General features: G+C 46.9%; 1 protein-coding gene, 1 long non-coding RNA gene and 1 pseudogene across 2 annotated transcripts; 2 read left to right on the top strand and 1 right to left on the bottom strand.

The window, feature by feature from the left end:
- The first annotated feature begins 51,157 nt into the window (after positions 1 to 51,157).
- On the top strand, positions 51,158 to 52,096 carry LOC120847645. Its single transcript, XR_005717411.1, has 3 exons — positions 51,158 to 51,296; positions 51,788 to 51,827; positions 52,025 to 52,096. It is a non-coding gene; the product is annotated as an uncharacterized LOC120847645 (long non-coding RNA).
- A 1,352-nt stretch (positions 52,097 to 53,448) lies between these two features.
- LOC115332553 (putative nuclease HARBI1) lies at positions 53,449 to 55,859 on the bottom strand. Its single transcript, XM_029994962.4, has 3 exons — positions 55,753 to 55,859; positions 55,571 to 55,684; positions 53,449 to 54,369 (listed from the first exon to the last, which is right to left on the bottom strand). The coding sequence occupies exons 1-3, from the start codon at positions 55,857 to 55,859 to the stop codon at positions 53,451 to 53,453; spliced, it is 1,140 nt and encodes a 379-aa protein (XP_029850822.4). The 3' UTR covers positions 53,449 to 53,450.
- Positions 55,860 to 57,106: 1,247 nt separating this feature from the next.
- LOC120847651 lies at positions 57,107 to 58,240 on the top strand (annotated as a pseudogene).
- The last annotated feature ends 13,702 nt before the right edge of the window (positions 58,241 to 71,942 follow it).

The following is a 71,942-nucleotide window of genomic DNA, read 5'->3' as shown; positions in this document are numbered from 1 at the left end:
CTTTTATTTTGCACCCCGTGAAGTTTAAAGGTGTCATAAAACGATATCGGGTTGGAATGTTCATGACTTTGCAGAAGCGTACTGGTCCTAGTCTGACCCAAGTATACTCGCAAAGGCCGCCACTGATTCAGAAGCTTTTTTGTCGCGGTGAAATTGCGAGGCCAAAAATGAGACTATTTCTTTTAGTCTTGCCTTCGCAAGGATTGATGACGTAATTGTGGGATCAAACCCACCCGCCTCACGACAGTCGAGCGCGGCTCATGGATTGGACAGGAGAACTGCGTGAGCACTGTACATCGGCTCGTAACAAGCAATGCCTCGGTGGACACTTGTGTAGTGGCTCGTGTCCAACCACTGAGGTAATGAGCATAGCCGAACTCTAACAATGCCTGGAGCTCCAGTATGCGTTTCCTTCCTTTCCAACCCCAGCGCGGGGGTATGATTAACGTTGGCGGAATAAGACAGGCACCAGGCCACGTGGCCGCTTTTTTGGCGACTGCCATTGCCTAGCTAAAAAAAAAAAAAAAAGCAAAGCCAAGTTCAATCAGTTATTAACGTTAGGGAGTGATCCTGAGTAGAATTTAGTGATGTATAGGAATCTTTTTATAGCTTCTTTAAGAGAAATACAGGGGGGTCGAAACTTAGGCAATAACTTGAGAACGACGCTCGTGTGAGACTTACAGCGACTGCCATGGTTCGGCTGTCCTTCTGAGGTCACTAAAATTTTTTTTTTTTAGAAGTATTCCTTCCGTATACACATGTAGTTCTATCGAACGTCATATTAATAAGTCGCATTTAGTCATTTCAATACTTCTATTCTCGGCGACATCTTTCGGATGTAGTTCAGCAGCAACGAAAAAATGTTTGGGTGCCTCAATGATGTAAAATTGGTCTTGCAACATTTTTTTTGTACTTTCAATAAATACTGCTAAGAAGAAAGCCCTGACGTTTATAGCTTGCAAAATTATGCATTAGTTTTACTCTCCGCGCAATAGGAGATGCAGAAAAATTAAAAGAAAAAGACAGCTGTCGATCCCCTCCTCAACTCGCAATTTGAACAAGCGGCCACGTGATCTGACGCTAATTATATACCGTCAGTGTTCATCACAGTCATGCCCTAGGTGGCTAGTGTCTGGAAAGCAAAAGCTTGGGCTGGAGCTTCAGATATTGCTAGAGTTGGGCTCTTATCATATTTAATTGACATGAGCCGTTACCCGAATGTTTGACGATGCTGACTGTCAAGAACCCGTGCACTTGACTAGGTGTTATGAAAACCGCTTACGTCACGGTGTCACGTGACTCGGTGCAAAATCGTGATGTCATGTTACGTCACGCTGTCAACAATGCATGTAGTGACTTCCTCAAATTAAATCGAGTTGACGCAGTGAGTCACGTGACGCCACGAGGTCACGTGACATTACTTGACAACATGTATTGACACCATGACGTCACGTGACAACGTGACACATGGTTAATCATGGTGTCAATACAAAAGCGCCACGAAAACCCACATTTTACCATACGTTGCAATTCTGTATAGGACAATTTGATCAATAGAAATACAAACGCCAATTTTTTATTCCCATATGTTCATTTTGTGATACTAGCAAAAAATAAAATAATAAATTACCTTGAACCGTTTTGAACCGGTTACCGTTATATTTTTTTCGGTTCCGGTTCAGTTCCAAGATGGCGGCGAAGATTTCGGTTCGGTTCAGTTCCGGTTCGGCTAAAAATAACGGTTCTGTTCCGGTTTTCGGTTCGGTTCGGTTCCGGTTCGACACCCTGGTCTTTGTACGTGAAAGCTTGACGAGGTAAACGTAACTGCGAAAACTATGATGCCCGGTAGCTACTTCCTGGCTTCGATCACCGAAATCACAGGCACCGCGCTTTACGTTTTATGTAGTGGCACCCATTTAAATAAGCCTTTGTGGAGACATGTAAGCAACACAGAATAACGTTTAAAACCGTCGAGACAGCGCGTAGGCCAGGGTGCATAGTTTACAGTTTGCTGATCCAACAGAGCACTTAGTCAACGTCGCCTAGTTTGCAATAAGGAAATGGTTCAGAACACTTATCTGCTTTGAGCAGCGCTTTAATTTGTAGTCCTTTCATTCAACATCGGCAGTTCCAAACTCTTCTTTTTTTTCCTTGTTATTCGAGTCAGCTTGTGGACGCAACGCCAGACTCGGGCCCTGCGAGGAATATCTTTTCATGTTTGTTGAATCTAGATAAACATTCTTTTTTCTTCTGTTCGGTAAATTGTTGTTCAATTTTCTCCTGAGTTTTTATAATGAAGGAGACGTCGAAGGGCTCCCATGACGCCTAATGTAGCCAAAAGCCAGGGACGCCGACGAGTGAAACAAAAAGAAACAACCGCCATGAGCCATCGCTTAACTGAGGCAACGTTGCCAGATGAAAAAGCGCATTCGTCTAGAACACACGTACAACGTTAGTTTCTAATCCTGCGCATCCGCATCTTTCACGATCTGCGGTTCGTAAAGACATGCTATGAAGAAAATTTATAGAAGTTACTTCTTTTTGAAGTGTGATACAGTTTTTGAGAGAAGAAAGTGCAGCCTACTCTCGCTCCCAGGTGAGGAGCACCGCGAGCGCTCACGACTTGAACGGGACTAGATGAAGAGAATTCGCGGGAGCGCCTATGAAACGTAAAAGTCAGCTTGGGCGTTTTCAAGTCTAACTTGGTTTTGAGGCCGACTTGAGCAAGTCGAAGTTCGGCTTCAGATAAAGTCACATCTATAAATTCGGGGGTAAGAAGTATAAAAACAATATTTTCAAGAAGAGCAGGAACTCGATAACGTTTTCTTACTTCCTCTAAGGTTTATTTTGTGGGGTCCTCGTTTGGTAACATTCGGGCGCAGGAGAGCTGGTGGATATTTATCCAGTTTTCAGTGCCCGAGACTGCGCTACAAAAAACTTTTGGTCGAAGGAAAAGACACAGAAAGAAAGGCGTCTCAAACTCAGCTACTTTCTTTACTTCCACGAATCTTCATACACCCAGAAGTCTAAGGTCGACTACAGCCATGACTGAAATTCCACAAAAAAAGCAACAGTTACAAAAAAAAAAAAAAACTGGTTACCAGACATGGAACGCAACCTTGTATGCAGAACAATGGTCACTTCAGAAACACAAAAATTAACCTTTATTTCCACACCCCTGCTCCCACACCTTCAAACTGGACAACGAATCCGACCATCAACAAGAAGAATTGCAGTTTTCCAAGACTGACCTTCCAAAGGCCCTACCCTCTTCTCCACTTCCCCTCCACCATACAAAAGTGGGAATAAGGCATGTAGGAAGTGGGCGCATCTGTTTGTACAAAACAGATAAGCCTGTCGTTTAATGATTGGTGCAAGATCTGGGAAGTAACTCGAGAACCGGTGGACGTGGCGGGGACGCGCATTCTATCATCGGACTTCTCCTTTCCATCAGATATAACGCGAAAGTACCTTCAGGTGTTTCTGTGAAAAGGTTGTTTAACATTGCCAACGAAGTGGTGATAAAAAAAAAAAGAAGAAGCGGGCTCGTCTAGCGGACAGAAACACCGAGAAGCAACTGTTGTTAAGTTCGAACAAGGAACTTTGTTAGACTGAAACCTGTAAGGGTATTGTAAGACGCTCGAGCAAAGTGGGGTAACCCTTTAATAAACACTAATAAAATTAACCCCGCTCCTCCTTCCCGGCTCACGGTACACTGGGCTTGTCTGAATCTCCCACCACAAACATGGATATGGTTAAACGCTGAGATTCTTAAAGAGGCACTGCCACCCCAAGGTTCGCATTGTTTTTTATTGTCTAAAACGATGCAAATTGTAGTCATAAACACAACAAAAAAAAAAAACGCATCGCGAAAAAAAAAATTTCCCACGCGCGCGCGCGCCTTTTTATTTTTGGCGCATGCCTGTGTCGCTCCTCGCCTCCTTGCTTCTTTTGATTGGTGACGTCAAAAATCATGAAATTGAGAAGCTGTGTAGGCGACATTTCTATAACATTTACTAACGGCAATCGTAAAACATGTTTTTTAACGCTATTGCAAACGCACTACGGCCCTTCTTTTTGAAATACAGAAAATCGGAGTCCGGTGTGATGTCGCCTTCTGGAATTGTATCCTCCCTCGGAAAACATACCACCTGGGCAGGCGGCACCGCCCCCTGCACGGAATAAAACCGGTTTTTCTCGGTCCGTCGTCGCCCTTATCTCCCGCTCCTTTCCTACTCCCATCGGGTCGCGGTGGCAACAGCACGGAGTCGTGAAAGAAAGTGGACTCTCAGGTCTCCGCAATATTTTACGTCAACGCACCGGCGCGGATCGCGTGGGAACTTCGAATTCGGCATTTGGAAATTGTTTTTTTACTTCACAAATACTGAATTCCCAAGTTTCAAATTTTGAGGGTCAGGCGGATTTTTTCGGTCGCGCACCAGTCACCTAGCTGTGTTTGGAGATTTATGTTTGTCCTTTGTCCCTCTTGTTCCCCTTCTCCAGGGATTATCGTCGTAATTCTTGTCCAGCTCGCTTGCACCTTTGCATTTAATTGCATTATAATCGTTTTCAATCGTTTCGGATGATAAAATAATATATGATTTTGATGTGTCAGTGCCCCTTTAAAGGTTAATATATCAACAAATGGAACCTTGCTTCCGCTTGTTTTCTTCTCCAGATGTCCTTCCACCACGGCATTCAATTTCGTATGTTGCCATTTGAGGGGATAGATACAAAACGTTGTTTTAACTAACTCAATTTGGTAATTAACACAATACAAAAAAACGTATATAAAACGAAACGATCCATTTTTTAAATGGTAACGGGAACACTTTTTTTATAGATGGAACCTCTGACGAACGCGTTCCTAAATTCCTTTTTCTGAGGAACGTATACAACACAGCAAAAGGGTTTTGTGCCATTCGCTGAAGGGTGCCAGAACTTGTCAAACTAGGTAAACGCCTCCTAGATTAAATTAGGCCCTCGCTTCCTCTCTATGTAAAACTCGCTGCACGCCACGAATTTGCAAGAGCAGTGCTTGGGCCCGAACCCGAAGCCGAGTGTCTGCCGTCGCTATGTTTGGAACCGAGCCGAGGCCAAACGCTTACGCACAGAGCGCTCGTGTCCCATTCAACCGCACAAACGGTTTGCAGAGGCAGAGGCCCTCCTCGTCCAGGTATATATATATATATATATATATATATATATATATATATATATATATATATATATATATATATATATATATATATATATATATATATATAGATATATATATATATATATATATATATATATATATACATATATATATATATATATGTATATATATATAGTGTATAGACTGCGCGCTCAGTAAGTTTGTTTTAGGTTTGTCTACACTGCGCTAAATAGTGATTGCTGCTGAAGCCGGCCTTCGACTTGGACGTCCTTGGTCCTGTATGTCCTCGGTAACTCTCCCGGTCTCAAAATGCAAAACAAATTGTCAGAATTACCGATGCTCACTACTGAATATTTCGGAATTTCCAGGGACTATTGGTCCTTACACTATATCCTTCGTTTTACGTCCGACGGCTTCCGAAAGGATAGACCTTTATCACCCGGGCGAAAAATGCTGAGCCACCGATCTGTGGACGTATGCTCAGCGTCTGATATACCGCACAGCGGAGCAACAACGCATGCGCAGAAGGCGTACCGCACCCCAACAGACAAAGATGGCAGCGTGCAGCAAGCGATTTTTGAAAAGGTATGGGCGATGTGATGGAGGCGCCAAAAGTTCATAGTAATGGTGCTCGGCGTTTTTGTGCGTTTTGCAATCACCGGATAAAGTAATCACACAGAGTTAATGCACTATACTCCTGCGCTTATCCTCTTCGTAATCGTTTTGGCCGGTGATTGGAAACGCACGAAGACAAGCAGCGCCATGGCTATGCACTTCTGCCTGTTTTAGACTGTCTTGATAGGATCGGAGGTTCGGCTGCGGTCAGGCTTAGTGCAAAACGAAGCAGAAAATTTATGGCGCGACTAAACTTTTCGCAGAACGGCGGAGAGAGTCCAGCAAACGACGAGAGAAGAGAAACGCTTTTGCCAGCAAGCGAAGCATGCGCTGGCGAACTGAGCGTGTAAACTGCCGTAGTCAGTTGACCCAGCGCAAACTTTTGTTTCTTCGTCGCGATATTATCCGGACTTTGTTCTTTGCTACACTCTACCGCGTGGGTCACTTTAAGCGGACCTCGGCACGTACTCTGGAAAACTCAGCACGCAAGCTCTGTATTGGAAACGTCGAGACAAAGAACCGAATTGCGAATATGCGCGGTGCCACGGGCAGTATAACCAGTAAAGGCTGCGGACGACAAGCAACGCAGACAAGGCACTCTAGTTAAATCGCAAATCGGCGATACTCCTCAAATCGCAATGTTCATTTAAAACGTAATTGCGTTCTGCCAGTAATAAAAACCAACCTTAAAGCGATATTGCGGATTCTACCGTATTTTTCGGGTCCGCACCAGGTGTAGAGTCCGCAGGGTACAATTTAGGCAAAAAAAAAAGAAAAGGTTTTTCCTGAGATAGTTTGCACACGGTGCATAGTCCACAGTCCGTCCTTGGCGCACTAGAAAGTCAAATGAGCGATGAAGAACTTTTTAGCATAAAAAAGAGCGTAAAAGAAGCCCTGATAGGTTTTTCACAGAGAACCCTTTTAGGGGGTGCTTAAAATACCTTTTTAAGGTGTAATACATGGACAAGCCAAAGAACCTTTAAAGGGCCACTCCGGCCAAAACTCAAAATGAATTAAATTACTGGTATCGCTTTAGTGACACAAAATACGACCCCAGCCAAAATTTCACGTCCATGGGACGCCGCATTCTCAACGAATGCCGATGATAAAAATGCGACCCGCCGCGAGCCGCTGCTCCTTAGCGGACGGCCAGCGGGTTGCCGATCGCTAAAGCAACATTGGGCCGTGATGTCAACATCGTTCTCTTTTTTTCCTCCGTTCCGGACGAGAGCACGGGGCAGCCGTCGCGTGCGCTTCTTTGTGCCGCTACCACCGCTACTTCGGCTTGTAATTGCGTGTTTAGCCGTTGCTTTTACCTGTAGCCCGTGTAGCTTCGGTATAGCCTTTTGTTTATTTGCTTGTGAGGTCTCCTAGACTCGTTTTAGCGAGCAACTCGGTGCGCCCAAGACTGCCCAGCTGTTCCTCGAAAGATGCCGAGTACAACTTAAAGCGCTGTGGGCTGCTCAAACAAGCCGCTGCGCAACCCGGAGGTGCTTTTTTACAAGTTTCCAACGGATCGGAAATTGGAGAAGGTGTGGGTGAACGCTGTTCGACGAGTGGACTTTGGAAAGCCTTGGACGTCGACCCCCAGATCGAAGCTCTGCTCCGATCATTTTTCGCCGGAGAGTTACGAACGAAACCTACGGGTGTTGGTTGCTTGTGGCTTGTCAGCGAAGGGGTCGAGGCTTAAAAAGGATGCCGTGCCGTGGCTCTTTGCCCATCGTACATGTACAGAAAAGGTAAACATGATAAGAGTATCCTGATCAATAAATAAAACAGTCATTGTCAAGTGCAGTGTTGAGGATTGAGCATTCCTGCTCCTTTCAATGTCTGTTGAATGGGGAATGGTGGGCATGTAGAGTACAACCACTAACTAGCTCCAAACACTGAAGTTTGTAATGAAAACGAAAACAATGTTCTGCTTTGCGTCACTGCTTGTTTACTACGCAATCTCGTGCGTACTATTCAGGTCCGTAACGACTACTAGCGAACAGCCGGCGCGTGAAGCTCATGCGATATAAACATTCGCCTCCCAATCGTTCCGACACGTTACGCAGCAGTATAAATTAACATTGCGCTTGTGAATACCACAAGGGACTTTAAAGAAATCGCGAAAGTTCGGATTTCTAAGTTACAACTCTCTAATTTGCCCGAGTTCGGCTGGAAATAAATATATTTAAAAATGCAAAAAAAAAAAAAAAACTTGCCTTAGTTAAAAGTTACGAAGGAAAACTTAAAATCCTATGTATTCTAATAAAAAAAATTGTTGTGGGTGGGGGTGGGAATGCGGAAGGGAAAGAAAGTGTTCTCACCTTGCTAACGTTCTCTGTTTTTCTTTATCACCCACAAAAACTTTTGCTAGCTTTGAGAAGAAAATGACTGCCCAAAGAAATTTTTTTTTTTTTTTTTAGTGCGGCAAGTTTTTTTTTTATTTGTACAAAGATTCACTACCTGGACGAACTTATGTGGTGAATTAGTGTCGTAGCCTACAACTTCGGCTTTTACGCGCCTGAGAAAAAAATAACGAAAAAACAGACGTCTACAGCTTGACACACGTCTGTTCGGTTGTTGCGGAACGCGCCGGAGAGCCTCGAAGCTTCGTGTCTGGGACTGCCCCGCCGCGCGAAAGCGCCAGCACTGTACGTCACTGGCAGCGCGGCGTAGAGCAACGCCGCTCCATCCACGGAGCCCCGATGACAATTTAGGCCTAGCGACGAGTCGGGAGACCGCACGCACGCCGACAGCTGCCGAGTACGGCACCGAACGAGTTCACTCGTTTTCCAGTCGCTAGTTTTTGGGTATACAAGCAACGAGAACGGCACGGCAAAGCGCACGCGCGGCGGCGGCGCCGAGTACGCCACCGAACGAGTTGACGGGTTTTCCAGTCGCTAGCTTTTGGGTATAGACCTTTTCTGTGTGCTCTCGTCCCCAGCCACCTAATAGGCGTATCCGGTATGGGCGACGAAAAACTAATCCAACGTTTCAATCTGCAAATAGTAAAAAAATAAAGGGGAGGCAAAACGAGAAAGTGTGACGGTTACGTTTTTTATCCTAAATGCCTTCTATTGGCGTGGCAAAGGCAAAACAATGTTTTCGCCCATACTGGAAGTGACGTCAATTCAAGATGGCGGCACACTTGCAGAAAAGGTCTATACGCACTAACTTTTGCTACATATGCTGGATAACTACCACGTGTACAGAATTAAAACAGAATCAGTTTACCTTCTATCTTTAGACGACTAGCGCAACAGAGGTAGGTGCCGCTTGCACTGCGTACTCGCTGAACGAGAACGATCTTGGCGTCACGTCCACATAGAGGCTGATTTCCAGTGTTGCCGGAACCTCGAGCGCCTAGTTTCGGTTTTGTTGGCCGCGCCCCAAACAAAACTTTGAGACGTCGATATCTTTAAAACTACGCACAATAACGAGAAAAAAATTACACCTTGCAACTCAGGGGCGCTAGCTGCACTAAAAACAGCCATAATCCCAAAATCGAAAGTATGGACCGGAGTTGCCCTTTAAGAGTACTTTTTAGGACCAGATATTTTTAGAGTGTACGTTCCTGAAGTTTTAATTAGTATGGACTAATATTGTTATTACAGCAGCTTCGGTCAAAAGTCGAACCAAAATAAATGACTGATGTCAATTTACGGATACTAAATACAGCACTGCCAAAATAGATTCCTATTGTGAAAGCGCGATACACTCTAAAACCGATATTAAAAAATGAAAGACGTTTACAATCCCCCTGTACGCCGAATTAGAGCGCAGCTCTTGAGGAAGAGGAGGGGAAGGTACGATGAGGAGGGCATGCCCCTCCTCCTCATCCGTTCCCTCCCCTCCTCCTCTCCTGCTCGCTTCCATTTAGCGGGAAATTTTCGCTAAATCTGCCTCTAAATTTAATAAAAAAATTCCCCGCTAAATTTAGTGGGGATTTCTTTTTTAGCTAAATTTAGTGGGGAATTTTTTCTCGCTAAATGTAGTTGGGGATTTGTTACGCTAAATTTGGCGGGTAGATTTTGTGATAAATTTAGCTTAACATTTTTCCCGCTAAATTTAGCGGGAAAATTTTCCAGCTAAATTTAGCGGGGAATTTTTCCCGCTAAATTTCACGGAGAATTTTTCTGCTAAATTTAGCGGGAAACGGTTTCAGCTAAATATGGCGGGAAATTTTGCTGTTAAATTTAGCGAGTAACTTTTTCCGCTAAATTTAGCGGGGAAACTTTTCTGCTAAACTTAGCGGAGGATTTTTTCCGTTACATTAAGCGCGGTTACGCCGACGCCGCGAAACCAGGAAACGGGCGCCTAAAAGCTGAACTCTATGGGACAAATATGCTGCGAAAAATCGACGAATTTTGGCCGGCGGCTTTTTCTCTGCGCGTGGAATCAGCACAGTGGCTGCTACGTCGCGCGCAAAGCGAGCATGCCTTCAAGCGACGTTCGTCAGTTATTTGTTGCATAATTCGCTCCCTCAGCGGGTTGGTTGTTTGTCAAGCAACCTTGTGCCCCGACGTCATGTTCGTACTCCAGGAGGCTAGAGTGCACTATAGTCGGTTACAAGTCAAGAAGGTAGGAGAAGCTCTTCCCACAAGTGTGATGCGCCCGTTTCAAATCTCTCCGCAGTCGAAAGAAGAGTTCACTGGAAACACTCCTTGTTCCGCTTCAATGGATTCCCACTTGTCTCCGATCCCACTTTTTAAGAAAGCGACCTTTGTATTCATCGGAGAGGGAACCGAGCCCCTGAAAGCAGCCTTTGTATCCATCGGGGGGGAGCTAATCCCCGAAAGTCGTATTTGTTTCCGTCGGTGGGGAGAACTCTAATCTCCCTCTCGTGCCTTCCACAACGCTAAGTCAAAGTCGAAAGATAAAGCAAATATAGTAAAGAAAGGCAAGACCCTCCTCGCGCATTGTCTGCGACGTCACGGAAACGGTGGGACGCTATTGGATGCAAAGGTGGCGGAGGGATATCTGATTCCCTTTGAGGGGCATTTGCCGCTACCTTCTTGACCTGTAACTGACTATAGAAGGTACGAGTGGGACGAGCTATAGGCAGGCTCCGCTCATGCTTTCAGTTGCACCTAAAAATGTAGAAAGCGATCAGGTGGCAACCACTGCAACCACTGCGCTTGTTGCAGTGGTTGCAGGTGTGTGTACGCGCGGCGCAGAGCGGTCGTTCCGGTCGCTCCGGTTGCAACAGACGCATTGCGCTCGTTTTACATGTCTGAATTAACGCACGTTGTCAACGCCGATAACGGCTTTAACGTAAAGGCGTCGTCTTGATGTCGCATGGCGTTGTGACAACAAGTCAGGTCGCGGTGACTTTATGTACGTGACGCGTGACGTCTCGGTTGTATAAGAATATAGTCCGGCGTTCTATCGTTTCTATGACCTTGACCAGTGTGCCGATCGAGCTTGGCGTTGGAACGAAACGCGTTTTTTGTAATAAGCGGATAATCCGAACCACTTCGCTCGTAGCGCCCGAGAGGGCACTACGAGCGAAGTGGCTTGGATTAGCCGTTTTTTTCCACATACGGAGGTACCAAAATAGCACTCCAGTGGCCCCACTCGTTCTTTCTGGTAAACTCTAAAGAGGCCTACTTGATTCTACCGCCACTTCTTTCACCGTGTTTTCCTGCTGCGTTTTCAGCCACCTCAGCAGACGATTTCCGCTTGTGTTATATTTTAACGACCGTAGTTTTTTATATGCTCCTCAGCCCACGAATATCATTGACTCCCTGCTCACTCAAGCGCGTCGTGGTACCGAACGTTTCACTCACTGGCGGCAATTATAGTCCGTTCCTGCTCAGCGCGAGCTTATGTTTAGCTTCTACAAAACTGTGACGGCCTGGAGCTGAGCCGATTAGTTTGACATGTTTTCTTGAATACCATTGCCGGGAATGCAAATGTGCTCCCGACTTCTCAAACGTCACCGTCATCGCACAACACCGAAAGCAGCTGGGAAGGGAGATCCTAGAGTCGCTGGCCATTTAGAAGAGTGGTGAAGAATGCGTAAGTCCCGCATCCGTGGCGCTGTTTCCTAAAGAAAAAAAGATATAGCCGGGGGGAGCGGCCCCTTGAAGCAACCAAGTCGGGACCATTTGAATGCGTTCTATCTAAGATTCGACAGACGAAGAAGAGGTTACCTCTACGGAAAGTGTCGAGGAAAGGGAAGATTTTCTAAAATCTGACAGATGAGGAAGAGGTTACGTCTACGGTTAGTGCTGAGGAAAAGGAAGTTTTTTTTAATCTAAGATCCGACAGATGAAGAGGAAGATACCTCAGCGGATAGCGTCGAGGAAAAGGATGTTTTCATTGCATACGCTGCGGCATCATGTTATTTTGATGTTGACAAATTGAATACTATCATCAGACAATGTGTTCCCCCAAGTTTAGTGGTGGGTGACTTTAATGCTCATAATGCAGCTTGTAGTAGTGCAAGAACAACACGCCGTGGAAGGGAACTACTAGAATTAGTGGATGATTACGAACTTTGCGTAAAAAATGACGGGACACCGACGTTTGTTCGGGGCACACGTTCCAGTAGCTGTCTAGACGTCCCATTTATGTCATGTGAACTCGTGTTCCGGACTTCTGGTTTACGGACGTTGAGACCCACGGTAGCGATCACACACCTACCTACATCACAGTACCTGGTTTACAGCCCGGAGTCAACCGAAACTGTGTCACGTACATTAACTGGACGTGCTTTAAGGATGACGTGGAATCTAAGTTACAAACCAATGGGACGTATGATGCGTTCATTTCCACCATTAAGCAATCAGTAACTGATTCCAAGCGGTCCGTCCATCTTCCTTCTTCGCGCACACTCCTAGATGCAGAGTATGAACGTCCCTGTGCAATCGGGCGGCGTACAGAACGGCGAGCAAGGCGCACTAAGCTACCTCAAGATATTCGGGTTGATAGACGAACCTAAAACATATCCGCCGTCACTTGGTCGAAAAAATTGGAGAGGCGTTTGTGCTTTTTTCGATCCTTGTGCTCCTCTGACACGATTATGGCACATCGCGCGGGGCCTGCGATTTCCACCGCAACAAAGAACACCATTAAATGCCCTCGCAATCTTTTTGCGAAGGTAAATTCTCGACAATGCAGAAGACGTCTGCGCTTCTCTAGTAAGTTTGCCAGCAGTGACCAGCGTCAGTCTTGCAAACGCAAACCTTGCAAATTCACCTGACCAATATCCAAGCGAGATGGATTATATCTTTACCTCCCAGGAACTGGAGCAAGTTCTGGCGTCACTAAATTGCTCTCCTTCACCTGGACCAGATAAAACTACCAATAGCACGCTTGCACACCTTGAACATGAAGGCTGTCAGTACCTTTTAGAAATATTCAATGTTTCCTGGTCCACAGGCAAAGTTCCATAAGAGTGGAAAACAGCCTGCATAGTGCCTGTACTGAAGATTGGCAAATCTCCATTTGAAATGAAATCCTATAGACCCAATGCACTGGCGGGCTGCATTGAAAAATGCATGGAGCGCATAATTCTTTCACGCCTAGAATGGTTTCTAGAATCAAAGTCATTATACCCCGATACAATGACCGGGTTCAGACAAGGACGGAGTTCCATCGACAATGTAATGGATCTAGTTACTAGCGTCGAGGATCAAAAACTTCGCGGCAAAATAACAATAGCCGTGTTTCTCGATGTCCGGGGTGCATTCAACAACGTAACTCATTCAGCAGTTTTGGAAGGACTTAAAGCGATTGGTATCGCTGGATAACTGATTACATTCACAATAGAACAATCTTTATGTGGACGAGAGAAGAGACAGTACAGAACATGTTCTGAAAAAAAAAAGTACCACAGGGTGGGGTTTTGAGTCGTGCGCTTTTCAATGTCGCTCTTATTGGTATTTCCGAGGTTGTCTGTAAGGCTATTTACATCACGCTTTACGAATATGATATATGTCTTTGGGCATCTGCTATTTCATTTAAAAGCACACAGGCTCGATTACTTAGTACACTCACTAGAGTATCTCAGTTTTTGGCGATGCGTCGGTTTGAAATATCACATGAAATGTCCGCCGCTATTTCTTTCACACGGATGAAAATGGATCGATACCCGCTAAAAGTAAATGGTACTAGGATTCCTTATGTCCCGTCTCACAAATTTCTTGGAATATTTATTGACCGCGGCCTAACTTGGAACCGCCAGTTAGCTTATCTCAGGGTCAACCTAGCCTCATTTACTAGCATTGGCCGGTTTATAAGTGGAATAACGTGAGGAACTTCGACAGACGCCCTTCTTCCCGCATACAGTAGCTTATTCGTTGGCATTCTTCGATACTGCCTCCCTGTAATGCATGGCCTTAGTCCAACCAACATGAAAAAGCTTCAGTCACTACAAGCAAAAGCACTAAAAGTTTGTTTAGGCGTTCCCAAGTGTACATGCACACTAGATACTATAGCAGAGTCCCATCAGCTTTCCATAACAGCTCTTCGTACAAAGGACAGCCTTCGGAATCATTTGCGACATCTTACACGACATCACGTCATCACGTTGCAAATATCCCGGAGCCGTGCTTCTACAGCCGTATTGCGCAAGAGATCCTTGATCACAAGCACATTATACCGACATATTTTAAACATCACAATCTTCTCTCTACACCTCCATGGTCATTGCCACCTATCAGAATATACTGTTTATCCCGGGAATTACCATAAAATCGATGTAACCCAATGTCGCTCTTCGATAGCTATCTTTGCTTTACATACATTTTGAACACTGTTCTTCGTGTCACATATACACTGATGCCTCCACAACACACAACCAGTCATGCATTTGTGTAGTAGTTGCCGCGCATTCCATAAAATTTGGTTACAACCAGTCTAACAGGATGTCGTCGACAGCAGCGGAGCTTGTAGCTATACGTGAAGCCCCAAGATACATGCTCACAATACCTGCTCGTTCTTGGACAATAATCACTGACTGTAAAACATCCATACAATCCCTCCAGCGCCCATGTAAGAAAAGCCAAAAAGGTCAACTATTATTAGACATTCTTAAGCTCCATTGGGACGCAGTTTGTGCAGGTCACTCATTATGCGTCCAGTGGGTCCCCAGTCATTGCGGCGTTCCAGGCAACAAATTGGCAACTAGGTCAGGCACAAAAGGAATAGTAAACATACTGGGGAAAACTATAGCCACACGCCTCTGGGATGACGCCCTGATCAATGCACACACTTACGAGCTCTCGACCCTCACCTAACGTTTTGTGTACCTCGCGGTCTCACTCGGCGACGCCAAGCTGTGCCTGTGCTCCACCGAATACGTCTAAAGGTGGCATACACTACCCAATACTTATACCGCATAAGAAGAATTAATTCACCAGAATGCTCTAAATGAGGAATTACAGAAGATTTAGGACACATCTTGCTGGTCTGTCCTCAGTATGAAGATGAACGGAAGCAACTGAAAGAAGAGATTCAGCTGCCTCCCGGAGAAGAACTTCTGCGGGAGGCAGTCTACGCAAACTACTGGGTCCATATGAAAATGAAGCCTCCGCCACAACGGCTACAACTGCTCTCCTGCGATACCTGTCAACTACAGATCTCAACAAGAAACTCTAATGCTGATACATGTTCTTTTTAATTCAATTTTATTTTTTTTATTTAATCTCCTTTTATTTTTGTGTGCCTTCAACTCTTCCTTCCTCTATTTATCCTCATTCCCCAACCCCACCAGAGTAGCCAGTCAGGAGATACCTACCAACTAATCTCTCTGGCTTCATTATGTACATCAATAAAAATAAATAAAAAAAGGTTGATAGTCCAGCAGTGTGGTTCTTTGTTTCTCCTCTCCTTCACTTTTCCTCTATGTTCAGCTGGTATTCAGGGAAGCCTCCACAAAACTTCTGCAACGTGCATTGCACACCACCAAGATTATAGTTGTTCTTAGAAGATAAGTGGGGGATCGTTTTGAGCCTGCGCTGAGCGTGCGTTCATCGTGGCAAACTCGCATTCGGCCGCAGACTTAATTATTGTGGGTTTTAATATTCGCTACAGACGTTTCATATCTATGAAGCACAGCAGTAAAACAGCCTTAGAATCTTACCTGACTAATCGGAAATGCTCTTGCGACTAGGCCAGTGGTATATTTTGAGGTACCGCGGTACGAACTTTGCGTCCCACGATGGCGATGCAGCTGATCACAAGGGATTCCATCATGTTAGAGCCGGTGGTCTCGGTATCGCCGTAGACTCCCGAAACAATTTTCGATAAGATGTCCACGAAACTGCGCAAGGCATCGAAATAAAATGACGCCTCGTAATTCAGGGTTATTTCGTTTACTAAAAACAGTCGTAACCTTAAACTCGAGCGAGGGTACCGAAGTTACCCTTTAAGGCCTTTATTTCTTCCAGGGAATATAACGACGTCTGCAGTTGTTCGGCTCAAATCAATTTTCAGTACGTTTTGCTGGTGAGTGAATGCCCCAGAATCTTGAGGAGGAGCTGGTATACGGAACCTTGCAATTTTCATGTCTCGTTTAATACAAACCTTTTCTTTTATTTACTTTTCTGGAATTACCGCTAAATATAACACGATTCCTCGTTTTTGAAAGGAGACGAAGAGGAAATATATCACGTAACAGAATGATCTCTAAGCGGTTGCCTCGAAGAACGACACCAAGGAGTGCTTTGTCAGCTGAGCTCAAGACGTTCCCAGGGACATCCTCGTACCTGTAAGTAACCAAAACCCGACAAGACGAAGATTCATCTTGCCCAGGAATGCTTCCTGCGAAAGTATCAGAGGGAAGCTCTGATACGTAGTGGACACACGTACGTAGTGGACAAGGGTGGAGTCTGGTTCACGCACTTGCGAACAACTATGACACAACTAGCTTTTAAGCCGCTAACGACCGCCATCTCTGCTTCCGCGCTTCCTGTCGTAAGCCGTCCCAAGAGGCTTAAAACAGGTTGCGTCGGAGTCGGTCACAAGCGTTACTGGAAAGGCTCCTAATTGTTGCGGAAGGTCTGACCTAGAGAAGACGGTTTGATGCTTGTGGTTTCCCTTTTAATCCTTCTCTCACTTCGGTGGTACCACGGGGATCAGTACTTTGTCCACTTTTTTTTTTCTTATCTTTATGAATGATACCTCGAAGGACATACAAGTGCTAATCAAGCTTTTTGCAGACGACTGTGTCATTTTATCGGAAATACTATCCCCTCGAGACCTAACGAATCTCAGTAATGCACTATTGCAAGTTGAAGAATGGACTCTTACCGATGGCAAATGCAAATAAATTATTAAAAAACAATAGCAAAGACCATACCTTTAAAAAAAATCCTTTATTTTACTACGCTGTTGACGGACAAAATATACAATATGTAGACCACTATAAACACGTCGGCATAGCGTTTAATGAAAAGTTGACTTGGAATCAACATGTCTATCAAATTCTGACCAAGGCTAGATATAAACTTTTTACGCTTAAGCGTATGCTTAAATTTGCAGATGCCGATACAAAAACAATAGCATATAAAACACTAATTGGATCAATGCTGGAGTACGCGACCCCTGTTTGGTTTTTACACGCAGCAGACGGAATAGGGAGACCTGAAGGCGTTCAAAATACGCTTTTAGTTTCATATTCAATGCATTTAGAAACCAAAATTCTGGGGCGCACTTGCTCCCGGACGCCAATTTGAGGACGCTAGAAACTAGGGCAAAATTAATAGATTAAAATGTGTGTATTCCTTCATCCACGGCAAGTATATTATTCGCACAGGACAATTTAATCCTATTTTCATCGACGGGATTGGCAGGGATAAACCACATTAGATTAATTCAGCAATACAAATTTAAAAATAATGTCTTCAAATATTCATTTTCTCCCCGGGCAATTCAAGATTGGAATTCATTGTGAAATGAAATCGTCACGCTTTCATCACCCACCAGTTTTGTTAATGCACTTCATCATATATATGTTTGATCGCATTTTGAGTGGGTATTCATTATATATATATATATATATATATATATATATATATATATATATATATTTTATTATTATTGTGAAAACTTCCAGTCGCGCTAAGGCTTTCAACTGATAGCCGCAGTATCGATCAAATAAATTAATAAATATAATACTCATTCAGCTTTTGTTTTCAGAAACATTTATGGTTGGGAAGCTTTTGATCGGCAGAAAACTGCTCTGATAACTTAATAAACTACAACAAAACTCCTGGAGCAGGAAAATACTGCACAATATCACGCTAAGTGACACAAGTGTTTAATCGCCGAGTCTTAAAAAAATAACATCTCAAAGGTTATCGAAATTGTAACCTTTGTGCCAAATTGTAAATTCAGAGTTAAAAAACAAAACAAAAAAAACTAGCTGCAGTTGCTTATAAAACATATTTTGGTTGAACAAGCGGTCGGATTTTCGGGCTGTCAAAATGAAAGTGACGAGATAATAGACAGTTTTAGTGGACCGTACGCTATAGCTTTGCGTACGCAAGGAGATTGCGGGTCGTGAGTGCGCATGCGCAGAACGCAATAGAAGGGCTAGCGTATTGCGTACGCAAGCAACGCTGGAGATTTTGCGTTGCTGGCTAGCGGGCCTTGCGGGACGCTCTCGAGAGATCTCGAACCCAACGAGAGCGCCAGTTTCAAGATGGCGGTTGCCCGACTGGCGCAGCAAGGGCGACGTGGTGTTTTCGAAGTTCTGTGTTACGTGAAATTGCGTGGTGTTCAGCTCGGCGATTCTTTCTGGGACCTACCGCGGTCGAATAAGATCGCCCTGCAGCTGAAGGAGTGTACAGTGGAAATGTTCGCCGCTCGCAGTGTGCGTCGACGCTGCGATCTGCTCAACGCTAAGCCTATTCCCACAGTTCATCGCCGACGGACGAACGACTCTAAAAGAAATCGCCGAAGTTCTCGTTATGCACTGGACATCAGGGACATGAATTTCATTCCGCGATAGCATTGATAAAAGGTGCCGTTTCCACGGGACGACTGACAGAGGCTCCGTGATCGAATTTGGCTACGCACTCGTACTCGTAGCCTCTGTACACCGCAGAAAAGCGTGCTTGACGAGGCAGCTATGGCTTGGTTTAACCTGAAATAAAATGATTGGACACTTCTTCTTTTTCAATATTTCTTTCCAGAAGCATAGTTGCGCTATAAGCACGCGGAATTCTACGGCTCTAGCAAATTTAACCAAGATCATGCGCGGTGTTCACTCGAAAACGTAACGCACAACTAAATTCGGTCCGAGCAGGTCATTTTTAGCGTGCACTATACTATTGCGTATTCCGTACGTAAGATCCAGCAACGCTATACTAAAACAGTCTAATGTGGTTGAGTGTTTGATGATTTTACGCACATGCAAGTTCTTGTAGGACTGGGTCGTATATCTGTCCGACCTGCTTGTTTGCCTTTCACTTAAAATATAGAGAGATCCAAGGATACATTTCGTGCTTTCTAAACTTAAACAAAAAACGTTTTATGAGTTCATAGCTTTCAGAGTATATCAACTTGTCATATGTATGTAATAATGCGAGACATTTCGTCCAAACGTATTTTGATGTTCGTGACAGCGAAGTTTCAAAAATGACACAAATCGAAAAGAGGCCTTGTAAAATTTGTACGACTAATTTACGTGTTCGGTTATGAAACATAGTTATGTTGAGATTGAGACTACACGTGATGCAATGTTCAGACGTCATTGTGTCGTTTCAATCAAATGCGGTGTCTAGCGTAGTTATAAGGTTGGAAACCTAATGACGAGTTAAGCGAGACTAATCATGCATATCCGCGAATCGTTTCAGCAGTTCCATACATCAAAAGCATTACTAAACTGCACAATTAAGCGGGATTTTTTTAATTTTAGTTGAACACAGCAGCAGCGGCGACCTTGAAGGCCTAAGATGTCGCCGGTTGAGTAGCATCCCCACCGAAAAATTCAGAACATTTCTCGGTATCTGAAATATGCAATTGGAAATCTATCTAAATTTTATATGGATTTCAGGTTTTCTTTTAATATTTCTTTGCCTGCAATTTGATATTCACATCCCTAGAAACAGATTTCCAGTTCCATAATCCAGATAGTGAAAAGTTGCATTGTTTTTTTGTTTTTTTTTTGGTAGGGATGGTCTTAACAATTCAGGAGAAGAGCTGACTTTGAAATGCCACCTTCTCTGAATCTTCCGAGCGGGGTTGCTGTAACGTTGCCGGGGCTACTGTAACGTTGCCTCACAAAAGCAAAGACTATCTAAAGAAAACAAATCAAGCACCCGCTTTTACGAGCACTCCCTCGAGAGCACACAAAAAGTGCTGCGAACTGGCTCGCTGACCGAGTCGATTTGCTCGTCAGGGAGAAAAACATTAACAAAGAGTCAAGAGCACCGCAAACGCGTCGCCCTTGCAAGGTCAGCATGCGCACGTAGCGTGTCCCGTAGTCTAGACTGATATACCAGTCGCTTGTCTCCTTCGCCGCCTCACTCTTGTCACGGTTTCGCCCCCTCGTCGACGGCAGCGACGCCTTCGGAAGGCCGCTTTGTTGCTAGGGCTTCAGCACGGAGCGGCGACGCACGGCCGAATCACGTGCGCGGCGCGTGGCTCTGCGAGTGCCACCACCGGGCAGGGTTCTCCATTCATGGCTGCTGAAATGCCCCCCCTCTGCCTTCGCTTGCGGCTTCCTTCCTCCGCCTTCGTCTTCTCGAGAACCAGTGCCAACTGGAATGATCCGGGTGACAAAATAATTTGCAATTTTCTCTATATATTATTATTTTTTTGTTTAATAGAGACAGTCTTTCATGAGAAGATGCTGCGAAGTAGAGCGGCCACGTTGCGTTTCTCACTTTCGTCAATGGACTCTTATTCACGTGAGTAAGTTAAGACCCGCTCCATCACTGTCAACTCTTTAGCAGTTTCTCGTGGGCAATGTTAGGCTATTCTCGGCGATAACCAAGCTAGGGGGCGCCACTGAGCAGCACGTGAATGTCACGTGATATGCGGAATGTGAGGATGCCGGGTTTGTCTACGTCGCGCGCGCCATAGCGGTAAAGCGAGTAGGCTTGCTTTCGGACGCGGCGCGGTAGTCCGTTTTTGTTATTTTACCGGTGGAACAATATACGCGATTGAATAAGTTCCACGTTTACATCTATATCCAAAAGAAGAACAACTGGGGAAGTAGAGACGAGATTTCAACAGCGCAAAAAAGTGTAGGCGAGCGCCATGGTGTGCTCGAACCATTTAGCAGATGCTTTCGCAGCCAATCGTGTTTTATTTTGTATTATAGTTTGCTTATTTACGCGAGTGTCTTTGTTTCGTCTTCCGCACGGATTTCACTGACGCGACTCGGCGTCAACGATAATTCGATAATCCCCCTTTCCCTTCACCCCACTCATGGATTTTTTTTTGCTACGTGTCGTTCGTGTCACCTGTCGCGCTGCAAAGTTGAAAGCATGAACAGTCTTTTTTGTATTGTCAAAAACGAAAGCCTGTGTCTTTTCAAATAAATAGGGTCCCGCCGTTCTTATATTCTAGCAAGTCTTGCCATTTCTATAGTGCAGGAGCTGCGACGCAGTCTTCTGCTGATGGAGACAGGTAATTTACGCCGGATATTTCAATCTTTCGCCTATATGTACACACCATCGGGATCTTTTTTTCGTGTATTAAAACATGCGCTGCTGAACGTTTCTGCTCAATACAACGGGTGTTATATATTCTGGACAGCTTATAGTGATCAGGGCAAAATGTCATGTAACGTACCGAAATACTGACTGTGATCCTAGGGCTTGTTTCATTCACATTGATTTTAACTGAACCCGAAAGTGCTTTCTTCACCCCTAGCAGATCAGATATAAAAAACGCATCTCCTCTCGTCTTATTTATATAGTATTTACGGACATCGCATAACATCTACATTAGTGCAATATCTCAAAAGGTTGTCATGGAAGCGTTAGCTGTCGATCAAATGACTTGTCAGTTTAAGTGCACGATCTTAACCGAGTTGCTTGTTGATAAAGAATATTTCGTAAAACTATTCCCACTAGAAGCTTGCCCGTGTTAATTTTTTTTTCTAATTGCATGTGCGTAATGTTTTTTTTTTCTTCTTGTTTTAATTTAAGTTAGGTTTTTAAACTGTGTGCCTCTTCAGTATGCAACATTCATTTTTGCATACGCTCTGTCCCATTTATTCATCCACACTTTATAGAGGCTTTACACACGCGCCAGGTTAGAGCCACCATTGCTGACCTTCTCTTGTCTTACGGCGATACCGAGCCACTGGAACGGGTGTTGACGAGCCTCCAGAAAGGCCAATGCTGGGAAGAAGGACACAATGGAATCTAAGATGGCAAAAACCTGGACTGCTATGGTAATGACGAAGTGGAGAAAATGAAATAAGAGGAAACAAAAACTGAAGGTCAGTTATGGCGGCGCCCATGCACAACTGCTGCAAAGCGTCTATACGCTGGAGCATAGACTTAATTCTTCACTGTGATTAATGAAATGGTAAGCATTGTACTCATGATGATTTTATTAAGCTTGGCAAAGTTCACGATGTGTTTAAAATCAAATGTGTGCAAGCAGTGATTTTTTTTTTTTTTAAGATGCAACAATTGAAATAGATAAGTAAGTTTATCTCAAGGGAGGAACAACAGACTACGATGGTACCACTGATTGTTTGTTTTTTAACGAAGTGAGGTGATGAATGTTTCTGAAACTGTCAAGGAAAGTTTTGTAAAATTTATGCAAATTTAAAGCATTAGTGAGCTAAAAGTAAGCATCTTCACCTTGCTTTGCCCAGGACAAACAAAAAATCACTCCAGCTAGCAGTTTTGAAGCCTGAGATCAAATCCTGCCAGACGCAGAATTTGTGGTCATCCACGAATGCAAAAAAAAAAAGTATTATAAAAAGACAGACAAAATGAAAACTTATTAGCGAAACAGCGATGCTGAACGAAGGCACATTCAGCTAGAGAAACGACGTCGGTTTCGTGGGAGTCCTCACTTTGCATTGTACCGGCCTTCTGCAAGACGGCGACACCGAAACTTCTCGTCGATAAGGCTTAGTTCCACTCTACGTCAGAGCGCAGCCGAAGATGCGAGCCGTCTTCTTGTACAGGCGCTACCAAGCGTTCATTCAATAAAACGCGTAAAGTGCGCCGTGACTCTCATATTTTACAGAATATGACCAACCGCCACCAGGCCTCCTGCGCGCTCCCTGTTTTTTTTTTGTTTTGTTTTTTTTATCTTTGTACTGGAGGGCTGTCATGACAGCGCTCCGTTTTAAAGTGAGATGAAATGTGATGGCTGATGTAATTTAATAAAGAAGCCGGTCGTAGTAACTAATGCTAGCCCCTTTGAAGCGATGCATGATCTGGATATGAAAGAATGAGATTTTAATTGCGTCGGGCACCTTTGAGATCTAAAAGAAACTGGAGGCGCAGCCATTTTTTAAAATTTTGGAGTGCAACTGTAGTGTAGAAACGGGAATGAAGACGTGCTAAGTAATTTACTGGCAAGGACTCCCAAAGGCGAAATGAAACAGAAGGGATTTTATTCTAGCAACGTGGCACACCTAAGCACTCCTCCCAAGAGTGAACCAGTTATAGTAAAGTTTTATGTTGCGGTTCTTTGATATATGTGTTTATTTCTTCTCAGAATGGGCGTGTGGTGGCAATCAGTTTGTCGAACAATGTTTCATCGACAGATCGTTTCATCAACATGAGACTTTTTATCAACAGTTCATATCATCGAAAATCTTGCCGCGTTCGTTTCATCGACGCACCTAGCGACGATTCGTCGAAAACGTATTTCTGCGCACATCGTCGCGACCACGGGCATCTGGGTGGTAGTCTAGCTTGCCGACTCTGCGAGGTTCTGATTTAGCCTCGTGCAAGCTCGGGCTTGAGATTATAATAAAGTTTCCCCGAGCGAAATGAGGGGTGTTTTCGCGTATCACAGAATGTTTGGAAGGCTAGATTTGCGCTCGCGAATTTGCTCTTGCCCTATCGAAGCTGCCTAGGTGAGTTCCTTTTATTTCCGGTTGCCGTCCAGCCAACGAGGTAGAGGGGCTTAGTTCGATAAACTGCTATCCCGTTCGCCAGAAAAAAGTGCCCCCCCCCCTCCCCCCTTTTCTGGCTGCCGCCGTGTTGTACGATTTTGACCACTAGACAATTTTACGCAAAACTGAACCGAGATTTGCATTGTGATCACTGAAAAGAACATAAACTATATTTCAATACTGTTTGCCCACAGATCAATGTCTAGCAATGATAACAAAAAAAAAAACACAGCACCACGGTTGACGGCATCTACCTTGCGAAGCTGCGCGAATTTTTGTCGGAAAAGCGTATTTTTGGGCTTAAAACAAACTAAACACAACTTATCTCGCCGGTATTGTTATTAAAGATCAATAGGCAGTTATCTGTGCGTGGTATTTTTCAAGATCTAAACGTAAAACTATAAGGTCATATGTCTATAGTGGTCAAAAATGTGCAACATGGCGGCGGCCGGGTGGGGGTCACTTTCAGCTGCCAGTTTATCACTCTAAGCCCCTCTACCTTGTTGGCTTCTAGCGAACAAAATGGAACCAGTTATCCAATCCAATTCGCTTTATAAACTTAAGTTGTTCACGAAACGTGTTTTGACCGAACAATACGGACTTGTTATTAGCACTGTTCAGGCTACAACGGTGTGTGTGCGTTTCCTAGTTAACTTGTTCTTGTTATAAGAGATGTGACTTTTAAACATAAGGAAAGGATATATACAAACTTTCGCGTAACGACCAGCGTTTCCACATTAAAATTATAATTGCTAAAACAAACGGTGCGTATATTTTTTGGTTTAATTGTGGGGATAGCGTAGTGGGTTGTAGCACAGTACAAAGGCAAGCTACTCATTTCTGTGAAAATAAGGTAGGCACCAGAGACGACCCAAGAAACGACCTTCCATCAATGGAATCGTACATATCTGCGGTAACCGTGAACGGCAATCTGGAGGAAGATGAACGCTAATTGTCGAAAGAAATTGTACATGTACCAAACATATCCACCGCTTCGGTTATCAAATGAATAACCTAAATATTATAAAACAAAGAAGTCGCTACAAAAAGGGTTCCGCATCGTTTGAGAGAAAAGCAATAAACAGATTGTACGAGGATTGCATGAGAATTTCTTCAGCGTTACAAAACGGACTGTAAGCTTTTTCTCCAACAGAAGAGTTGCAATACGCCTCGCAAGTGGGCTCATTTTCGTCTTCTGCGCATGAGAAAGGAAGTAGCGGTGACGTCAGAATGCCGAGCCCTGATTGGCCGATCGCGATCCCCTTTCTGAGCGTCGTCTGCTCCTTTGCAACGTCGTCTGCGTCTCCTGCGACTTTTGGAAGTCGAGCGAGCTCGACTTCGCCTTTCAGAGAGGGCAGACGAAATAACTCGAGCGGTACGTTGTTTTTGTCTAACAACTAGCAGACGCGCATCAAGGAGGGAAGTCAAAGGACTCACTGGCGAGGTGTCCCGAGGCGCCAAGGTTTGTTTGCCAAGAACCGAGAGTGAGCGTGTTAGTGTCCGCAAGTTCCCTCCCAAATACGTTTTCCCTCCTTTCGAGTGCGGCGAGACTCCTCACTCTTTAACGGCGTCGGCGGGTTGGCGCAGTTAACGTCGTCTGCTTTACGTTTGCTAATCAAAGCGATGGCTGCTTTACCTTTCCTGCGTCTGTCGGAGATTCACCTCTTTTTTACCGGCGAGAGTCACCGTTGCTTCGGAAAACAAGGCGATGACAAGAGGAAGAGATTGACCACTTAATCTAAAATTGAGGTCAGCGATCAAAGTATAATACGGGAAGGGTTCACAAGGGTCTCGCGGGCATATTCCATTCAGCAGGCCAGCCGGTCGTGGGCAGACGGTCGCCGAGTCGAGGAGTGCCTGCTAGGCCTAACTGGCCAGCTCGTTCGGTCGCGTTCGGTGGAATCGTGGCCGTTGGATCTTTTCCCGGGTGTTTATGGATCCAGCGTTCTTGTTCGTCGTGGTCTGTTTCAAGTACTTTTTACTTTTTTTTTGCTGCTTGAAGTTGGGACGCGTGAGAAACGCACGTAGAAAAATAAACGTCCGTTGGTTGTCGCGACCGCGACGCTGTCGTCCATGCTGATTCGATCGTAAGAAGTAAGTGCGTACAGCTTCGGAGCTGTCGTTGGATTACGTCGTAACCTGCGCAAAACTTACGAAGATTTCGTTTCGTGAATACGAATTTGTTCTTAAATTTTGTCTTACGCACATTTTTGCGGTAAGATCGTTTCGTGAATCTGGCCTCTGCACTTCCGAAAGTCGCAGGAAAGGTAAGGCAGACGCAGACGCCGCTGCGAGCAGACGACGCTGCAAAGGAGCAGACGACGCTCAGATAGGGGGTCGCGATCAGCCAATCAGGGCTCGGCGTTCTGACGTCACCGCTACCCCCTGCGCAAGGAGCAGACGAACTTGCCCTCCGCATAGGAAAAAAAGAAATAAGATACGAGATTTGGACCCAGACGTGAGATATTAATCTTCTCAATTTAAACATCCACAATCTACTCACCCCAAAAATTACTCTTGCCAAGCGGTTAAGAATAAGCTCATCGCGATTATCACTTATGATACGAATAAAGTAATAGAGACACATTGACAGTGCCCAAGGGGACGGCTGTAGCAACAAAACGCAAGCTACGTTTCCTGCAAGTTCTTTTGCACCAGGATATCTATGTCCGACCTTTGAGAAACTAGAAATAGAACTGACGTAGGGGAACGAGGAATGTATCCAAGCGACGGCATTTACTGCGGAATAGTCTTCTTTGAAACTGTGACGACATTGCGAGATTGGCATCTGTTACTTCTTTAAGAGACGTCAAGAACCAACCCCTGGAGAGTGGAAGTACCTGCGTGTTCCCCTACTGTACCTACGTATACTCCCTACACGGGCGTCTGTTTCTCCGGCAACGGGAGGAACGTTCCTGGTAGGTAACGGAGTCACGGCAGCAAACCTTGTGCGAGCAGAACAGTAACGTTGCATCTCTTTTCAACTAAACTTTAGACAGAAAAAGTCCCTCGTTACATGATAATTATCATAGGTCGATACATGAAGCGTGGGACCGCTTTCGGCCACTGGGACAGGCAAGCGATCTCCAGACCTCCCTTTTTTGCCCACCATAATAAACCTAAACTGGGAAAGCGTATTCGCCGAGTTTGCGGAGTTGGTGGTTAGGCAAATTTGAGATGCACTGCTACTCTCAAAAAGTGAAGCCGACGAAGCGACGAGACTCTAGAGTGCCTCCCGTGTTATATGTTTGTACACAGCGCTCCCGAAATCTGCGCATGACTATGATCGTGATCCAAGCAAGTTCACGCCCTTGTAATGTCTTTATCAAACTCAAATATACTCTCTTTTATCCCTTTTTAGGGGCTATAATTGCTAACATTAATAAATGCTGACACTAATATATTTAATGTATTAGTCAGTAGAACTATCTGACGTATCCATTTATTAATAACCCGTGCAAGCATTTTGGCTTGCCGACTAAGGCGTGCATACGGGGGGGGGGGGGGGGGGGCCTGGCCCCCCCTGATGACTTGGGTAGGGCGCAAATTTAGTGCGTGTTCGTTCTTTTTTTGTTTCTTTTTTTATTGGGGGCATTTTGATTGGAACAAAATTGGGATGACGCCGGAAGAAAGGAAGCAAAACTATCCCCACTTTGTTTTTATTGAACTTGAAGCATCTTCAAGTATATCCTGGAGGAAACGGAGACCGTTAATCTGCGAGTGAGTCCTTACCCCAGAAAAAATCGACAAAAAAGTAAAGAAGACTGCTGCTGGGCGGAACGATGAGTCAAGGCTGCGCACCTCGGAATCTAGCCTCAGTGCTGCCGGGTGCAGCATCCTTCTGCAAAAATCCTCTGGTCTAAGTCGTTTCCGTTTTAACGCGAGGGTAAAGTACTGAAGGACACATGTTTCAACTCACGAAGGCATTTGTTGTGAAGATTAACGTTCACTGCAGCGTTTTTTTGGAAGGGGGGGGGGGAGAAAAAAAATATCGGGAGGAGAAACTAGAAGGGTAGTGAGAAGCGAAGGAAGAAATGAGCCAAGGTCTCCAGGCCACTCGGGTTAGCTCAGGGTGCATCTTTCTGTGAGAGAACATACGAGAAGGTTAGCAGAGCCTGGCTCCTCTAGGCAGCTCCCTACTCGGCTAAGGAGGATTAAAGACGTCATCTCTAAGGACTCGTGCTAGGTGTCAATCTTCAGTGTCAATTATGACCAGCTTGTTGTCCAATGCAAACGACGCCAACCCGCTTTCCGGTTTAAAAATGGGAGATCTTGTTTTGGGTGGGGAGATATGTGGGCCTTCTCTACCGAAGAAGCTGCTACCTGGCTTGGAAGAAAGAAAAACCAAAAAGGTTATACGGATAGAAGGAAAATTAGGAAATGGTTCAGGTTATTGAGGGGATAAGGTTGAGGTGACCATTTGCAGACAATCTGCAATTCTTTCTATCATGAAGCCTAAGCGGCTTTCGTAAGCTTTCTTGGCTCGGGCTAGAGCCTAGAGCGGGGAAGAGCAGTTGTATTGTAGAGTAGGGAAGGTCAATGGGGGGGGGGGGGGGGTTTAGCGATGGAAGAGGGTCATCGTGATATCCTCGTGTTTAGCACACACTACGTAGTTTTGACAGGATAATAGACAGGCGTTTGGGGATTTGGAAAAGTACACGAACATGCGGATTGCTAAAGTCGGTTGGAAGCTAAGAAAAAACCGGAAATGCCTCTCAGAGGAAAATGTAATCCTACGCCGAGAGACGCCAGCCAATCGTTTTCATGACGTCAGGATTCCGTGCACCAATCGCGATCCTTTTTAAAAAAAAAAGCTCAACATGGCTGCTGGCCTTAGCAACGCGACGCCAGTTTCTCGTGACAATTATTCTGCTTTTTTGCACCGTGTTTTACGTGCCCGAGGTTACGCCACGAAATCTTAATGGTATCGGCTTGCGTTTGCAGCATTTTTGGCGCGACAACGTGAGAATCCAGCGACGCTATCGCCAACGAAAATTTCGAAGCGGGCGCGAGGCTTAGCACTGCTGAGAGGTGAGAAGCTACGCCGGACGTCATCTGCTTCGTTGGATTTCTGTCGCCTCTGCCCCACGTTGCTGCTCAACATAGTACCGGCACCGCTGCTTCAATTCGGCTCGGTATGTCGCGTCCGAACGTAAGCGTTCAGGATCAGCTCCCGCTAGCCGCTGTTCAAAACCCGACCTCGCTTGTGCTTCTTGAAGAACCGCTTTGGTGTCGCCGGTAAGGCTGCACCAGGCTGTTTCGTCCAAGAAGAATAAGGGGAATCGCTTTCCGATGTCACCTCAGTGGGATCCATGAGGGAAGACAAAGAGAGCGGGGCGCGGTGGTGGTGTCGATGACTTGGAAGGGTGCCGATTTGTTAAAACCCGAAAAGTATAATTATTCTTGTTTTCTATTCATCCAACAAAATAAAGGCACACATTTCGTGCGCAAAGCCCACAAAACTAAGTAAATCACTAAATATTTATTATTTGCAGGAACTATAAGTGCTTCGCTTTCCCTCAATCGAAGGCGCTGGAAGACGGTATGTTAGACAGTATCTTGGACAGAAAATGAATTGGGAAGACGTTACATTGGACATGACTTTCTTTCTTTACTAAACAGCTATTTCGTTGACAAAAACGTATTCTAACTTATTTAAATGTCCTGAATGAATTAAATAAATATTGTAGTAGTTTAAGACACGTTTCCTGGAGAAAGAAAAAGCAACGTTGCTAGCGAACTACTTTCTCGACGGCGGAGGCACTTCAGATGGGCGCAATGCGCTTGTGGGTGGAGCTAAAAGATTGTTCTCAGGTTGCATCCGACTATAGCAATATTCAGATTGAGGGCCTCTGACAGCCGGACACATAGTTTGGGGAAGAACAACACCTTTTAGAGCTGCCCCTAAAGCTCTGAGAAGGTAATTCCAAAGCCGATCATCTAGGAGTCTCCTAGATGGTCATTTAGAAGTCGAAGAGGATACTCTTTCCGAAATACCTTTCCCTTTATTTCTTTCGCCCTTTCTGTAAAAAAAAAGGCGCCCATGTCGTCACTAGTCATGAACTGACTGCCCCTCGTTTGTCGAAGGTGACGACGTGGCAGCGTTTTCTCTTTAAAAGTAGGTATGACGACGTTCATTTTCAGTGATTTTTTTTAGGTAGAGTAGCGCTGCTAAGGCTTCAAGTTATCGAGCAAGTTAAGTAGCCACCTGCGCTGCTTGCAACCGCATCCTACCAAAGACCACTGCGTGAATACGCCCACCATCATTTGCTCTTCTTCATTTCTACTTTGGCCATCTCCACCTCAATGTCATGTCGTTGAGCAAACTCTCTGGAGCGTAGTTCAAGAAATTACGGGAAAAGAAGTCAGCAGAGAATGAAGCCCAGCGGAAGCGGCTTCATTCTCTACACAGGTAAGGTGACAGTCTACGCATTTGCTATTCTTTTTGTTTTTCTATATTTAGAACAGTATATATATATATATATTAGTACTGCTACCACCACCTATACCTCACTGTTTTAACCGGTTCGAATCTCGGCCGAGGCTTATTGCGAAAAAAGCGCCGTATGACTGGAATCTCGGTTGCATGCAGAAGGTCCAAAAATTATCACAAATATTTCTCAGTCTTCTGCCGGGCCGTGTTCAAACTGTACTTTACCGCCTTTACTATGGCAGTGCTCGTGCACTTGAAGTGTGAAGCCACGACCGAGAGCGGGTACAAATTACAAAGTGAATCCGAGTCTTAGTCCTACGTCAGCGTTCGACAATGACTCGTGTCTAATCCGTGTTTTGACGGACACTCGGTGCATAATCGACGAGTCGACGACGTAGTAGTGTAATGATGTTTCGTAAGGAAGACGTAGGTATTAAACAGGATTCGACGAGTCCAGGTGGTGCTCATACAGCGTAATCTGAACACTTTAATTTGAAGTTTTTCGAGTGTAGAACTTGTGGAAATATTTACACTTGAACTTTTCCAGGGTATATACTGGTAGTTTAGTGGGCGGATATTAAAACTGAACGTGTGGCAAATGTTAGAAAGAAGATCCTGTCGGTGCCCTTGCAAACGACACCGCTATTTTAGAGTCCCATAAATTGCCGGAGCAGCATAGAAAGAGAGAACAGTGCAATTTATTAGAAACGAAATAAGGGGTCCACCGTGCACATCGGTACTGGTTTGATGATTGGATGAGTCAATTCAGGGACGTTCAGTGCACCTGCTTTTATGAAGGCTTCCTGGAGGCCGTTTCATTCACATAATGCGATCCTCCCAAGAAAAAAACGAGTAAACTGACCTTGTAATATTTTTCTTCGTTGTTAAAGGCACAATTAAATTCTTTCCAGAGCTGTTTAGTTGGTTAAATTATTCATACCATTTTCCCTAGAAGTCTCGACATAGCAGCACGTGTCGGTGTCATTATTCTACGAAGTCTGTTCGTAGAGGATAGCGTGGCTCCTCAACAGGACCCCGTTGAGCAAAATGACTGATCTTGTTGAGGTGAATGAAGCGCCTCACGAACGAAAGCAACAGTGAGAGTGAGAGACGCACCCACTCATGAATGTTTAAATCCTCACAAAGGAAAAAGCGTCTAACGAATTTAGCAACGTTTCTATTAGAGCCCCGTCTGTCTTCACCGACGTACTCAGCAACTCGGGGCATTTCCGTGCCCAGCGCCAGTGCTCACCATTAATAAAACGCAGTCTTAAAATGTTTGAGTCGTGTATACGCTCTGTGCACGATTATCTCTCTCGAAATTAGTAACTATAAGAGAAGGGCGCGAAGTTCTGTCGCGATGAACAAAGAAGGTTGTGCTCCCCGGCCAGACTAGTAACTCTAGCACGACTAACGTCACCGACATAAAAACAAACAAAAAAATCTAGCTTTTTAGCAACCTAGTTTTTTCAAAAAGGTTGTTTACGTTAAGACGTAGGAAACACAATCAGCAGGCCGTGCTTGGCACGCCTCCGAGCAGCGGTTGCTGTTAGCTAGGAGGGACTATGCTGAGCTGTCGATGAGAAAGCTGTCGTAAAATTTCCAAGAATATATATTTATTATTGGCGCAGTTGTCCTGTAATTGTTTACTCAGACTTCTTTTCGAGCGTGTTCTAAGAGCCATGTTAACGAGTAAAAAGGAAACTAAAAAGTTACACTTCTCTTATTTGTTTGCAGCACAGTCAACTTTCTGCAAAGAGCAGCATGAACAAAATGAACCGGAAAAGATGTCCAGCCACCAGCAAGCTGACGACTGCGCCACTTCGCCATGCTGTGCCACGACGCCAAATTGTGCGCCGACGCCAAACTGTGCCACGACGCCAAGCTGTGTCACGACGCCAAGCCACATCGATGATGCACCAGATGAGCCTCCGAGATTTTGATCAATGCTTTCCACCAACCAGAACCAGGTGTCTGACGACGACCCGTCGCTGCCAATGCCGGCCAGCGACCTGGCCAAGCAAGCCAGGCAAGCACGGGGTCCTTTTCAGCCTCATCTAGGCAGCTATGCCCAAACAGAAACGAATAATCGAAAGCGCAGCTTTTGTGAACACTGGTTTGCAAAGTTCAGCTGGCTTGAATACAGTCCAGCAAAAGATGCAGCCTTTTGCTTTTGTTGTCGGGCGTTTCCGCCGGGGAGTGGTATATCCAAAGCACATTGAGACCCATCCTTTGTTTCAACTGGGTTTCGAACTTGGAAAAAAGCGATAGAAAGGTTTAATTAGCATGAAAGATCTGAGGGCCATCTTAACAGTGTCGTGTCATGGAATTGCTCCAAAGCAAACAGATCGATTGCTTCAGTGCTGGATGAAAGCTTTGAACGACGAGCGTCTCAAGTTGAAGAAAAACGAAAACAAAATCGTGAGGTGCTAAAGCGCCTTACTGACATCGTTGTTCTTCTCGCTAAGGGAGGGAGGCCATTCAGAAGGCACAGTGAAAATAAGGAAAGCGCAGAGCAAGGTCTATATTTAGAGATAGTTACTATTTTAAAGAAGTACGGCCCCGTTTTGCGGGGCCACTTAGAGTCAGGCCCAAAGAACGCCTCCTACATCAGCAACAGAATACGAAACGACATCCTAGAGTCACTGCATGCAGCCATTTTTTCTTCGATTGTCCACCGCATAGAAGGGAAAACAATCTCGCTCATGTGCGACGAAACAAGTGACTGCGGTCATCATGAAGAACTCTCCGTTGTTATTAGGTACTTCTGCGAGATTAAGAACAGGCCAGTGGAGGTCTTCCTTACTCTCGAAAGGCTTAAAAATTTAGACAGCGACTCTGTGTGTTCAACGTTGCAAGCAGTTCTCACCGCCATCAATGTTTCCTGGAATTCTGTGAGTTCCGTCTGCTTTGACGGGGCTTCTACTATGTCAGGGCACGTTGCTGGCGTTCAAGCAAAGTGCAAAGAGCAGAACAAGCAGCTCGTCTACGTTCACTGCTATGCCCACTGCTTAAACATGGTGCTTGTCGATGCATGTTTGTCCCGAGCAGAAAACAGAATGATGTTTGATTTCTTTGGCGTTGTGCAACTTGCGTACAACTTTATTGAAAACAGTGTTGTGCGCCATGCTGTTTTTGAGCGAATTTGCCAAACTGTTGGCACACAGCTAAAAACTTTGAAGTCTTTGTCTACAACCAGATGGGCATGTCGTGCTGAAGCAGTAAAGGCCGTTCATGAAAGCTACAGCGAACTGTTGAGTGCAGTAAGAACGATTGCGGACTCCACAAAGCACCCGGAGACGAAAGCAAAAGGCAAGAGACTCCTTTCCCAGTTGATGAGCTTTGAATTTGTCTGCAGCATGGAAATAGCTCACCCTATTCTACAGCTTATTTTGAAGGTTAGCCGAGCTCTTTAGGACCCTAAAATTAACCTTACCACTGCACTCAATGAAGTCAGGCATCTGCAAAAAGCGCTGCGAGAGATGAGGCAAGATGGGACAGTCTTTGAAAAGCTGTTTGCGGAAGCTTCTTCGGTCTGCGAGATGAATGAAATCGAGATTCCCGAAGTTTGAAGAAGAAGGTATCGAAGCGAATTGACCAAAACTGTGCGAATGAATGTTTCTATGCGACAAAAGAGGAGGAATTTCGCGTTGGTGTTTTCTTTCCGATGCTTGACTCCTGTGTTCGAGGGATCGAAGAAAGGTTCACACAAGAAACTTTTGAGCTTGTGTGTGCTATCCAGAACCTCCTGGGCCTCTCTGAGAGCGACGAACAAATATCTCTTATTTGTAGCTTTTTTGAGGTAGATCCCGACAGCTTGCGTTCTGAAATGCGGCTCCTGAAGTCCCGAATCAGTGACGAAAAAGCAAACAGCATGACCGCCTACGACTGGCTGGATTCACTCAAAGAAAATGGGTTGGACAAGTCAGTATTCAAGGACTTTTCTCGCGCTCTTCAACTTTTTTCCACGATTCCTGTAACCAGTTGCTCGTGCGAAAGGACATTTTCGAAGCTCGCACATGTAAAGACCAAGTTAAGATCCACGATGTCGCAGGAACGGCTTCGTTGGCTGATGCTGCCCTTTGTGGAGCAGGACCTAGCAACATCCATCAGTTTTGATAATATCTTAAAGCATTTTACGACTAAAACGCGCAAACTTTTGTTATGAATGTGTTTTAATTTCGCAGGATATGCTATCGCATTAACCTACAATGTCACATAATTCTACTTTATTCCTTATTGGTTGACAGCCGGCGAAAGAGGCTACTTTACAGCCGATTCCGTCCGAACTAAGGTTCGCCTCTCACACCAATAGTATTTTTGCACAGCTCAGCTTGAATAGTTCTTTTGTATAGTGTAGTTAATTTTACTGTGTGTTACTGTTTAATTTGCACCAGCCCTGTTGTCGTGTTGTGTTGAATGTTTTTTTAGAGTCTACCGCTTGTGAATTGAAATTGTGTATCGTCTGAGCCCTCGTGCGATTCATTTTCTTTCTGTGTTTTGTTATGGCGCTTGTGCCCTACGAGTGCAAGCTGTGGTGTCTTTATCGTGGGGGTTTCCACTTTTGTTTGGCAATAAATCGTTTTTGTTGTTAGAAAAGTTATCTCATCTTCTCATTTCTCCCACTCTTCAAAGCGCATGTAATTAAGTCCACCTTCACGCAGAGCACTCGCAAATCCAATTACTGCAGTCTACGAAGATATGGATACGATGACACATAAAAATAAAGTCTGGACAGTGGCATTATAAAGTATGACGTTTTGTGGCATTACGTAATGTTCGGTGTCACAGCTCAGATTTAATTTTTAGGTTCAAACGTATTTCAAGCCTTATCATTCTCCGGGTTCCATTCGTAAATCGCAATAATTAGACTTCCAAGTAATCTGCGGAAAAGCAAACTCAAGGGTAGTTCTATGGTGACACTGAAGTAAACTTGGAAGTAATATTTCGCGGTTAAAATATGGTGTAGTAGTGCACTCCTACTAGGGTACACTAGAACACCTTACCCCTACGGCGTAAGGGTCTCGGTGAGACGGGGGGGGGGGGGGGGGGCGCTGCAGTGAAACTTGGCCCCCCTTATAGGAGGACCCTGTGCACACCTATGATGCCGAGGTAAAAGAAACATTGACAATGATGATGATAGAGGCGTCAGCGCCACTCTTGACGATATCCTAAAATTTAGAGATGAAAGGTTTCTCGGCCTCCCGTCCGGTGTCGCAACAAAACATTTTTTCATGTTATTAGAGTATCTGATTTTTATGTAAATGAGGTTACCGGATGTCAGTCACGTGGTAAGTTTGAGATATAGTAATATATGTATATTTATTACAAACCGCTTTATTTGATGCTGTTAATGTTATATGTTCGTAAAGCAGATGCGTCAAAACAGTGAAGCCACATAGGCTGCTAGAGTATTAATAATTTCAAAAATAAGAGAAGCCCTCGTTCACTTCTTTGAATACATCCGAAGTTTCAGAATTTACCAAATACTTCACTGTAGTTCAATTATCCGTTGAGCAAAATGGAAACTTCCATCACATTAAACATAAATTATTGTTATGAATGCAAATAAAAAAAAATCGTTGCCAAAATCACACCTGCGTTTGAAATTTTTCGTGAGTATAAAGAATGCCAAGAGCTACATGTGTAGTACAAAAAGGTGTCTTTCCTAAAAATATGTGATATTTATGCAATATTTTGAGAGCTGTATGAAATGAGGTAATGCACAATGAGACGAGTAGCGAGAGGCCGAAAAGCAGCTAAATTGCCAGTCGACTTTACACACGATAAAGTCGGCATCTTTCATAGATCAATTAACCGGCGACATTAGACATACCGGAGGACTCAAGAACTGAACTGCAGATGCATTCTTTCGCACTCCTAGCTGTAGCGCCATCCCTTCTGTCGTCAATTTCAACGATATCGCAGGAGCAAAGCACGGCGACCCCGAGGTAGGTGAACTGCAATTACCACTCCTGGGAAAATATGTTTTTTTTAGAATCTTTATCTACAGCAGTGTGGATCTGCAGTACCTGCGACATTTCGACCGGCTCGCACACCTGGAACCCAAACTTTCGCAAGTTGCCCAGGTAGACGCACCGCCACCGCTTTCTTCCAAGCCCGATCCTGCCGCCAACCCAGCGCCATTGCCTAAACCTCGTCATCGCTCCATCTCCTGGTTACCTGGACAACCCGGAGGCTCCTCTTGGGGGGTGGGAGCATCTGTGACGTTAAGACAGGCATGTCACGAGCCACCGAGAGCAGCGTGCTCGTGTGCCGCACGTATGGAAGGTCGGCAGCATGCACACTAACAGAACAACTCACGCGACGCACGTAGCAGCACCGCTTCTGTTTGTAAATATGTAAATACAGTACTATGGCATGTGAATGTCTCCGCCTCCCATACCCTCACCCCATCCCTCTCCTTCCTTCCCCTCCCTTTCTTGTCATCACCTCTCCGCCTAGTGTGTTCTAGAGGACCCTATCAGCCTCTCCTCTCCTCGCACCCCCTCCCTCCCTCAATTTCCCTACAGTGCCCTCCCCCTCCCTAATCACGTGCACACCAATTCAGTCACCCCGCAAAACTTGGGGTAGAAAATTACGTCACGTAACGCACCAATTTCCCCTCTCGCCCTCCTACAGTGCCCCCTTTCCCTTGCTCCCTCTTCCCTCCCCTTACCTACCTACAGTGTCTTCCCTTCTCCCTCTTCTCCCTCGTCACGTGAGACACCAATTCAGTGTCTTAGAAATTTATAAAAAAATATAGGTGCTTTACTCCCGGAACGACTGCTTGATGTCTTCCAAACACTTGAAACAATCTCTCCTAAATGTTGTGTTTTGTGGTTTATAGGACCTGGAAAATAAAAATCGCGATGCCAAAATCTTTTTTTCGGAAAGTCGAAGGAACACCACTCAGAACAAAGCGGGGTATTTGGCGATTTCAGGGATAAATGGGAATTTACCCTTCCGGTTGTACCCTTCGTTCAAGGATTCAGAGCCATGACGTGACTTGACGTGACATGACATGGTTGGTCTTGTACACGTCTTGAACAAAAATCACCAATTCACATCACTCAGAAAAAAAGTAACAAAATAGGTTACTCTTCATTTTTTCTGATAGTAACAAAGCCGTTACTGCTTCAACGAGAGACGTAACAAAGTACTAATAACGCGCCACTTGTAGTCCATTAAGTTCAAGTTTGTCGCAAAGCACCAACAACGCGACACATTCTACGCAAGCGCTGCCTACCTTCGTTGCAACTTTATTATTTTATACTGTCCCTTCCTCTTCCGTTGTTCTTTTCCCTGAAATAAAGGCAATCGGCACCCGTGGGATTTTTCTTCGTTTTCCCCGGAATACATCCAGATGAGAGACAAAGGGCCACAAGGCCTGACGAGGTGCCTCTATCCCCTACTTGCCACCACCCGCATTAAACTGTAAAAAAGACTAAAAACGTATCCATGGAAGGTGTAAACACTTTACTTTGGGAAGACTTCGCGAGTGGCAGTGGAAGTAGGCCGCTCACCTTGGGGGCCAATAAACAGCAGAGCTCCACTGTCCGCGCGAACTGAGTCTGCATGTTTTCTTTTTCGCATATCGCGGTGAAATTCGGAACAGGTACGCCCCTTGGTACTTACCGGGTACCTTGAATAATAAATGCGCCCGGGTCGAAGAGAACCTTTAAACTGTAACAAACCACGGTCTACCGCAGCGCAGCCTGCCGCAGGTTCAAACACGTTCTTCGCGTTCATCACTATGTCCACCTTACGATGGACCGCAGCGGACGTTGTCAGCCATCACGGCCAATACAGCACTGCCAATGTACCACGTGACTACTCGCCCTGTGCATCGCCGCTCCCTTCTCAAAGGTCACGTGACACTCGCGCGGCTTTGTACTGACTTCCAAGGCTCGTAGTGCTGTCTGCGGTTCTTCGTAAGGGGAAACCGAGTACAGTCAAAACGCGATCGCTAACTATTTGCCTCTTCAACCGATAGCAGAGAGAAAAACTAGATTCCCAACAGACAAATCGTCTTCCAGTATCACCGTTACGTGACAACCTTTTTCAACTACGTGTAATGTTCGCAAGGTTGGACGGTTGGTTGGCTCAACGAAGGCACAGTCTTTACTTTGTTGTGTGCCTAGGGCGGAGGGAAAGTGCGGGAAAGTGCGTCCATGTCCCCCAATTGGCAGCGCCTTTCTTATTTACTTGGCCCCCTGAAAGGGAAAAGTCAAAAGTTCGACCAGAGGCGAGATAAAAATACTGACAACGGAGGAAGGAGTACATCGATCCAAAGGTCGACACGTCTTTGCACTTGGCCATAGAACTGATGACCGGTGTGCGTGCAGAGGTGTGTGCGTTCGTTCGTTTGTTTGCGTGGTCTTTTCTGGCCTTGGCTTCCGTAAACGTATCCAAAAGCGACGTTTTACGGTTCTCAGGTTTATTGTGGCACATGGTGTAAGGAAAGCGAGGGAGATCCCTGGCGACTTCTAAGTGAAACATCGTAAAACAGTGCCTCTGTTCGACCCTTTTAATTACCTAAGCTCGGGGCTTACGATGCACCGATTTTATCACCATCCATTTTCCAGAGCTTTAAGTAAACTACTGGCTCAAACACACCTTTGAATAGAGAGGAAATAGGCAAATCCATTGATTTTCATAAATGACCCCAGTGAAATCCTAAAACCAGTAAATAAAAAAAAATTAAATCATTGCAAGCAAATTTTATTTTACATACGGTACATTATATGTTATTATTTAATCGCGACTTATTTATTTTTATTACTTCGTCTGAAAGTTTTTTTTTTGTCATTAAACGTATTTTAAATTCACACAGCAGCCTAAACGTATCTATAACCACGGCCGGCCTAGATTTCAGCGCTTCTTTTTCCATGTTTCGTCGGAGAAGAAAGCGAGCGCATCGTTTTTTTGCTGGGCGCTGCGGCCAAACTATTGTTCCTGCTCGTCATCGCTGATCAACAGGTTCTCTTTCGCGTGGCTCAGTGGCTTATTGTTGTGTCCCGAATTGCAAGGCGACATCGAGGATAGCTTCTTGCGTGTCTTTCCACCAGCTGCCCAGCGATGAATCGCAAAACACCACGTGGAAGAAGAGGATAGGAAGGGAGAACCTTGATGGGAACAATAAATCTCCATTTACGATTCTGTGCAGCAGGTACTTTAGACCGGGGAATTATCTAATGTGATACATCACAAAAAAGGTAGTCCCTGGAGCCATGCTCATGGTGTTCGATGGGTCTTCGAGGAACCTAATACCTTCGCTCAAAGTAGCCCGAAGAGAACCCCTCTTGAAGCAGTCGGCATCTGCGCCAAAAAGCAGAAAGCAAAAGACAGGTGTGTTGACTCCCCAAAGGAATTGTGAACAGACCCATCAAGAGGAACCAAACGGCTCTCAAGCACGCGCTACCGTACCTTTATCTGCATAGCCACAGAATATTGTTCTCGAATATAATAGTGACATAATGTAGGTAAAACAGCGCAGAACGACTAAGACCCAACTAGCCCAGCTTTCAACTTTGGTATGGTAGTGACACCTCTTATGGCCGCGCTGCGGCGCAGGTCCCGGCCTTTCAGTGGCACTTGCAGCCAACTATGCGGCTGCAATGTGACATCGGCTGGTCTTTCGATGCGCGAGAGCTCAGAAGCTAGCTGGGATACTACACGCGTCTCCAGTGCATAGATGGAGGCCGCTGGGCTCTGCGTCTTTTAGAGCGCAGCTCTTATAGTGCGTTTACACTTGCGTGTTCGAGGGCGGATCCGCGCAGGCGGAAAGTGGATTTTGGGGCCGAGTGGCGAAATCACCTGGTTGATGGTGGAAGATCTGGATATAGGTCCTGGACTGATCCAGATTTTCCGCCAGCGACGATTCGATTTCGCGACCCGGCTCCAAAATCCACTTTCTGCCTGCGCGGATCCGCCCGCAAACACGCAAGTGTAAACGCACCATTAGGCGCCCGTTTGCGGGTGGAGCGGCGTCGCCGTCAGTGTTGGCGTCTCCGTCGGCGTAACTATGGTGCCTGGAACGCGTCTCCGACTGGTGTGTTTACCGGGTTCAAAAAAGTGGTCCCTCGATTTCCGCCTGATGACGTCATAGAAGTGTCATGTTGTCGCCTGTTGCGACCCTGGCGGCGCCCCAACAGTTGTGGTATAAGTGGCAGACGCCTGTTCTGCTGCAGGTCGCTTTCCACTGTGGCAGTTCACCGAAGCTGGAGCAGCCGGAAGTTGGGACGCCTAAAGGGACGCCGTGACGAAAGCGACACTCGCGTTCGCTCGTGCTTTTCGCCAGCATTTCTACGGCCAGCCGCCAGGATCGCGACAGGCAACAGCATGACACTCGCGTCATTTGTTGCCACATTGGGACCACTTTTGATGTATGGGCGGGATAGGACGCTAAACACACCAGCCGAAGACGCGATCCAGGCACCATAGCGTAACTGTACGTTGCATCATGGGAAGTTTCTCCGCTAAAGTTAGCGGGGTAATTTTCACGCTAAATCTAGCGGGAAACCTTTTTTGCTAAATTTAGCGGGGAGATTTTTCCGCTAAATTGTGCGGGAAATTTGACGTCACGTGACCTGAAAACCAATTTAGTTTCCACGCTAAGTTTAGCGGGAAATTTAGCGAAACTTTTCGCTAAATTGGAGGGGAGCAGGGGAGAGAAGGAAAGGGTACAGAGGGGGAGGAGGGACATACCCTCCCCACCGTAGCCTCCCCTCCTTCTCCTCAAGAGCTGCACTCTAATTTGACATTACAGAGAATTGTAAACGTCTTTCAGTTTTTGTATACATTTTTCTCAAGGATATACTCTCGACGTGGAGGAAGCGTGTCACTCGACTCGACAAAAAGTTTGGAGTCGAGCCTTCGATGCCTAACCCCAACCGGAAAGAGAATGTGTGAGTAAAGTTTAAAAATGGGTACAAGCTGTCGAGACCAAAGGCTGGATAACAGGCATGAGCGAACATCTTACCTGTACGCGTCTTTGAAGACTGAGAGAGCCCCCTCGTCTTTCGCCGGAAACACGTTGGGAGGCCAACGGCTTCTCGAGCTCCGTGGCGAACGCACGTACCTCGATAAGCCGAGTGGCTTGTCTTCACTTGATCTAACACACAAACGAAGACACGGAAAAGTAACAGGTAAGGCACGGATAGGGTGTACTAGAATGGGGAAGTGTGACGTCCGGCGGCCGTAGGTGTGTGGCGATTTGGAAGCACGGCAGTGAAAGCACTGTAAGGCAGGGCGAGTCGATTCGACGTCCGGCTATGGTGGCTATAATGTCCAAGTCCCACTGGAGCGAAAAACAGACACATGCCGCATGCTGGTGATGGTACCTTTGGTAGGCGTTTAGTGGTTCGGTGCTCGCGAAGTAAGCACGAGTGATTGCAAGCCTGCTAATAGATATTCTCGCGTGCATGATACTCGTGTATGAGCATAGCCATCTTTATTCTCCAAAGCCTGTCAAATCGCGAAAGACTCTGGTTTGAGGGTTGTCGCTGTCGTTTGTTCCTGTTTGTCGCTCTAGTGGGACGCGGGCATAAGAGGAGGTGTGCCGAACAGAAAGCCGATAGCATGCCATTTGTTCACATCAGCGTTGGCACCATTACCTAGAGCCCCTTCACCTAATAAAGGTAGCGCAAAGAGCGTCGATGCACGAAGCGCGTCCAACGTGCAGCCCTTGGCAAGATCATGGCGGCACAGCGCAGCACTGACTATACTCCGTTTCACCTTATGTTGTACCGCAGCGAAGGCTAGAGCGCGAGCTCATAGCGTTGGCAGCTGCCCTTGGTGCACGAGAGCTTGTGCCGCCGAGGTGTGCCATAGAGTAAGGAGCTCGCGCTTGTAGCCTTTCCTGCGGTACAACACAAGGTGAAACAAAGTATAGCACTGAGATAGATTTCAGACAACATCTTCTTCCCAGAAGTGGCGCGCGGCACGTGCCTCGAGCATTTCCACGACAATGAATGACGCCACTTTTCCCAGGATAGAGGGGCTTTACCGGTACTCTGCACATGGTGTCATCGGGCGGCGCAGAATGGCATTAAGCGTAGAAGTGCGTCCTGCATGAGAACGGGGATTACTAGACACTCTCGTGCTCCGCACGCTCGCGCACAACACTTGAGACGCTTTACGCCACGCCCCTAGGAGAAAAAATGCAACGATAGCTAAAGCCCCTCATGTTTTAAAAGTAGCGCAAGGTGCGTCGATGTAAGACACACGTGCAGCTCTTGGGAAAATCATGGCGGCACAGGCAGCACTGAGCAAGATTTCAGACGCCATGTTCTCCTCAGAAGTGCCGCGCGGCACGTGTCTCGAGCATTTCTACAACAATGAATCGCGCCACTTTTCCCCGGATAGAACGGCTTTACCGGTACCCTGCGCCTGGTGCACGGTGTAAGATAATACTCTTCAGGTGAGGACACACTCTAAGAAAAAAAGGAGGGGAAAGGTAGCAACAGCGACTGTTCCTCCCTGTTGCGGACAAGTTGCCCAGAGAAGGGAGGAACGGCAGTTCAGATGAAAGGAGGAGGGCGTGTTCCTCCTTGTTCAGTTGGCGCAGGGGTAAAACATCGCGCTACTGACCAAGTGGTCAAAGGTTCGATCCCCAGAGGAGCAAGTTTCTTTTTTTTTTCCTAATTTTTTTTTTTTTTTTTACCAAAACACACATAAACAAACCCAGACCGATGAAAGGACAATTAAAGTCCTTATTATTCACCGAGACGTTTTCCTCCTTTTCCAGGCAGACCGGAGAAAACTTTCGCTCTCCCGACTCATCTTCTTTCGGTTTCGTTTTTCGAGCACATCGCGCACGTTGTTTTATAAATTGATGTTGAGTTGATTGAGCTTCAGCGGCAGCGAGGGCCGCCTGTAATTCCGTCTTCTAGTCCGAACGTGCAGAACATTTCGGTTGCATTGACGTTTTTACCACTAATTTTATCAAATGAGCTAACGAAGCCGCTAGAAACAGCGAAGTTCCGGAGAAGTGCCAGCAGCGCTACATACACTGGGTAAGACGGCCGTCTCCGATTCGCGAGACACACGCGGAACTACAGCTCTACAGCAGCGAAACCACGAGGAACTGTGTCGACGTTTTCGACGTTATGGAAATCGCGGGAACTGCGTCCAAGGCAGGCAGGTTTTCCTGCCTGCCTTGGACGCCAACCGGCGTTCAACGTGATTCTGTATTTCTGCGTGTCAGCAACATCCTCAACGTGGTTCTGTATTTCTGCGTGTCAGCGACATCGTGATGCCAGTGTTGTGGTTTGTGAACAGAAGACTGGAATTATTGCCGATGTGACCGTGAGTTCGCGTATCAGTGGTGTAACAACAAGATGAGATGACGTAAACTGTCGGGCATTGATGCCGCTGGTCGGGCCGTGATCGGAGGGGGCGGAGTGTCGCAGGATGGCATTCCGCTTTACATTAAAGAGTTTAAAACCGCTTGAGGGATTAGGTGCAGTCGATCGACGTGTGGATAGCCATGTTGGAACGCTGGTCTGAACGGTAAGCTCCTATCGTACAGTGGCCAATGTGAATGTCGGTCCCCGAGAGCGATTGCGCTCTGGGGAAAAGACTGAACAGTACGAGAGTATGACGGAAAGTACGTATATTTACAATGGAAGTTTAGCATAAAAAAAAACAAAAAAAAAACAGGTAAAATCGAGAAAAAAAAACGCAATCTTTTATTTTACTGTTTAAATATATTACGGTTCCTGTAGAAACTGTCTTCCAAGTGGCGCGCTGGGATGAGCGCTAGAAATTTTCGAGCTCGCAACGGCGTAGCTCCGTACACTTAACAGTTGCCGCAAGTCGCGGCTTTGGCTGCATTCAAGTTGATCGAAAAGCGATTTCTCTGCCCGTGAAGCATCACTTCCAGCTGAGTGAATATCCGCTCTACAAAGCTTAATTCAAGACGGCAATTGCAGCCGTGCGCGAACAGCACAAATAGAAAAACAAATACTACAATATAAATACTGGCTACGAAGGGCCGTGCGGGAAAACAAACTCATGGCTTGGAACCACATTGGAGCGGCTCGATTTATTGGCTTTCAAATAATTACGGCATGATCGAGCGCTTTCTTTTTAATAAGAGATTCATCCACTGAGCCATTAAAAATAGTCTCAGATGTATGACATTGCTGGAAAAAAATGAACATGTTCGGAATATTTTATATTGCTTAGGGAGTCACCGAAAAATTCCGGGCACATTGATACTTTAGACCCATGTTGTTGTAAAAAAAACTATCTCCAAACTCCGGTCTAAAAACATGCTTTTCGTGCAAGGCTCGTCAAATTATGAGGCGCTGGAGAAATGCAGCCTTCTGCGTTAAGTCCTTATTTCGAACTCTTTTTGTTCGCCTTCCGCCCATTGGAAAGCATGCGGGAAGGGCCTTAGAACGCACCTGGTATCGCTACGCCGCAGCGTTCTTCCGCATCAAAAAGTTCGTCTGCTTTCCTCGCCGTCACCATGGCAACGAACGCCGAATGAATAGAAGCACGCACGGTACCGCCGCGTGAAGCCAGCAACAGCTGACGCCATTTTACGAACGCCGTCTGCTAGCCACATCCGAACGCGGTGTGTCAGATCAACCGCCTCCGCCGGTGCGCCGCTAGCAAAGACGACGAAGCTGAGGCACGCCGACGGCGAATGGGCGAGCAACAGCACCGCGGGACGACTGCAACGGCGGCATTTATTGGGATCAAAGGCGCGAAATAAGCAAGAACAATTTTTATTTGAATCATAACACCCGATATGCAAGTTGGGGACCACATACCTTTGCTGGGTCTCTCCTGTGAACTTTTTACAGAGACAGGGGGTGCCGCATTCAAAACACAGCTCCGTTTGCAAAATATGGGGGCCCTGAAAAGGACCGTTGAGACCGCTACCAGAACCTATAACTGACGTAACGAGCACTTGACGAGCGGTTGGCGCATAAGTCGTCTTTATGCATTTTTTTTTTTTTTTTATACGTGGTGCAAAGTAATCCCGCCCCATATTTTTATGGCGTCAGGAACGAAGCAGCATAGAAAGAGTACGCTTCAAACGACAATAATAATAATAATTAAAAACTGCCGGATCTCCGCTGGAGACTCCGGGGCACAGTGGAGTAGTCGTCACGATAAAAAATCTAAAGAAACAAAATAAATAGCCTAACGGTCGTCGGCTGCGTCATAAGGCCTCGCCAAGTGCGGAGTATAACGGTCTTGGCATACGGTATGTATTGTGCATTCGTTATTTTCTTTTCTTTTCTACCACGTCAAATTCTGACGCCAAGACTCTCTACCTCCTCCGTTCCAATGCGTTGTTTGTTATTATTTTAACAAATCAGCTTCAAATAAGGGTCGTGGCACCCAGTAGAGTAAGCAAAAGAATAAAAAAGGAACATTCCGAGCAGCCAGAGCAGCACGGCTGCTCTGGCCGCTCTGGACAGAGCAGCTCCTCTCATCAAAGAAGACGCCGTCCGAAACCGCAACGGCTCCCTTCTTATTTTTTATTTTTTTATTCACTTTGTTATTTCATTTTGTTGTTGGGTTCGACTGCTCCCTTCTCTGTGACGATGCCGTCCGTGGACATACGTTTGGCGTTTCTTTTTTTTTTTTTGTTTATGTCACGCGATGGTGTGGTCCGACAGATCAACCAATGAGTTTGTTAGAATTGTGTCACGAGGTATAAAATGGCGGATGAAATAAATATAATAAATGCAAAGAAGCGCGCAGTTCCCCTTCGGCGCTTTATTCTTCAAGAGGCGAGCATCGCAGTGCCATGGCGTTCAACTTGTGCCGTCTTCTTGGCGCCATGAAAGACCCTCTTGAAGCAATTAATTTGCTTCAGCGCGTTGGCCTGCTCCTGGCTCCTGGGTTTTCGTGCGTGTCCAAAGTGCGAAGCTGCGATGACAAGCTGCAGGTCCGCGCTAGATCTGCGGATGGCTACACGGGGGGGAAGGGGGGGGGGGGGGGTTGCGGTGTGTGGATGACTCGTGAGGTGCCCAAGAGGAAGCCGGTCAAAGTTCAGTGCCGGGGCGAGGTCTCGGTACGGAGCGGTTCCTTTTTCGAAGGATCGCACGCACCTCACGTTTCTCCAACTCATGAAAATCATCCTCCGGATGCCAGAACCTACCGTGCGCCGTCATTCAGCGGGAGGCTGATATCGCAAGTAAGACAATAACTGATTGGGCGAGCCTTTGTCGGGAGGTTGTGGTAAATGCCGTCTGTAAGCATTCAGACATGATTGGTGGCGAAGGCGTGACTGTAGAACTAGACGAGAGTATGATCGGTCGGCACAAGTACCATCGCAGGTATTTAAGGCCTGGCCAGTGGGTTTTCGGTGGTGTGGCGCGTTGCAGCGGGTGCTGCTTTTTTGTTCCCGTGGAGACCCGTGACGCTAAAACCCTGCAAGGGCTAATAGCCAAGTGGGTCCGCCCTGGAACAAGAATAATCACAGATTGTTGGGCTGGCTATCGCAAGCTTGCAGATGGCGCTCGCTTCACGCACCTCACCGTTAACCACAAGCTGCACTTTGTCGACCCGAACACTGGTGCGCACACCAATACGGTGGAGGGCACCTGGGCCCACGTCAAAAACTCTCTTCCACGTGGACGGCGCGAGAGCCACCATTTCACTGGTCACCTTGCAAAGTTCATGTTTTGGAGGAGAGAGAAGGCGCGCGGAAACACTGATAGATTCCAGTCGTTCGTCGCCGCGGCCGCCAAAATCTAGAGCCCCGACGCAGACAGGCCGAGGATTCTGACGGCCCCGGTGACTTCGAGGGATCCGCTGCGCTGAGCCCGTCACCCGCCTGCATGCGTAAAGACGACTTATGCGCCAACCGCTCGTCAAGTGCTCGTTACGTCAGTTATAGGTTCTGGTAGCGGTCTCAACGGTCCTCTTCAGGGCCCCCATATTTTGCAAACGGAGCTGTGTTTTGAATGCGGCACCCCCTGTCTCTGTAAAAAGTTCACAGGAAAGACCCAGCAAAGGTATGTGGTCCCCAACTTGGATATCGGGTGTTATGATTCAAAAAAAAATTGTTCTTGCTTATTTCGCGCCTTTGATCCCAATAAATGCCGCCGTTGCAGTCGTCCCGCGGTGCTGTTGCTCGCCCATTCGCCGTCGGCGTGCCTCAGCTTCGTTGTCTTTGCTAGCGGCGCACCGGCGAGGGCGGCCTTTGATCCAAATAAATGCCGCCGTTGCAGTCGTCCCGTGGTGTTGTTGCTTGCTCGATCGCCGTCGGCGTGTCTCAGCTTCGTCGTCTTTGCTAGCGGCGCACCGGCGGAGGCGGTTGATCTGACACACCGCGTTCGGCTGTGGCTAGCAGAGGGCGTTCGTAAAATGGCGTCAGCTGTTGCTGGCTTCACGCGGCGGTACCGTGCGTGCTTCTATTCATTCGGTGTTCGTTGCCATGGTGACGGCGAGGAAAGCAGACGAACTTTTTGATGCGGAAGAACGCTGCGGCGCAGCGATACCAGGCGCGTTCTAAGGCCCTTGCCGCATGCTTTTCAATGGGCGGAAGGCGAACAAAAAGAGTTCGAAATAAGGACTTAACGCAGAAGGCTGCATTTCTCCAGCGCCTCATAATTTGACGAGCCTTGCACGAAAAGCATGTTTTTTTGGCCATCCCGTGTCCTGTTTTTTTTATCCGGAACATGGGTCTAAAGTATCAAACTGCCCAAACAACAAGCCCCTTTATCCTGGGAATACTGGCACCATTCATTGTTGTGGAAATGCTCGAGACACGTGCCGCGCGACACTTGGGACACTCCAAGGCCCGCTTTCGTAAAGACCGCCGCCTGGCCAACACCGGCGCCAACCCCTGCGGGGGTGCTGGACTCCCTGCGCCGCCGGTAATTCGGCCGGCTCGTATGCAAGTATGGCACGCAAAAAGCCCTCTCCAGGCGCTTGAGACCGGCCTACCAGAAGTAAGCAGCCCATGGCAGCACCGCGAAGACCATCACCGCGAAGATTGCTGCTAGGCCTAACACACCATAACTTTCATCTGTACATTACATCATCACATAATCACCATCACTAGACACGGCACCGCGGGCCTCCTTGGTACGAGCTCTTGCATTTCTGCGGTGCCGCGGCTCTCCTGAGCAAATAAAACATATCACTTCTGAGAACATGGGGTGTGAAATCTTGCTCAGTTCTGCCCAGCGTTGGTTTTGCCTGTTCCTCCATGATCTTCCCAAGAGCTGCACGTTGTACGTGTCTGGTGCATCGACGCACCTTGCGCTACTTTTTAAACATGCCGGCGGGGGGGGGGGGGGGGAGGGGGATTTCGCTATCGTTGCATTTCTCCTTGAAGGGGTGAGCGTAAAGTGTCTCAAGTGTTGTGCCATAGCCTCCTCTATACGGAGAAAGCCTGGCACGTCGCGAAAAAAAGTGGCCGCCGAAAGTAGGAGAGGAGGGGCGGGGAATCAGGAGCGGAGGGAAGCTTGTCTGCCAGCGCCACAGAAGAGCGAGCGGACAAACGCAGAAACAGTTTTTTTTCCTTCTTTTTTTTTCTTTTCCGGAATCGCGGAGAAGAGAAACTCGACGTCGACCCTCTCTCTCCCTTCGCCGTCCCTGCGCCGCAGCCGTTTCTCCCGGAGCACGAAAACGACGGTGACGAAAACACGAAAACAAACGTGGTTCGGGGAGCGGCCGCTCATGACCCAAGCGCTCGCAGACTATCTCTGCCCTTTCTGCTCTGCGCTACCACATTGGTCACCGCTTCGCGCGCTCCTCCTCTCCTTTTTTCTGCGGCCGCGCTCCCTATGGCTCCGCCGTCGATGTGCCAGGCTTTCTCCGTATAGAGGAGGCTATGGTTGTGCGCGAGCGCGCGGAGCCCGAGAGCGTCTAGTATTGGCGACGTGAGCGATCGATAGCGTCGCTGTGGTCGGCCTTCGACGATTGACCAAATGCTGACTATGACGTCTGCAAAGGATTTCCCATCGACAGAAATAAGACTAATGTAAGAACCTAAAATATGACGGTGTTCGGAGCGTTGCTTTCAGAGTGCAATGATTTCAAGCTTCCACCATGCTCATTACAAACACCATCTAAATGGTGTCCGCAAGGTAATGACGTCAGGAGAGGTAACCATAGGAGGGCGCCACCAAAACATCTCGCTGCTAATACTCTGCGTGCTCATGCAGGGCCGGTTTGCTGATCTTGCGGCCGCGGCTGCGGCTGCGGCCAAGAGGGATTGTTCTTGTTTGTCGACGTTTAGCGCACTCAAAAGCTGTCATTCAAGCATTCACACACCCAAAGAACACTCCTTTCACACAGCGCTCACTAACAACTTTGTATTTCGTGGTTTACTTCGGCTTCTACTTCTTCAGATTTTTGACGATTTGCAAATAGAAAAAGACGACGTAAGAGTAAAAAATCCTGCCTAACGCTTAAGCTAATTCGTGGCTAAATAATTAATCTCTTTTCGTGATAATGTTATCGACGGCGTACTAACACATTTGTCCTCTAGTCGTATGATATTGTCGGCTTCGATGATTTCTCTTGTTAATTGGTTTGCACTTTTGCCCAACACGGTGCTGTTGTTGAAGTGCGCGACCCATTCACAATCCCGACAGTGTATTCGCAAGTGACCAGAGTTAGCGTTTACAATGTTGTTGGAGTGTTCTCGAAGGCGGTCATTCAAACATCGCCCAGTTTGTCCAACGTATTGTCTTCCACATGAAAGGGGGAATGAATAGACAACCCCCTCAACGCCGGGCACAAAGTTGGTCCTATGCTTCTTGGAGCAGCAGATTGCGGGATTTGAGGGTGTGGTGACGTTTTTGCAAAGGCTGGACAGTTTGGAGGGTGCTGAAAACACGATGTCCACATTGACTCTGTTCGCTGTTTTCTTGAGGCCGTGGGAAAAATTGTGGATGTAAGGGACGATGACTGGTCTTCTTGTCCTGTCTCTGTGTGTTTGTTTGACACAGTTATCTGGCTTCATTTCTTTAAGAAGAGTTTCGACCACTGAAACCAATAAGAACAAAGGGTACCCTGCTGACTTTAGTCTTGCAATTTGCCCGTCGAAACTCTTTTGTATGGAATGCGAGCACGACTTTGCGATAGAGCTCTTAAGGCATGACCGCACTTTGAGGTCAAGCGATTGGTTCAAGCTCGGTGGACAACGTCCTCTCGGCATTTAAAGTCTGCATGAGTCCCCTAGAAATCACCCACGAGTTGCCGGTTAAAGGTTCCCTAAGATTCTTGGATCTCCGACTGGAGGTGCTACCTCACCACGTCTGCTGGTCCTATGAACCCAGGGGTAAAAAACCACTCCTCCCTTTCAACTGCGCGCTCAAAACTCGTGAAAAGAGGCATAGCGCGGTCATGCCTTAAGAGCTCTATCGCAAAGTCGTGCTCGCATTCCATACAAAAGAGTTTCGACGGGCAAATTGCAAGACTAAAGTTGGACAAACTGGGCGATGTTTGAATGACCGCCTTCGAGAACACTCCAACAACATCGTAAAGGGCTGTTTATACTCCAACGTAACGTCGACGGGCGCGCGCGCCCAACCGCGTTGCCTGACGTTGCTACGAAAGGACAGTTTATACTCTGACGACAGGTGGAACGCCTCGCAACGTAACGCGCCCCGGCGCGCGCCAGCGAAGCTCACGTCGAGGCGGGCTGTTTATACTCCAACGTAACGTCGACGGGCGGGCGCTCCCGAGCGCGTTGCGTGACGTAGCTGCGAAAGGAGAGTTTATACTCCGAACAAAGTGGACCGCCTCGCAACGTAACGCGCCTCGGCGCGCGCCGGCGAAGCTCACGTCGAGGTAGGCGCTGCTCGAATCTCGGCGTCGGCCGACGACGGTCGTCACCCAGAATTCCTCGCGCGAGCGTCAGTTGGAAAGAAAAATGGCGAACGGAGGTGCCGTGGAGTGCGAACCGAGCCATCTGACGACGGACGAGGTTGAGCGGCTCATTGAAGCGGTGAGAGAGCGCGAGTGTCTTTATGACGTCGGTTCTCTAGAGTACAGGGATTCCAAGCGAAAAAAGAATGCCTGGGAGTCCGTGCGCATTGCCTGCGGCATGAAGTCCGGTAAGTTGACTAGGGTGATTTCATGTGCGCTTTGCTTGGCGTGACGACATCTGGCCATTTTGTTTCGAACGCTTTTTGTGTGTGTGTGTGTGTGTGTGTGTGTGTGTGTGTGTGTGTGTGTGTGTGTGTGTGTGTGTGTGTGTGTGTGTGTGTGTGTGTGTGTGTGTGTGTGTGTGTGTGTTGAAGCGCGTAAAAGAGCGTGTCCCTGCACGCGCGCGTGGCGCTGACTGTGCTACGGCCACGGTGTAGCTACGGCGACATTTTGCTTCCTGCGATTTCTTTGTATTTTCCCTGTGAGCGCGTGCTGTCGCCATCGGGTACTACAAACGATGGCATCATCCAAACAGAAAGACATTGAGGCGCTCTAGTTATTTAGGACTTCAAACAGAAAAGCAGTGCAAGCGGCTTAACTGACATGGCAACTTGTTCAGCATTTTATTTTTGTATCACGTCTGCATTTGGGAGAACTGAATTCGACATATTTATTTCAGGTGAGGACGCACAAAAAGCGTGGAAGCGTGTACGCGACAGGTATGTTCGGGATGTCCGCGCCATTGAAGCTGCCACAAGGAGTGGTAGTGGCTTCGTCCGGAAAAAACAATGGGCCTTCCTGGAAATGATGTCGTTTTACGAGAAACATATCCGACCCAGGAAGTATGTAAACAAAACATGAGTCCTCATTTGCTCTCTAACTAAAGTTCTCTCCCATATGTTAATCCCACTTGCAGGGCAACCACCAACGTAAAGGCACCACCTGTGGGCGACACAGCACAGTGTCTATTAATGGAAATGGTGGAATCTTCTCCTGGCGACTCGACTATTCCCACTGACTTCGAGCCTGCCCAAGAAGAGCTGCAGTGCAGCCCCGAGTCTCCTGTCCCAGCCACGCCGTCCACCTGGGTTGTATCAACATCAAGTACCTCGAGGAGGTCATCAGGCCAGTCACAAAGGTGCCCAGGACCCCCCATTCTGCACGCAGAAGGGAGGCTGACACAATGGAGAGAGAACTTTTAAATCATTTAAGGACTAAAATGACACAGAACGAGGCGTTTGCCTACTCTGTAGCACAATCTCTAGATCGTTGGGACAAGGTCACCAGTGCCCAATTCAGGGCTTGTGTAATGCAGATTGTGTATGAGTATGAATGTAAATTTTAGCAGAAATAAAACGCCCCCGACCTTTGTGCATCTGAAGGCACACGTGTCCACTCATGTTTTGATAATATACGGATTCTGTTAACATGAACTACATTTTCGAAGAGCAATCTCTGCTTATGCAATTCTACTACATCGCTAGAAAAAAAAAAACATAATCTGTGAAGCAGTCTATGTTAATCTGAATATTATTAACTCTCTAGTTCAATACTTCAGAATTTGTTCTCGGAGGCAAGCTCCAGGGATGCCTATCGCATAAAATAGCTTGAAAGAACACCTACAGACATTTTTCAAATTTACCCCAAGCGTCAAGGTAGTGGCTTGGAATGTAGGTACACACGAGTGTGGACGATACCTTGCGCAGCGAGTGTACCTGCAAACCCGGCATGATCTTTGGTGCGTGTGTAAATTAGCAAAATGTTTAGTGCACATAATAGCATCATCTGCTACTCAGACACACAGCCTGCGCTAATACCGTTAACCAAACATGCTTTCTACCCATTACATTCGCTTCGTGGGTGGCACGCATTGCTCGAAACCTGTTTATATTTCCGAGAGAAATGCAAGTAGAAAAGCAGGCTTATCGAAAGTACATCTAGAATGTTATTTTACTCCTTTGTGGTGTAAATGAAAAGATTAAACCCGACTTTTGTAATTAATACGCAAGCTATCCTATTTTCCAAGTGAGCCACTACTACATTCCTGCGGGTTCACTTAATGAGAAACCAATCATTTGGTATGCGTGCCTGTATCTCAGTGGCAAGCGAAAAACATGAATGGCCAATATTCCCCGCTTGTGCCAATTACCTCGCTCTCCCCTGTAGAACAAAATTCACCAAGGTAGGCAGGTAAGCTCTTTGAAGGTGAAAACAACGAGGGATTGCGAAATATATTTTGCCGGTCAACCTTGTTAAGCAAGCAGAGCAGAGAAAATATATACAATTTATTTGCAAGGAAAGAAAAAAATTGAACAGCATTGATAACAACCTTGTGTCGTCGTCTACTCCCTCGTCACTATGTCGTGTTGCCACGGGATGGCTCCCCTAGGGGAGATGAAGTGGTCTGCCAGCTGGTCCCTGATGCTGATTGCTGCTGGGCTGCTGTTGCCACCTAGGCTCCTGTTTACACCAACATTCAAAATGTCAGCTCGCCACTGACCATCCACACGGGCGCCCCTCCTTTCACTGTCAGTATATCCAGGAGGGCGGTAGGCTTCATCCCGTGTCAGGAAGTTGTGGAGGCAGACTCCCGCTTTTATCATATTTTCACAGTGCTCAACAGTGCCATGCATGGGAGCCAGAAACGCCCGCCAGCGAGACACAAGTATTCCGAGGGCGTTTTCTACTGTACGCCTGCCCCGGGAGAGCCTGTAGTTGAAGACCTTTTTTCGGTAGTCCAAGCCTCTTCCGGGGAAAGGGCGCATGAGGTACGTTTTCAACGGGAAGGCTTCATCCCCCAGGAGGCACAGAGGTGGTGCAGGCTCTGCGATTACAGGGATCTGGAGGGTGTTGGCAGCTAACGCCTTTCCGAGGTTAGACTCTCTCAACACACCGCCATCGGACTGGTGTCCGGCAGCCCCAATGTCCACCAGTCGAAACCTGTAGTGGGCGTCAACAACAGCGAGCAGCACCATCGAGTAGAATTTCTTGTGGTTGTGAAATATTGAGCCAGAGTTTGGTGGGCACCTGATCGCAAAGTGCTTGCCATCTATTGATCCAATGGCGTTAGGAAAGTTCCACTTGACGCAGAACTCCCTCCGGATCTCTTCCCACTGTTGTGATGTGGGTGGCTGCAGCACTAACTGGGAGAGGCAGTCCCAGATGGCTGGCAGCGTTTCCTGGAGGATCCCCGATAATGTTGCTTTATGCATCCGGTAACTTATGGACACATGGCCCAGAGATCCTGGTGATGCAAGGAACCTAGAAATGTGAAAAACAAAATTGTGAGACTTAGTACCTAACTCAGAGCAACTGTTTAGTCAGTCATTTGCACTGTTTGTGACTAAGAACGACCTACGAGAGTGCTCCGTCAGACTTATATTGCTATACACGCAATATGTAAATATGTACTAAATGTGTTTGACTGACGCTCTACGGTGTTTTGAAATAGTTTCTACTCTAAAACTGCCCGCAAAAATCAAGGGATTGGCGCATGAAGTGGAAATTGATCTCGAATATGAGTTTTACTGTGCTGATTTGCTCATTAAAAATTTCAGTCTCAATTTAAAGTGCAAAAAAAAATGAATGACGATGTTGTCAAATGGGTCAGCCTTTCTATTTAGTAAAATATGTGTTTGATGTAGTAAGTGTTACAATGATACGTTGATCCGCTTATTTATGAGTGTCTCAAAATAAAGTTTCAAGGTAGTACTAATGGCCCGTCAAACATCAGCAACTGAACCTATCAAGTTGAAACTTACCTCGAATACATACCTCACCAGTCCCCTTTACATATTACAAATTCAAGTCTCTATTTAAAGTACGAAAAACTTAAAAAGAAAACTTTCCCATTTTAGGCTTTTTTTTCGTTCTAGGAGTTCAGACTTAAGATTTGAATGCGTGCTGTACATCCAACTAGTAAAGGAAGCATTTGAGGTAAGTTTCTACTTGAAACGTCGCGTCCCTGATTTTTGCTGGCGATTTAAGAGCCCAAACTTTATTTTGAAACGCACTGTCAAGATTGGGCCTCTCAATTAAAATATCGGAGTAGATGAGAGCGCATAAGTTCCCGGTTTGAGGTATTTTAATACGAGTTGGGCGTGTGTACGGCGGTAGTACACCGCCTAGAAGCATAACCTAATCAGTCAAGCATCCGCGAAAATGAAGTGTATATCAAATATGTAGTACATAAAGTGCCTCAATGTACTTCTGTTTTGGGGGATGCCACCGTTTGTGGTGCCCGATGCCGACAGCACGCGCTCACAGGGAAAATACAAAGAAATCGCAAGAAACAAAATGTTGCCTTGTCACGCCAGTCTTGTCACGTTGTCACGCCAGCAGCGCGTGCAGGGACACGCTCTTTCACGCTTTCAGAACAAACAAAAAAAAGCGTTCGAAACAAAATAGTAAAATGTCATCACCCCAAGCAAAGTGCACATGAAGGCACCCTAGTAGTACATACCTCAGTGTGATGGCCAGCCGCTCAGCGGGTGAGATGGGAGAGCGATGTGTGGGCGAGTGTACAAGACGGTCGTGGACGAGTCCGAGCAGCTCGTCGAATGAAGCCTTCGTCATCCTGCAGAAAAGGAAACGACAGAATTGATTCACTATGATAAGCGACATGAGTATCGACCGTCGCCTTACCTGAAATATTGGAAGTGGTATTCTGGGTCGGACTCGCGCAGCTCCTGTACAAGATGGTAAAATTCTCCAAACACTGTGCGCTTATCAAATATGTCTCGTACGTACATCGTGTGTGTTCTCTGGCGCCGTATTCGGCGCCATAAAAGCACCGCTGCAATTTTTTTCTTTTTTTGCTGATCTAAATACATCGCGAATCGGCTCTCCATGGTTCCTCCCGTCTGAACAAGTCAGGACAGAATGCAAACGGAAACGGAAATAAACCATCAGCTTATGTCGCGATTGGCATGGCGGCGCGCAGGCGCAACGCGAAGTGCGCGTCGGAGCGCGCTGGACCGCGATGGAGTATAAATGCCGTTGACCGCAACCCTTTCAGCGCAGCGCGTCGTGTCGTTGTTGACGACGAACGCCGGCGCACGTCACGTTCGTCGACGTCGGAGTATAAACAGCCCTTAAACGCTAACTCTGGCCACTTGGGAATACACTGTCGGGATTGTGGATGTGTCGCGCACCTCAACAACAGCACCGTGTTGGGCAAAAGTGCAAACCAATTAACAAGAGAAATCATCGAAGCCGACAATATCATACGACTAGAGGACAAATGTGTTAGTACGCCGTCGATAACATTATCACGAAAAGAGATTAATTATTTAGCCGCGAATTAGCTTAAACGTTAGGCAGGATTTTTTACTCTTACGTCGTCTTTTTCTATTTGCAAATCGTCAAAAATCTGAAGAACTAGAAGCCGAAGTAAACCACGAAATACAAAGTTGTTAGTGAGCGCTGTGTGAAAGGAGTGTTCTTTGGGTGTGTGAATGCTTGAATGACAGCTTTTGAGTGCGCTAAACGTCGACAAACATGAGCAACCAACTCGCCCAATCTCAAGTTCTCACAGGGATTGTTCTGTCACGTGACCAGCTCCATGGGGACAAGTAAGTACCTAGCGACCCTGCCTAATGGCGGAGAAATCCGTATCGCTTCAAGCACAAACGCCTAATTCGCTCGCGGAAACTGACTGCAGGGACTTTCAACTGGAGTTCAATTGACCGCCCCCGTATACTGTAGGAGCGGCAGATAAAGTTACGGCCAGAAAGGGTGAAAATGAGCCAAAATAAAGGAAAAACCACTCGAGATGAAAGCGGTGGCAGAATATTTATATACCTCCGCCAGCGCGGGCGTCTCGCGCCTTCTACTGTGGTCGGAGAAAGAAGAAGACGCCGTAGCGAAAGGCTGCGTTTTCATGTTCTCCGTCCAAGAAAACAAACCGGCCTCTGGCCGAGGAATCCAGTCTACAGATTCAGATGCTACCATTACTGCAATGGACAACTACCGTGTTCTGATGCCATGTCTTCCTACAGGCAACCTCGTTCTAAATTCTGTCTTCCTTCATGGGGATCTCGCTGCCAGACCATACCGAGCTCGGGACTTCAGAGATGCCCTCAAGGGCATCATTGATCTAAAGAATATAATCGCCATGGGACAATACCAAATGTCTCATGTGTGGATGGTCCAGTGTGCGACTTCGCTTGCAAAAGCAAAGCTCGTCGCCTGTGAAGACCTGAAGGTGAAAGGACGGAAATGTCTCGTTGTTGATCCAGAGACAAAGGAGGTGAAAATCAGACTGCTTTGGTTACCACCATATATGAAAAACCGAAGAATCTTTGAAGCGATGGAACCCTACGGCACAGTACGCTCCGTAGTGCCAGAAAAGTGGAGATGTGAAGGAATGGAGGACATGGAAACCCTCAACCGTGAAGTACAACTGACCCTTCGAGACGACACTAACGTGAACAAGATTCCACACCTGATGACCATCTTCGGGTGCCAGAGCTTGCTTCTTATCTCAGGTCGGCCTCCTTCGTGCTTACGATGCCATCGAGTGGGCCACATCCACCGCCATTGCCGAACTCCCTGGTGTGCGAAATGCCGACGGTAGGGGCATAAACCGGAGGACTGCGTCATGACCTACGCTGACAGGCTGAGGTTGGGGACAACTGAAGTATCAACAACAGAGAATCTCATGGATGTAAGCGAAGTTGTTGACCGTAATGGCGACGTCTCTGCAATGGCAGCAGCCCTGGACGGTGGGTCTCAATCGGCCTTCAGAAAACCGGTTGTGCCAGAGAACCTCACGTCGGCCACTACCTCTAGCGAAGACCCAATAATCACCGTTTAGCCTGCAACCGAAGACAGCACCCCGACAAACCCCGCGACTCCAACAAATAGGGACGCCTTCACGAACGAAAAACAGTGCGAAACAACCACCGAGGCTAACCTGGAAGACACCGAAACGGAGGAAAACAATGAGGTACAGGACCCAATTCTTGAACTAGAACCGCTTACCAACGTGGGATTAAATGACGGCCTTATAACTAGAGCAAAGCACTATGAAAAGAGACTGGGTGCTGTTCGACATAAGCCGTATTCAAAGACGCTCCCTGGCGCCAAGCTTGTTGAAGACAAGCAAACGGGCGATAACGCCCGACCATAAATGATCGCATGTCCAGCACCCTCCAACTTCGCGTGTCCACCTTAAATGTGAGAGGTCTCAGTTCTAAACGGAAGCATTGTCAACTTCTACAACTAATAGTCCAGCAGAAGATCGATATATTAGCTGTGCAGGACACGAAACTGTGCAGCCAGGAACAAACCGAGATCGCATTGGAGCCCTTCCTGAAAGATTTCGAAGTGTGTGTCAGTCATGCATCTGGCACATCGGCTGGATGTTTTTTGTTTCTAAAGAAGGGGTTGGGTTTAACTGCTGCTTCTCTCACTATCGACCAGGAAGGGCGCTTTATATCTTGCGATCTAGACCATGTAAACATTCAATTGCGCATTATTTGCGTGTACGCTTCAAATGATGTGACAGCGCGCAAATTTTTTTTTTCTTTTCTAGCGCCATACATTGACGCAGATAGAAAACTGTTGCTATTGGGAGACTTCAACTGTGTGCTACATCTAAACGATCGCTCCCAACTAACGACTAGATTCGACCCTAGTGCAGCTGTACTCCAATCTCTTGTGAGTGATAACAACTTAGTAGACATCAGAAAACAAAAACGAGGCAGAGTGCACTATACACATTTCCAACGCTCCTCTCACGCTCGACTCGACCGGATATATGTCACTGGAGACCTTTATGACAATATTTCTGATTACTCAGTGAAACCTATATTTTTCTCAGACCACTGCCTTGTATCTGCAACTTTTGGGACAAAGAAACGACCCCCACTAAGAGGTGAATGGGGCCCGTGGAAATTAAACACGTCACTCTTAAACGACAAAATATTCACCGATGGTATACCCGCTATCCTTTCCCGTGTCAAACAGAACGCTTCCCTACACGTGCTTTGTAAATGGGACATGTTCAAGCAGGAAGTTAAAAATTGGGCAATTGAATGCTCAAGCTCCATTACGTTTATGAAAAAGCTAGAGCTACGAAACCTGCTCGCGATGCTATCAGAGCTTTATGAGCTTGAAAGCCTCAATCCCGGCGAATATACTGAGGAGATTAACATGGCAAAGACACAGCTACAAAGATACGCTACCGAGAAATATCGAGGCGCGGTGATCCGATCGCGCTCGCAGAAATATTTGCTCGGAGAGACGCCTGGACGCCGGTCCTTTGATGATGAAAGGAGATATGCTCTAAGCAAAGAAATACTCGAAATAGACCACAAAGGCAGCGCCCGCACTGAAACGCAAAGCATTATAGAAGCTTTCCAAGAGCATTACACTTATCTTTTCGGAAAGTGTATTGAGACCAAAGAGAGCGAAGACATACACAAACTTATAGAATGCGTGCCATCTTTAACAGGCAAAGAGAAGGAGAGTGTTGAAGGCTCTCTGACCTTGCAAGAAACACAAGCTGCGATACAAGCTCTACCGTCAGATAAGACTCCAGGCCCGGACGGCCTGGGCGCTGAGCTCTATAAGAAATTCTCATGCCTGCTGAGTCCATTCCTCCTTGATGTATTCAAAGCCGCATATGAGCACCAAACACTACCGCCAACCTTTTACGAAGGACATACAGTGCTTATACCCAAAACAGAAGACACGTTAGCTTTGAAAAAGATGGAGGCTTACAGGCCTATATCACTTTGCAATGTAGACTATAAGATCTTCGCAAAAGTTTTAAATGAACGCTTACATCCCATAATAGACAATCTAATCGGAGCTCATCAAACTTGCGGTGTACGTGAAAAATATTCAAACGAACATACATGTTGCAAGGTCCGTAATAGATTCAGTATCCGACGAACAAAATAAAGTAGCCATAGTCCAACTAGACTTATCCAAAGCATTTGATAGAGCTAGCCACTCCTTTTTATTCAGGCTACTTTCTCACGCAAACATAGGGACCGCGATAATAAAGGGCATTCAGCTATGTAACAAGAACAGCACCACAAGACTAATTGTAAACAACTCACTTTCTGAACCTATACTTATAAAATCCTCGGTAAGACAAGGTTGTCCACTTTCATTACTGCTCTTTGCCTTATATTTTGAACCTTTATGCCGTAGTATTATCAACAAAGATACTATTCGTGGCTATCATCTTTGTTCCGCAGAGTTGAAGCTACTAGCATACGCCGATGATGTAGCGTTATTCTGTTCAAATAAGGCGAGTGTTGAAGAAGCACTTCAGGTAACGGAGAAGTATTGCAACCTAACTGGGAACAAGTTTGAATGCAGAAAAATCAAACGGTTTTTGGATAGGAGCGTGGGCAACCACTCCAAAATGCTTTGGTGGGATTTCATGGAATCGCTGTCCTTTCAAATACCTTGGTGTTCCCCTTGACCAAACTCGTTCCACTGATCCATATTGGAGCATCGCCGTAACTATAATTAGACGTAAATCGCAGGCATGGAGGGCACGAGAAATGTCAATTTTCGCTAAAACAGCCGTCTGTAACACCTTCTTAATATCCAAACTTATGTATGTTTTGCAAGTACTGCATTGTAATCGCTCTAAAATTCAAGCTTTTCACCGAATTTTCGCTACATTTATCTGGAGTTCTCTTTGGGAACGCATGAAACGCGATAATTTATTCCTGCCTTTGGACTCGGGAGGCTTGGGCCTGGCGCATTTAGTTGTGCGCCAGCTGGTCTCAAGATTGTTTTTCTTTAGAAATTTATCCCACCCGTTTCTTCTCATGGCTGTTCAAAGAAAACTGGTTCACCATTTACCCTTTCTTATCGTTTCTACTACAAGCTCTGCTCCAAGCGGCCTCTGTGGTTTCTGGAAAGAGGTAGTCGATACCTTCTTGTTTTTAAAAGTCCGTTTTTCATTAGACTATCTTTTTGAAGTACCCAGAAAGCGGTTAGCGCAAGCGTTGATCGAAAGTTTTTTTTGCCGCTCCGTTATACAGATCTAAGTTCGGTAACTGTGAAGGACAGGACGTTCTAAAACGTGTAAAGCGTATGTCTGTATCTCCAAGCACTAAAACGTTCATGTTTAAGCTACACACGTCGACGCTTCCAGTCAAATGGTGGCTCCAGAACAGCGGTTTCTTTGTGCCTTGGTCAATTGACTGTCGTTTATGCCACCAGCCGGAAACAATAGAGCACTGTTTTATTTACTGTACAGATGCGATTTTCTTCTGGGATGTGCTCCAAAGAACCCTAAGAAAAGATATTGACTTGACTGATCACAGTATTCGTTACTTATACGTCCCGACTGAAACAAATATCCCTTATGATTTACTCATGCTGATTGGTTTACACAGTCTCTGGAGATGCCGGATGATCGACAGAAACGCTGACATTCCACGCACAACCAAATCCATATTTCTGGAAGAAATTGCAAAAGTTAGAAGTGTTTATAAGGTCCACCCACCAGTGCCCGACTGGTTTCCTCTGTTTGACGCTTGTCTAAGACTTCCTGATTTTTAATATAGTAAAAGCAGCAAACATCCGTACATAATCAAATTATGTCTTTCATACAAAACACACTTGAAATGTGCTTGCCTTAGGAATTTGTTTAAGTATATGCCATGAAGAATGTGTACTCTCCGTTTCCGCAAAAGTGTATAGTACCCAGAGTGAAGACATGAGTGCTATACGAGTGCTAGTACAGTCATTATGTTCATCAAGGACTGATCACCAGGAGAGCATCCATCCACCACCTCCATCATCATGTATATAACATTCACTGTGTGTATATAGAATTCGAACTTTAAACTGTGATTTTCCATGTATTGAAAAAAAAAAAGCCTTCTACTGTGGTCGAGAGGTTGGAGCGTTGGTACTTATCGTCACGGCGTGACAGTTTCGAGTTCAAATCGCGCTAGGAACTTTTTTTTTTTGTATTTTGCGCGTGTCTTACTTTTTAACTGTGATCCTTTCATCCACTTGCACTACTGCGCCTTACACGGTGTTTACTGTTAGTCCCACCTGTTCAATCGAAACATCGGTAGGAAAAAAAAAAAAGATCGAGGCAAGTTAACGCGCCAATACAATCATTTCATAATGTTCATTAAAAGGAAACCAAGGTAACAGAATCGGTATGGCTTTCACAGAAACGGAGCCGAAACAACCCTATTGAAAATTCCATCAAGATACGTAATTTTGGACACTGACTGCCAGTCAGCATCCTTGGTGGAACGTGATGGACCATCAGACGTCATCTGATGGTCCATCAGATGACGTCTGACTGCCACTGTTAAGGGAATTTCATCAACAAGGGCAGCATTTATATAAGAGCAAAGCTCTACGCACTCATAAATATCGCCAAATGCCTCAATAAAACAAAATGTTCGAGAAAAAAAAAAAAAGCAGCACCACCGCGGATTGAGCCCGCGACCACTTGCGTGCAAATCGGCCACCTTAACCGCTACGCCATGCTATCGCGTGGGAAACTCGATTTGACCATTCGTTTTATGCGAGATGCTTCGGCTGCAAATGCAGTTAAGTCTTCAGCATGTTATGCAGAGCACTCGTACATCACTCGCCGTACTTCAGTTCTACTCACCTGCCATGTAGAGTACTTTCGCGTCGTAGAACGGTCCTTTTGTTCGCGCGTCTCCGGCCCAGTAGACCTGGTACACCTTGTCGTCTTCAACTACACCGCTAAAGTCCCTTACATCGTCGGAACTCACAACAGGCTGGGTCTTGTCGAGTAGAAATTCTACTAAAACATAAGACATTGTAGAGCCCGGGCAGGATCGACAGGTTGGAGCAAGCGGGCAAACAAAACGAGTCGAGAGCGATCGTTCATGAAAGCTCGGCGAAGCCTCTATGGGCGAAGCGAAGTCAGCGAAGTGGCGTGTTCGGCCAACACCACCTAGACAGAAGGCCTCCACACGCGTCATCATAGTCAGATCGATCGAGGCGAGAGATTGGGCACGAGTGCTGCGTCAGTGTTCGGCTGCGGCTCGTGGCCAATCAGCGCGTCGAAGGTCGGGGTCGGGTCCAATAGCCGACCGAGCGCGATCCGACTGTGATGACGTTTCATAGAAGAAGAGGAAACCATGCGGAGGCCTTCTGTCTAGGTGGTGTTGGTTCGGCGGGCTTCTGATCAATGTTGTCGGTCGGCTGCGTGTCATATCTCTAACATCAGCGGTTTTATGGGCTCACGTCCCGAAATCGTTTTCTTGTGCATAGATTATTTTTCGAATTCATAGATTTGACGAACTAGTGGTGTCCGAACGAACTTTACGTCCTTTCACCGTACGTCTGTCTGCACGTCAAAGCTTTTTGACGTACAGTCAGAGACAGTCGATGTACAATCAGAATCGCCAAGACATCTTGATGGCATTTCGCGGCGGCCGACTGCCACCTGGAAACCATCAGAAAACGGACAAGTGGAGTCTGACTGGAGTTTGGCTGTCGGTCAGAGTAACTTGTTGGCCAATCAGACATGCTTGACGTGCAGTCAGGCACAGTCAGCGGTCCACTAGAAAACATTGACTGCCAAACAGGGTTACATTGATGGATTTTTCCTTCGGGAAGCATCCGTTCCCCCGCAACTACAATTTTACGTGTTTTTAAATATACCGCGCTCTTGCTACGACTCCTTTTAATAACAGGAGACGACCGTTTAGTACTAATTAAAACTGCAGTTGTGACAATTAAAAAAATACTTTTTTTTTAATTGAGCAGCTGTGGATGCATTGATTGAGCGAAATCCTACAGGCAAGGCAGCAAGTCAAACGTCTGAGAAAGAAGTAAAACCGAAATAAAAGAGATCATACTTTTACTTGCATGGAATGTGATAAAAGGTATATTTTTACCCCTTACATTTTGTTGTTGCAATCGTCTTGTAATATTAGCATATTACTTGTTGAATTTTAGTTAGAATAGCTGACGATCGCAACCGAATGCAAAAATGTATCAGGCGTCGACATCGGAAACCCTCTCTCTAACGCAAACACCTAAAATGACTTTGGATCAACAAATGGAAATAATTAGAGCAGTTGGAAAACGGAAACAGCAAATTCTAGAGAAATTCAGCAGCACAGTTACCTGGCGAACGAAGAGACGGGAGGGAAGATATTGTCAACTTTCCGCGGAGTGTACGGCAGATGCAGGAGGCGTGGCGGAAGTTGCTAAAGGAAGCCAGAGACATGTATGTGCTCTTACGAGGTCATGAACAACGAACTGGTGAGTCAGAACTACCCGCCCAATAATTTTATAGAGCTCATATGGCCTTGTCTACATTGTTAGTGGGAGTGCAGTCAAATAGAAAAAGAAGAGAGTTAATGACGCGGTTTGAACCCGGGACTTTGACGCCGCGACGGCAAGGACCGGCGCTCTAACCTCTCGACCACAGTAGAATTTTTTTATATTTATTTCCACAAAATACGCAATACACACAAAACACTCACAAGACACTGGGGCTAAAACGCCACGTGCCCTCCCCTGGGGCCGTAACGATCCTTAAAACTCCTTCATACCTATCAAGTCATTTAACAAACCACAGTAGAAGGCGCGAGACGTCGGCGCTGGCGGAGGTATATAAATATTCTGCCACCGCTTTCATCTCGAGTGGTTTTTTTCTTTATTTTGGCTTATTTTCACCCTTCCTGGCCGTAACTTTATCTGCCGCTCCTACAGTATACGGGGGCGGTCAATTGAACTCCAGTTGAAAGTCCCTGCAGTCAGTTTCTGCGAGCGAATTTAGGCTTTTGTGCCTGAAGCGATACGGATTTCTCCGCCATTAGGCAGGGACGCTAGGTACTTCCTCGTCCCCAAGGAGCTGGTCACGTGACAGAAAAATCCCTCTTGGCCGCAGCCGCAGCCGCGGCCGCAAGATCAGCAAACCGGCCCAGGACGCACTTCTACGCGTAAGGCCATTCGGCGCCGCCCCATGGCACCAGGCCACGGTGTAAGATACACTCTTTAGGTGAGGACACGGCGGGGCTGAACGCGCGGCGCAAGGAATCATATAGTGTTCGTTCGACGGGCATCCGAAAGGCCGCATTATTCCGCGGCCACCGTGCCCGCGGCTGACAGTGTCGCCAGCGGCCAAACGGCGAAACTGTGTGAGAGCGAAAAAAATTATCTCGTTGCCATGACATCTTGGTACACCGTGGTCGTTCTGCACGAGCGAAAACCTCGCTGGAGCCCTGCGCGTGTGGAGCATGAGGCGGCACGAGCCGTCTTTGCCGTGCCCACGGGTCGACGAGTCATCTGCCGGCACCGCTTGAAACCATAGTGAGAGAGAGTGAAAAGCGAACTTTATCTGCACTGCGCGAGGAGCGCGCTGCACCCTTAGAAAAAAGGATCAGTATAGTCCTCCCTAAAGGGAGGAACGCTCTTGACACATATGTTCCTTCAGAAAGGGAGAAAATTTCGTCCCTTAAGCAGGGGAGCAAAAGTTCCTCCGTCGACTGCATCTCACTATGGCGGCCACGAATCGAGCAAATCGAGCTCGATAAGGCTTAACGAGAACACTAAGTCTACTGTACGAAGCGAGAGGAGCAGCAAATAAAAACGTAACACGAGCTTTCCGCGAACTGTATTTATTTCCGAATTTTCTTTACCCCTGCAGGTAAAGAAACTTACGTTTCGAAAGCATGCAGTCACTCAGTCTTCTCATCGTCAGCACTGCGATGTTCAACGGAGACAACTGGCACCCAGTTCGCGCACTTTATGTCTTACCTTTGCTATTCCTCGAGCCACAATTCCTTCTTCAACCGTTGCGTCAACCGCACATCACGAAAGAGTGAAAATAATTCGCCCGCAAAACCAAAAGCCGCTCTAAAAGCCGCTCTAAAAAAAAAGCAAATCCGAAGCAACCTCTTGGCTTAACTCAGCACGGTAACACGAAATTATGGCGTAGCCGCGTAGCGTAAAAAGGATGTTAAATCGCTTGCCACCAATTGGCAGGGTCAAGCAGAGTAATCGCAAGTAGCTCGGCTAGGTGGTGCTAGGTACCGCCCAATTCATGTTTTACAAAAAAATATTTCATTTTCTTAAGTCACAATTACGTTCCCTTTTCTTCGGGAATCTCTAACACATGTAGACCGTCACGCACACTAGAAGCATCAGGTGAACAATGTATTGAGCGCATACACAGGCATCGCACATACAAACATCAATACAACAGCACACGGCAGTTTGATACTTTAGACCCATGTTCCGGATAAAAAAAACAGGACGCGGGATGGCCAAAAAAGCCTGCTTTTCGTGCAAGGCTCGTCACATTATGAGGCGCTGGAGAAATGCAGCCTTCTGCGTTAAGTCCTTATTTCGAACTCTTTTTGTTCGCCTTCCGCCCATTGAAAAGCATGCGGGAAGGGCCTTGGAACGCACCTGGTATCGCTGCGCCGCAGCGTTCTTCCGCAACATGAAGTTCGTCTGCTTTCCTCGCCGTCACCATGGCAACGAACGCCGAATGAATAGAAGCACGCACGGTACTGCCGCGTGAAGCTAGCAACAGCTGACGCCATTTTACGAACGCCGTCTGCTAGCCAAAGCCGAACGCGGCGTGTCAGATCAACCGCCTCCGCCGGTGCGCCGCTAGCAAAGACGACGAAGCTGAGACACGCCGACGGCGATCGATCAAGCAACAACACCGCGGGACGGCTGCAGCGGCGGCATTTATTCGGATCAAAGGCCGCATTCGCCGGTGCGCCGCTAGCAAAGACAACGAAGCTGAGGCACGCCGACGGCGAATGGGCGAGCAACAGCACCGCCGGACGACTGCAACGGCGGCATTTATGGGGATCAAAGGCGCGAAATAAGCAAGAACAATTTTTATTTGAATCATAACACCCGATATCCAAGTTGGGGACCACATACCTTTGCTGGGTCTTTACTGTGAACTTTTTACAGAGACACGGGGTGCCGCATTCAAAACACAGCTCCGTTTGCAAAATATGGGGGCCCTGAAAAGGACCGTTGAGACCGCTACCAGAACCTATAACTGACGTAACGAGCACTTGACGAGCGGTTGGCGCATAAGTCGTCTTTATGCATGCAGGCAGGTGGCGGGCTCAGCGCAGCGGATCCCTCGAAGTCACCGGGGCCGTCAGAATCCTCGCCCTGTCTGCGTCGGGGCTCTAGATTTTGGCGGCCGCGGCGACGAACGACTGGAATCTATCAGTGTTTCCGCGCGCCTTCTCTCTCCTCCAAAACATGAACTTTGCAAGGTGACCAGTGAAGTGGTGGCTCTCGCGCCGTCCAGGTGGAAGAGAGTTTTTGACGTGGGCCCAGGTGCTTTCCACCGTATTGGTGTGCGCACCAGTGTTCGGGTCGACAAAGTGCAGCTTGTGGTTAACGGTGAGGTGCGTGAAGCGAGCGTCATCTGCAAGCTTGCGATAGCCAGCCCAACAATCTCTGATTATTCTTGTTCCAGGGCGGACCCACTTGGCTATTAGCCCTTGCAGGGTTTTAGCGTCACGGGTCTCCACGGGAACAAAAAAGCAGCACCCGCTGCAACGCGCCACACCGCCGAAAACCCACTGGCCAGGCCTTAAATACCCGCGATGGTACTTGTGCCGACCGATCATACTCTCGTCTAGTTCTACAGTCACGCCTTCGCCACCAATCATGTCTGAATGCTTAAAGACGGCATTTAACACAACCTCCCGACAAAGGCTCGCCCAATCAGTTATTGTCTTACTTGCGATATCAGCCTCCCGCTGAATGACGGCCCACGGTAGGTTCTGGCATCCGGAGGATGATATTCATGAGTTGGAGAAGCGTCAGGTGCGTGCGATCCTTCGAAAAAGGAACCGCTCCGTACCGAGACCTCGCCCCGGCACTGAACTTTGACCGGCTTCCTCTTGGGGACCTCACAAGTCATCCACACACCGCACCGCACCGCACCCCCCCCCCCCCCCCCCCCCCCCCCCGTGTAGCCATCCGCAGATCTAGCGCGGACTTGCAGCTTGTCACCGCAGCTTCGCACTTTGGACACGCACGAAAACCCAGGAGCCAGGAGCAGGCCAACGCGCTGAAGCAAATTGATTGCTTCAAGAGGGTCTTTCATGGCGCCAAGAAGACGGCACAAGTTGAACGCCATGGCACTGCGATGCTCGCCTCTGGAAGAATAAAGCGCCGAGGGGGAACTGCGCGCTTCTTTGCATTTATTATATTTATTTCATCCGCCATTTTATACCTAGTGACACAATTCTAACAAACTCATTGGTTGATCTGTCGGACCACACCATCGCGTGACAAAAAAAAAAAAAACAAAAAAAAACGCCAAACGTATGTCCACGGACGGCATCGTCACAGAGAAGGGAGCAGTCGAACCCAACAACAAAATGAAGTAACAAAGTAAATAAAAATAAAAAAATAAGAAGGGAGCCGTTGGAGTTTCGGACGGCGTCTTCTTTGATGAGAGGAGCTGCTCTGGCCAGAGCGGCCAGAGCAGCCGTGCTGCTCTGGCTGCTCGGAATATTCCTTTTTTATTCTTTTTCTTACTCTACTGGGTGCCACGACCCTTATTTGAAGCTGATTTGTTAAAATAATAACAAACAACGCGTTGGAACGGAGGAGGTAGAGAGTCTTGGCGTCAGAATTTGACGTGGTAGAAAAGAAAAGAAAATAACGAATGCACAATACATACCGTATGCCAAGACCGTTATACTCCGCACTTGGCGAGGCCTTATGACGCAGCCGACGACCGTTAGGCTATTTATTTTGTTTCTTTAGATTTTTTATCGTGACGACTACTCCACTGTGCCTCGGAGTCTCCAGCGGAGATCCGGCAGTTTTTAATTATTATTATTATTGTCGTTTGGATGGTACTCTTTCTATGCTGCTTCGTTCCTGACGCCATAAAAATATGGGGCGGGATTACTTTGCACCACGTATAAAAAAAAAAAATTGCATAAAGACGACTTATGCGCCAACCGCTTGTCAAGTGCTCGTTATGTCAGTTATAGGTTCTGGCAGCGGTCTAAACGGCCCTTTTCAGGGCCCCATATTTTGCAAACGGAGCTGTTTTTTGAATGCGGCACCCCGTGTCTCTGTAAAAAGTTCACAGGAAAGACCCAGCAAAGGTATGTGGTCCCCAACTTGGATATCGGGTGTTATGATTCAAATAAAAATTGTTCTTGCTTATTTCGCACCTGTGATCAAAATAAATGCCGCCGTTGCAGTCGTCCCGCGGTGCTGTTGCTCGCCCATTCGCCGTCGGCGTGCCTCAGCTTCGTTGTCTTTGCTAGCGGCGCACCGGCGGAGGCGGTTGATCTGACACGCCGCGTTCGGCTTTGGCTAGCAGACGGCGTTCGTAAAATGGCGTCAGCTGTTGCTAGCTTCACGCGGCAGTACCGTGCGTGCTTCTATTCATTCGGCGTTCGTTGCCATGGTGACGGCGAGGAAAGCAGACGAACTTCATGTTGCGGAAGAACGCTGCGGCGCAGCGATACCAGGTGCGTTCCAAGGCCCTTCCCGCATGCTTTTCAATGGGCGGAAGGCGAACAAAAAGAGTTCGAAATAAGGACTTAACGCAGAAGGCTGCATTTCTCCAGCGCCTCATAATTTGACGAGCCTTGCACGAAAAGCATGTTTTTAGACCGGAGTTTGGAGATAGTTTTTTTTACAACAACATGGGTCTAAAGGGCCACCCACACTAGCGAGAAAACGCGCCCGGCACGCCGATAAATCGGTTAAGCGGGAAGATAAAGGGCGTGTCTCTGCACGCGCTCGTGGCGCTGACTGTGCTTCGGCGACATTTTGTTACTCGCCGCGATCGGCGTGCCACGCGCGTTTTCTCGCTAGTGTGGGTGGCCCTTAAAGTATCAATGTGCCGTTGTTTGTTTGTTTGTTTATTTCTGGGGTGACGGGAAAGGGTGGACACCAGGAGATTGTGGGCCTCCGTTGATGGGGCGAGTCACTACCTGGTGGATTAGGGAAGGGGATGAAAAGGGGAATAGGAGAGAGTAAAAGAATGAGAAAAAGGGCAATCTTTGCATACTGTGAGTGCTATGCAGAGAGGCTCAAGAAGGGACATGAAATGTTCAGCAAAGCGCCACCGCAATAATGTCACCGTCCCCGCCACGCCGGGAACAGACCTTGAACCGACCGCAAGGAAACGCTCCATCCTTCCTCCGTGCCCTACTGCCCGGGAGTTTTTGTTCCAGCTCGGTACCCACATGACGGTCGGCCAAAACGTCGCCCCTCCTCCTTCTCCGGTGCGGCCCCAGCCCTGCCCCGGCAACGCAGCAACAGAAACGGCACCGCGGCACCGCTATGTTAAAACTCTCTAGTCACTGATTCGCTGGATACGTGATCAATTACCGGCGTCTGGCCGACTCCCTAGTAAAGTCAAAGTCTGTCTTCAAGACCTGTTTCTCGAAGGAATCTCAGAAGTGCACGGAACGCTCTTTCTGTCGCCCCACGGTGACCCTCAGGATTCAATATGTCGCTGACAGTGGCATGTACAAGTCCTGCTTGGGCGTATCTCTGAAGGAGCGTTCTTCTGGGTTCTTCATGAGCAGGGCACAACAGGAGCGCGTGCTCCGAATCTTCTGGATCCCCACAGTCTGGGCAGTTGGGGTCTTTTTTGCGGCCCATCTTGTGAAGCCGCTTTCCCGTGTATGGACACCCAGCCCGGAGTCTGTGTAGCAGTGAGGCGTCGGCACGTAGAAGGATCCGAGGAATCGTTGGAGGCGGCTTGCCAATCGCCACTCCAGGATGTGGATGAAATTTCTGAAGTTCAACATGAATTAATCGATGCGCCTCGTTGAATCGGTCCAAGAGAAACGTCGGCGCCTGATCATCATGGGCCCTTGCAGCCAATGTGTCTGCTCGCTCATTGCCGGAAATTCCAACGTGAGAGGGGATCCACTGCATGGCGAGGGTCCACCCTAGATCCTCCACTGTTCGAGCCTCTAATGCAACTCTTGCCAGTAGTGGCGTGCGTTTATCTGTTCGTTGGAGCTGTTGGAGTGCACATTTAGAGTCGGTTAAAATTACAGCCTTAGTGGGCAACGTAATGTTCTTGATAGACTCAAGTGCTCCCCAAATTGCCACCAGCTCTGCCGTTGTTGATGACGTCACAAAGTTGAGTCGTCCAGCAACATCAAAGTCCATTTCTGGAATTGTGATTGCAACTGTTGCTGTCTTCTTGGCCTTGTTGATGGATGCGTCTGTATATACCTGAAGCCAGTCCTTGTAGTCGTCATCCAAGCGTTCTAGAGAAGCTGACTTTGCAACAGTTGTCAGTATATTTGCTTTTCGCTGCGGAAGAGGTAGACTTTCGCATATCACCAGTGGTGGACGTGTCGAATGCGGAGGCAAAGAAGGAAGGAACTCTCCAGGTCCTCCAATCTGTCGATCGAATTGCACTATCAGATGCCCCAGGTGAGAGTTTCGTCTAGCCCGAAGGTGAGATCGGATGCTAGACTCATTGGGTACAGCACTCATGCGACTAATGTTGCGCAAGGCTCTCTCTTCCAGTCTTAGGGAAAGCGGCCATTCCTCGGAAGACACAAGTGTTGCAGTATTTTCCGCCGAAGGGGGGAGCCCCAAGCAGCTGCGAAGAGCGATTCGGTGGAATGTGTCAAGTTCTCTAATTTGGGCTCTTCCTATGGCTAAAAGAGGGAGCGAGTACAGGAGCCTGGACATTATGAGACCCTTATAAAGTTGGAGAAGAGCGCGTTGTGGAGCGCCCCAAGAGCATCCACCAAGGTGTCGTATGACTCGCAAGAGCCGTCGGCATCGACCCAGTGTCCTACGAACTTCTGGCCTCCAAGTCACGCGGTCATCCAAGACAACTCCGAGATAGGTGTGCT

The sequence above is a fragment of the Ixodes scapularis genome, unplaced genomic scaffold, assembly GCF_016920785.2.
Source record: "Ixodes scapularis isolate PalLabHiFi unplaced genomic scaffold, ASM1692078v2 PGA_scaffold3__209_contigs__length_174095766, whole genome shotgun sequence".
NCBI classification, from domain to species: domain Eukaryota; kingdom Metazoa; phylum Arthropoda; class Arachnida; order Ixodida; family Ixodidae; genus Ixodes; species Ixodes scapularis.
The sequence above is the reverse complement of the archived record's forward strand: the minus strand, read 5'-3'. Positions and strand labels throughout refer to the sequence as shown.

Excerpts from the sequence above, each read along its gene's own strand:
- LOC115332553 (XM_029994962.4), bottom strand. The coding sequence starts at position 55,859 with ATGTACGTACGAGACATATTTGATAAGCGCACAGTGTTTGGAGAATTT. Across the intron at positions 55,685-55,752 it reads TACCACTTCCAATATTTCAG|GATGACGAAGGCTTCATTCG; the intron begins GTAAGGCGACGG and ends CCTTTTCTGCAG. Across the intron at positions 54,370-55,570 it reads CGGCTGGCCATCACACTGAG|GTTCCTTGCATCACCAGGAT; the intron begins GTATGTACTACT and ends TCACATTTCTAG.